Raw genomic sequence first — 72,089 nt, forward strand, 5'->3', positions numbered from 1 at the left:
TCTACAAACTCATGCCATCAGCCAGCTTCTCCTGAGCTACCCAGGCTCTGCAAGCCTTCCTGCTCTTCCTTGCCCAGAGGCCTGGCCTCCCACCAAGGTTAAGGGTCTCCTGACGTGTAACTGTTGTATAAACCCAAAACCAATTTGGCCTTTCCCAGAGGAGCCTAGCCATGTCTCAAGCCCACCAACCAACTTCAAATTATTTCACTGTGTTCACCAAAGACCTGAGCTCTCGTCAGACACACCATGGAATGCTGGGCAGACCAGGCACTGGGGCTGCCCCAACATCCTGTCTGCTGTTTTGAAATGTGTTAAGAGTTCCTTAGAGATATTACTAAATGCTCTGGGAAGAAAAATAAAAAGAGTTTCACAATCAAATAGGCTTGTGAAACGACTTGCTCTCTTGGAGATTCAGTGTTTATTAGCATATTAAGGCTCTGGGTCCTCTTTCAAAAAAGAAAAAAGAAATCAGTTTAACCTTGTTTAAGCCATCATTTCCAAAATTTATTTGGTCATTGAACCCTGTTTTGGTCAGGACATTTCAAAAAAACTAATTTGAGAATAACTGGCTAAGAAGAAAAACAAGTATAGTATTATTAAGAAATTTCAAATTACATAAAACCATGGCATAGAAATAGTAGTTTCAGAGCAAAATGGCAGAATAGGAAGTTTCAGCCCTCATTGATAAGACTCATTTATGAGTCTTAAGCCCTCATTGATAAGACTCATTGATGAGTCTTAAGTTAAATTAACTAAGAAAAATAGAGAGAAATGCAAATAACTAAAATCAGAAATGAAAGAGGAAACATTACAACTGATGCTACATAAATAAAAAGGATTGTAAGAGCCTACCGTGAAAAATTGTATGCCAGCAAATTGTATAACCTAGAAGAAATGGATAAATTTTTAGAAACTATCTACTAGGACTGAATCATGAATTAATAGAAAATCTGAACAGATCTATAATTAATAAGGAGATTTAATCTGTAATTAAAAACCTCCCCACACAAAAAAAGCCCAGGACCTGACATCTTCACTGGAAAATTCTACCAAACATTTAAATAAGAATTAGTGCCAATTCTTCTCAGACTCTTCCAAATATGAAGAGAAGAGACTTCCAAGCTCATTTTATGAGGCCAGCATTATCCTGATACCAAAGCCAAACAAAGTTATTTCAAGAAAGAAAACTGTAGACCAATATTCCTGACGAATATTAATGCAAAAATCCTCAGCAAAATACTAGCAAACTAAATTCAACAGAACATTAAAAGTACTATACACTCTGATCAAATGTAATTTATCACTGGGATGAAAGAATGGATTAACATATGAAAATCAATAAATATAATACAATGCATTAATAGTCTGAAGGAAAAATCACACAATCATCTCAATTGATGAAGAAAAATGACTTGACAAAATTCAATATTCTTTCATGATAAAAAATAATCATCAAACTAGGAACAGAAGCAAATTACCTCAACATAATAAAGGTCATTTTTGAAAAGCCCACAGCTAACATCATAGACAATGATGAAAACATAGCTTTTTCTCTAAGACCAGGAACAAGGAAAGGATGCCCACTTTTACCACTTCTACTCAACATAGTACTGTAGGTCTTAGCCAGAGCAATTAGGCAACATAAAAGAAACAAAAGACATCAAAACTGGAAAGAAAGAAGTAAAATTATCTCTGTTTCTAGATGACATGATCTTATATGTAGAAAACCCTCAAGATTCCACACACTCAAATAAAAGTTGTTAGAACTAATAAATAAATTCAGCAAAGTTTCAGTATACAAAATCAACACTCAAAAATCAGTTGTATACTTCTCCATGTAAGTTCACAGGGAAAAAAATCAGTTATGTTTCTACACACTAACAACAAACAATCCAAAAAGAAGATTAAGAAAGCAATGCCATTTACAATAGGATCAAAAAGAATAAAATACTTAGGAATAAAGTTAAAAGAGAGGCAAAGACTTTTACACTGAAAACCACAAAGCATTGTTGAAAGAAATTCTTTAAAAGATATAAATAGGCCGGGCGCGGTGGCTCACACCTGTAATCCTAGCACTCTGGGAGGCCAAGGCAGGAGGATCCCGCAAGGTCAGGAGTTCGAGACCAGCCTGAACAAGAGCGAGACCCCATCTCTATTAAAAAATAGAAAGAAATTATCTGGACAACTAAAAATATATATAGAAAAAATTAGCCAGGCACAGTGGCACATGCCTGTAGTCCCAGCTACTTGGGAGGCTGAGGCAGAAGGATTGCTTAAGCCCAGGAGTCTGAGGTTGCTGTGAGCTAGGCTGAGGCCACGGCACTCTAGCCAGGGCAACAGAGCGAGATTCTGTCTCAAAAAAAAAAAGATATAAATAAATGGAAAGATATCTCATGTTCATGGATTGGAAGACTTAATATAGTTAAAATGTTCATACTTCCCAAAGTAATCTACAGATTCAGTGCAATCTCTATCAAAATCTCAATGGCATTTTTTTTTTTTGCAGAAATAAAGGAAAACCTAAAATTTATATAGACTCTCAAAGGACCCCGAAGAGCCAAAATAATCTCAAGAAAGAAGAACAAAGCCAGAGGCTTCACATTTCCTAACTTCAAAGCAAGTTACAAAGCTACAGTAATCAAATTGGTATGGTATTTGCATAAAGACAGACATATAGACCTACGGAACAGAAAAGAAAGCTCAGAAATAAACCTTCATGTATATGGTCAAGTGATGGCAAGGGTGTCAAGACTACACAATGGAGAAAGGATATTCTCTTCAACAAACGGTGGTGGGAAAATTAGATATACACATGCAAATGATTGAAGATGAACCCTTATCTTACACCATATACAAAAACTAACTCGAAATAAACATAAGACTTAAAACTATAAAACTCTTAGAATAAAACATAGGGGAAGAGCTTCATGACATTGAAATGATCAATGACTTTTTGGACATGACACCAAAAGCATAGCTAACAAAAGCAAAAAGAGACAAATGGGATTATATCAAACTTAAAAATTTGCACAGCAAAAGAAACAATCAATGGAGTGAGAAAGACAACCTACAGAAAGGGAGAATATATTTGCAAACCATATATTTGATAAGGTGTTAATATCTAAATACGTAAAGAACTCCTACAACTCAATAACCAAAAAAATTAAAAATGGGTAAAGGACTTGGAATAGACACGTCTTTGAAGAAGATATACAAATGGCCAACAAACATGTGAAAAGATGCTCAACATCCCTAATCATCAAAGAACTACAAATGAAAACCACAATGAGATATCACCTCATACCGATTAGGATGGCCACTACCAAAAAGATAGAAAATAACAAGTGTTGGCAAGAATGTGTAAGAATTGGAACCCTTGCAAAATGGTGGGATTGTAAACTGATGCAGCTGCTATGAAAAACAGTATGGACATTCTTCAAGAATTTAAAAACAGAAATACCATATGAGCCATCAATCCCATATCCAAAATAATTGGAAATAGGATCTCAAAGAGATATTTGTATATGTATGTTCATTGCAGCATCATTCACAATAGCCAAGATGTGGAAGTAACCTAAATGTTTATCAACAGATGAATGGATGAAGAAAATATGGTGTTTACATACATTGGAATATTATTCACTGTTTAAAATGAAGAAAATCCTGTAATATGCTACAACACGGATGAATCTTGATGACATTATAATAAGTGAAATAAGCCAATCCCAAAAAGACAAACACAACATGATTCATTTACATGAGGTATGCAAAGTAACCAAATTCACAGAAGCAAAAAGGAGAATGGTGATTGTCAGGGGTTGTGAGTTGGGGGAAATAGGGTGTTGTTCAATGGGTATAGAGTTTCAGTCATCCAAGATGAAAAAGTCTAGAAATCTGATTTACAACAATGTGCATATAATTAACAATACTATAATGTACAATTAAAAATTAAGAGGTAGAAAACTAGAAAAAGAAGAGCAAAATAAATCCAAAGTAAGAAGAAGAAAAGAAATAATAAAATTAAAGCAGAAATCAATGAAATTGAAAACAGGAAATCAATAGTAAAAATCAATAATACCATAAACTGGTTCTTTGAAAAGACCAATAAAATTGACAAGTCTCCAGCCAGGCTAAGAAAAAAAAAAGAGAGAAGATACAAATTGCTAATAACAGAAATGAAAGGGGGGACATCATTACAGATCCCAAGGACATTACAATAATAATAAAGTTAAAGTAATGCTATAAACAACTCTATGCCTACAAATTTGATAAGCTAGATGAAATGGACCAATCCCTTGAAAGACACAATCTGTCAAAACTCACACACAAAAAAATAGACAAGTGGAATAGACCTGTATCTATTAAAGAAATTAAATCAATAATTAGCCTTCCAAAACAGAAAGCACCAGGCCTAGATGGGTTCACTAGTGAATTCTACCAAACATTTAAGGAAAAAATTATGGCAGTTCTCTACAGTCTCTTTCAGAAGATAGAAGCATAGAGACTTCTTCCTAGTTCATTCTACAAGGTCAGCATCATCAGAAGAAGACCTAAGAAAAGAAAACTATAGACCAATATCTCTCATGAACATAGATGGAAAAGTCCCAATCAAAATGTTAGCAAATCAAATCTAACAATGTATAAAAAGAATTATACACCACAACCAAGTGAGATTTATCCCAGGTATGCAGGCTTGTTCAACAATCAAAAATCAATTAATGCAACCCATCATATCTACAGGCTAAAGAAGAAAAGTATCACATCATACCAGTAGATATAGAAAAAGCATTTGACAAAATCCAATACCCATTCATGATAAAAACTCTTAGAAAATTAAGAATAGAAGAGAATTTCCTCAACTTGATAAATAATATCTACAAGAAACCTACAGTTAACATCATACTCAATGGTGAGAAAATAGAAGATTTTCCATTAAAATCAGGAAGAAGTCAAGGATGTTTGCTCTCATCACTCCTTTTCAACATTGTACTGGATGTTCTAACTAATGTAATACGACAAGAAAAAGGAAAAAACTACATTGATAAGAAAGAAAGAAAGAAAATTGTCTTTGTTCACAAATGACATGATTGTCTATGTAGAAAATTCAAAAGAATTGACAAAAAACCTTCTGGAACTAATAAGCAATTATAGCAAGGTGGCAGGATACAAGATTAATACATAAAAGTCAATCACTTTCCTATATACCAGCAATGAACAAGTAAAATTTGAAGTTAAAAATATAATGCCATTTACATTAGCACTCCCAAAAAATAAAATATTTAGGTGTAAATCTAACAAAACATGTATAAGATCTATAGGAGGAAAACTATAAAACTCTGATGAAAGAAATCAAAGAACTAAATAGATCAAGAGCTATTCCATTTTCATAGGTAGGAAGACTCAATATTGTCAAGATGTCAGCTCTTCTCAACTTAATCTACAGATTCGGTGCAATTCCAATCAAAAGCCCAGCAAGTTATTTTGTGGATATCAATAAATGGATTCTAAAGTTTACCTGGAGAAGCAAAAGACCCAGAATAGCCAACACAATATTGAAGGAAGACTGACCCTACCCAACTTCAAGACTTATTATAAAGCTACAGTAATCAATACAGTGTGGCATTGGTGAAAAAATACACAAATAGATCAATGAAACAGAATAGAGTCTAGAAATAGACCTACATAAATACAGTCAACTGATCTTTGACAAAGGAGCAAAGGCAATACAATGGAGCAAAGACAGTCTTTTCAACAAACAGTTTTAGAACAATTAAACATTCATTATGAATCTAGAGACAGACCTTACATCTTTCACAAAAATTAACTTGAAATGGACTACAGACCTAAACGTAAAATGCAAAACTATAAGACTCTTAGCAAATAACACAGGAGAAAATCTAGATAACCTCGGATTTGGCGATGACCTTTTAGATACATTGAAGGCATTATCCATGAAAGAAGGAATTGATAAGCTGGACTTAATTAAAATTAAAATTTTCTACTGAGTGAAAGACATTGTCAAGAAAATAAAAAAACAAGGCACAAACTGCGAAAAAATATTTGCAAAAGACATATTTGATAAAGGACTATTATCTAAAATGTACAAAGACAGTCAACAATAAGAACACAAACAGCCCAATTTAAAAATATGACAAAGATCTTAATATACACTTCACCAAAGAAGATACACAGATGGCAAATAAGTGTATGAAAAGATGCTCCACATCACATGCCATCAGGGAAACGCAAATTAAAACAACAATGAAATACCCCAGTACAAAAAATAGTTGCTTCAGTGGCAACAGAAGCAGAGGTGATAAAGAGATGGGGCTTCAAGAATTTTAGATTCTAAGTTATTTTTCCTGTGGGAAAATGTTAATATTTTTTTGGTAGAAAAAAATTCAGTGATTTATTTGAACTAAAAATAATTATAATCCTATAGCATGTACTGGGAAAGAATATATTTATGGATCTCCACATTATTCTTTTAGGCCTTTCTTTAAAATTCAGGAAAATAAAACTTGGGGGGGAAAAATATACTACAACTTGATATTCTTCCAAATGATTAAGTTGGAGAAAACACAGGGAATAAAAGCCCAATAAGTTTTTTTTTTACAGTTATGCCCCATGGTTACAAAATGAAACATTGGACAGGATAGCATATATAATAATTAAAATGAATATTAGCAAATAAAAGCCTCTTAAACCTGTCCTTGTCATTTTAGAAGAGTGGGGGTATTGACTTTACTAATTTTAAATGAAAAACTACTTAATGATGTACTCTACTATACATTCATTTTTATTTTCCCTCTGTGTTCAAATTTTATTTTTACCACTAGAACCATTAGTACTGAAAGAGGTCTATACCTAAATAGCATTATTTGGAAAGGAAATAAAAGAATAGTCTGTTTATCCCTCTATTTTGTATTAAAAATTCCCCTGTGCCTTAGTTATGGTTAAACAATTGTTATAGTACCATTTGTAACTTGACTCTGAACTTTGTTTTATTCAGTAATTGTTTGGACCCTACCATGGGCCTGGCATGCGAGGAATGTACTTACATGGAAAACGTGGATTTTCTTCCGCAGGAATTTACCGTTTAGTTGGGGGAGACTAGCTACATGTGACTATAAACAGAGTAACCAGTTTTTCTAAGTGATTTGTAGACCGGCTCTGGACAGCTGGAATCTGAGTCTGCACAGCATTAGGATGGACAAATAGACGGAGTTTATACAGTTATTTGATTTTCAACAAACGTGTCAAGATAATCAGGTGAGGAAAAGAAAAGTTATTCCAACAAATGGTTCTGAAACAACTGAAGAACATTGAACTTTGACCCCGACCTCACATTAAACATAAAAATTAATTTGATATGCATTGTACACCTAAACATAAAAGCTAAAATTTTAAAGCTTTTAGAAATAGTATAGGAGAATATCTTTGCATCTTGGCAATAGGTAAATGTTTCTTTATTATGACCCAGAAAGCAATGACCACAAAATTTTTAAATGATAAATTAATTAGACTCTACATTAAAAACTTTTGTACATTAAAAGGCACCATTAAGAAAATAATTAGGCAAGCCACAGACTGAGAGAGAATATTTGCAAAACACATCAAAGGACTGGGATCTAGGATATATGAAGAACTCCTACAACTCAACAATAAAAGCAAAAAAAGGAAAAAGAAAACCGCATATCGTCGAGCACATGCAGGATTTCATTCTGCCTGGCTATTGTGCCAGACTACTGCCTCTGTTTTCCTTTCACTGCTGGCACATTTTTAGCCCTGATCTCCTACACATTCGTATCTCCTTTATCCAGCATATAATCCACTTATGCTGAGTTCTCTCCACTTGCCCCTCTCCAGCTCTTGTCCACCCTTCTCTGCCCTCCTCTGGGCCCCAGAAGGCTGACCTTTGTAGAACACGTCTTTTGCCCTCTGGCTTCTGATTGGATTTGGCAAACGGAATTACCAGCAAGCAAGTGAAGGGCAGGAAGGAGAAGTCGTGTTTATTCCCTGGCTTCCGCCCTGCTAGACAACAGTTGGATGGTGTCTGTGTTTTTCTACCCAAGGTCACATTTCCTTCTGGGCAGCCCCTCTCCAAAAGCCACGGCTCATGCCAGCTGCCCATCACCACTCCCACCTTTGCCCATCAGGAGAGGCAATGGCTTTCCTCTGATTTTGGTCCTACAGTGCCTCACCACTCCTTGTTAGCGCCCTTCAACCCATCTACATCTTTGCAAACACCCCCTCATTAAACTTCCCATGGTTATATTTGCACGCACCATCTGTTTCCTTCAGGACCCCGACCCATCCACCACTGTTAGGATAAACTGAGCACAGAGCCACTCCAACAAATTATTTGCAACAACTTTTTCCTATGTTCATGGAACAAGCTCCATGTTAGAATCAATATCTGTCTCCACATTGCAAACCAAGTTTCCTAATTAATCTATCACATCGCTTCCAATCTGCATTATGAAAGCGTGTACTAAAGTGAAACGTCTGAGTTGTGAGATCCTGGCACAGAGGGCCGAGTCTGCATAAAGGAAAAACTACCCCAACATCAAAGCAGAATGGGGGTGGCAGGGGTGGCTCACTGGAGGGGGCCAGCCTTCAGCAGGTGGTGTCAGGGTGGGTCAGAACCAATTGTGAGAGGTTAATTTGAGTTGCTCTGAATGGCTGACTCCAAGAAGATAGCTCAGGACAGGTGATACCCATAGCAATTGGGCAGAGGAGGGATGCTTACGGTGATTAATGAAAAGTCTTGGTCCCTGACCCCCATAAACTTACAGAGAAAATTAAATTTCCCACCAGATTCCTCCCCTGCCTGGGGCCAGAAAAGTCTATTCATCTCCTCGGGCATGCAGGCAGAGAGAAGAATTATCACAAGAAAATACAATTACCTGAGTTTCCACGGCTGCCTCACCCTTCTCTCCAACTGCTGAGACTCAGCTAGCCCTCAATGGAGGCCAGGGGGTGAGGGGTAACCTGTACTGAGCCCCCTGCCACATGCTGGCACTTTACAGACCTCGTTTCATGGAAGAGGACTCTCCATGTAACCCCACAGGATGGACACAGATAGAGGGAGCTCTCTGACCTTCCTGAAGAAATAAGAGTCAAGAGGCAAAGCCTCTCCGGTTACTATTCCAGGGTCATAGGATATTATCCTGCCTTTCCTAATGCATTTAACAAAACAGAGCAAGGGGGTTTGAGGAGGGAAGGTAGGAAAAGACGCAGGGGGTGAAGCCCAGGGGATGTTTAGGGCAATGAAACTATTCTGTATGAAGCTGTAATGCTGGAAATATGTCTTCATGCATTTTTCAAAACCATAGAACACAAAGAATGAACCTTAATGCAAACTATGAATTATAGTTAATAGTAATGTATCAATATTGGTTTATTAATTATAACGCATGTACCACACTAATGCAAGATGTTAATAGGAAAACTGTGCTTAGGATGGAGGGGTATAGAAGAATGAGTATATGGAATTCTTTATAAGATCTGCTTAATTATTCTATAAATCTAAAACTGTACTAAAAATATAAAGTCTATTAACTATAAAACATGATGATGATAATAATAATGCCATCCACGGAGAACCTGCGCTTCTTTATTGCCTTGGAGTGAATCTTGCCTTTCTCCCAATGGAGGTATAGGATGCATTGTGACTGGGTCTATTTGACTGATCTGTACATGCTGAACATGGGGGATGACCCAATGCTAAAGTGTCCAGCTGCAGCTGAGTGTCACAAGATACTAAGAACTCAATAGAAAAAAAGTGGGAGTAAGTATCCTGGTAAAGCATCTCTGAATTAAGGACAAAGGTCATAGTAGCAGAAAGACTCCTTCCTGATAGTAGTCAGGTAACTATGTCCAGATCTCATTTTAAAAATGCCTTAAGATTCTGGGAACCAGACTTGCCTCTGGATTTTTTTTCCTAGAGGGACCTTGCTCTATCACCCAGACTGGAGTGCAGTGGCATCATTATAGCTCACTGCAGCCTCAGACTCCTGGGCTCAAGTGATCCTCCTGCCTCAGCTTCCCGAGTAGCTGGGACTACAGGTGCGCACCACCACGGCCAGCTAATTTTTTTGTTGTTGTTTATTTTTGCAGTGACAGGGTCTCACTATACTTCCCAGGTTGATCTGCCTCTGGATTTTTTAAGCTATTCCATGAACCCAAGAAATTGAGCTACTGAAAAAGGTGATGTGTTATTAATACTTTTAGTAACACAGCAAGGGAAAGCCTGAGACTTGGGAGCCTGCAGTTTATTAGGGACAGGATGCTAGGAAGTACAAGCGAGGGCGCAAGGGAGGCAGGAGAAGGAGGAAGCCAATAAAAGTGGGATAAAAGGCCCTGAAAGCTGGTAACTGGTAGCTGACAACAAACAACCTCCACAGAATATCAAAAATAATTAGATAGGGCCACCGATGGTGGAACAAGACAAAAGCAACACCACTCCATAATCATGGCTGAACATAAAGACAAGGACAGTGTGGAACCACAAAAATAATCAAACATCCCCTTCTTTCTAACAGGAGTGAATCCTGCTTCTTTATCAGCAACAACCTTTGTTAGTCCTGCCTCTTACATAAAACTTGTTAAAATATCCAGCCATCAAATTTCCCCTAATACTGAATTCAACACCTAATTTAGAAAGAAAAAAAAAGCTCACTTCCTACAATCATCTCCAAAACCATCACTCACAGGTAAACACCCTATAAAAAAATCTTCCCTAAACTCTCTTTCAGCTCTCCGTTCTAATGGGTCTCCCTTGTTGCAGCAAACTGTAAACCCAACTTTGTCCGACTTCACATAGGGGGGTCCTGTGGTCTTTGGCTGATGGACGTTGGCACCAATAAAAGGTGGATTCGTGAGTTAATCACCAATGTGGGCAACTGGGTCCAAGGGGGTGTGGTGCATTGCAAGCTTCTGCCATAGTTGTCCTAATATTAACAATGATCCTCACTTTACAGATGCAGAAATCAAGACTCAAAGTGGTTATAATTGTTGAACCAGGGTCACATAGCTGTTCTCTCAATGTTAAAATACAACATGGCTAAAATTTTCCTGCCAGAGACACATTTTTGCTTGTCCTTTCTAGATGTGTGTCTATGATATTGTAAATGGGAGGGAATGTTAGGTTCTTCTTCTCACTTTATCAGATGACAGAGTAGGATTTGTGAATTATCTGCTACTACAGACCATCTTAAGGAACAACAGAGTCACATGGAGCAGTGGTTGGCAAATTCTTTTTCAGTCGTGGAACCCTTTTCTGCTTCAGAGGAAATCTTACAAGGAACATACATCAGAGATGGAAGTCCAGAGCCACCCTGCTTCATGGCCTTAGTCAGCTTCTGAGGCCCCTCCAAGAAAGCCCAAGATGCTACAGAGCACAGAAGTGAGCTATAAAATTTGCTTTGACCAGTGGGATCTGAGCAGATATGACACAAAATTTGGGCTTAAGATATGCTTTTGCAGTGGGGCCTCCTCTCTTGTGCAGCTGCCATCGCCATGACAAAGACATGCCCTGGACAGATTGCTGGTCCAAGGCAGATGAGAGACCCACAGATTTGCAGTAAGAAGTGGAGCTTCCCCAGCCATTGCAGCCAAAGCAGAAGCACACAGCCATGTTCTACTTAGATCAGTCAGTCTCCAGCCAGCTCATGATACATGAGCAAGCCCAGCTGAGATCAATCCAGATAACTGCAAGTACATGAGCTAAATAAATGCTTTTTGTCATATGCCACTGAGATTTTTGTGATTGCTCACTACACATAATAGCTGGTTGATATACTCACCATATTTCTCTCGAGAGAAATCATGGAATACCTCATCAAGGAGAGTAGTCACTTCATGGTCAACCATGGGCACTTGTGAGGCCATGGCTAGGGAGTATTTGTCTCCTTTTTTCATGTGAAAAAAGAAAGAAGAGAGCAGGAACAACTGTGGAAAAGGCATGGTTCTGGGTAAGACAGTGTGCTCATACTCCTATGTATTTGACCTGGCGTAAGTCTCCCCAGAAGCTTCTAGAAGGTTCTAGAAGGTTCTGGGAAAATTTCAGCCAATCCTGGGAGTTGGCAAGCAAACTTCCCTATAAAAGTAAATAAGTCACCTGAACTTTGACACCCTTACACACACGTATACACAACTTTCAAATCTAAATATGTTTGAGGCTTTGTAGTATACATGGATAAAAACAGGTTTTCATCATATAAAGGGAAATTTCTTTATAAGAAATTGATCTTTTTCAACATATTAAAACTCAAATCTGAAGTCATAATCAATAGAGTGTCTTGAGCATGTTGAACACATTTTAGTTTTCTGATTTTACACTGTTGGCTGACCCTTAACTATTTTAAAAGGTTAAAATGGTATAGGCCTCACAACTGTCAGCAACTCTGTTATTAGAAAAAAAATTGTACAATTTGAACATTTCAGTCCCAAGATCTTATCTCCTTTTCATGACAGCTGGCTCCAGGTAAGCTTGGGCAAAGCGGCCCTTCGTATTTATAACTTCCCTAATCCAGAAATTGGGGTTGTGAGCTGGTGAGAGAAAAAGAGAAAGTTAGTTGTCCCCAGGACTGACATTCAAACCCTAACAAACTTTCTGTTTCTCACAGAGATTGGGCAGAAATGAACTCAGAGCACTTTGCAACCCTCAAGTGTGGCCACAGCCTCAGAGCTGGCTCCATGCCCCGGGACCTCATCCTTCCAGAGATTCCAGGACAGCAGATGTGGCTCAGCTCATGTCCTGGTTAATCCCAGAAGGGAGGCTCCCTGTGGCTGGAGCTGCCCATGGAATGAATCAGAAGATTCAAAAGCAGCAATTTGACAAAGTTCTTCTAACTTTGAGGACATTTTTATCCAGTTTTTTTAATAGCATCTATAACAAAATGGACCTCATCAAAGTGTAAAAAGCACTCTTATGTGCTTTTCTGTATAAAGGGCCTAAGCCCTTCCCATAGCCTCACCCCATCCTTCAGCATCACTCAACATCTGAGCCTTTTCCCATTAACACCACCATCCTCTGACCACCAGACAGCCTCAGCTCACCGCTCTCCCCCTCCCTTGTCCAAGCACCAGCCCATTCCCAGGCCTGGTCCGCTCACGCCCTCTGGGCTGACCTCTGGGATGGAGTGCAGCCACGCCAGGGAGACTGGGTGTGGATCAGGGACCAGGGCTGCACACTTTAGAGCTTACCCGCGAGGCTTGTCATTGCCATGAGCAAGAACATCTTGTTATGATGACATGATCCTTATCTTGTCAGACAGAAACATCCCATTTGGAGAAACTAAACCTAGCAGGGCAGAAAATGAGAAAGACACCAAGTCCAGATTGTCAGGGAAAGCATTTATCAGAAGCCAAGACAGCTTCGATCCCTCGGGTTTAAGGTCAGAGAGTAAGATGCAAGCCCAGCCATTGTTGTGCCTAGCAAAACTCAGTCACTCCCTGATCAGAGCCAAGCTAGCTCCCCAGGCCAGACATGAAGTGCTCTGTTGACAAGGACAGGTTCCCAAATAATGTCTCGCCTCACCTGGGAGAGGCGGAACGTGATGCTGCCTAGAGCGCCCTCTGGTGGCTGCTTGGTGATGTGCTAGCCCGCAGAGCCTGAAGACACTGGCAAAATCTGAACCAAAAGGCTATTCCCTGAAAGTCAAAGCTCCACTCTGCCTTTAATTCTTTCTCTCGCCTGCTCGCTCTTGTTCAACTGTTAAGATTTCTCTGGTTCTTGTAATGAACATGGTGAGGAAAAACTCAAGCAAACCCCAGTTGAATTTGAAATACAGCAATTTAGTCATTTTCTTTGCTAGGGCGCATTAAACATCAAATCAGCCAGAACCACTGTTGGAATGTGCCAGGTTATGTTCTTTTCAGCTCAGCTGGGTACAGGAAATAATTATTTCCAGATACAAGTATTCACAAGATCCCTGCCATGAAAACTCTTGGTCTTACCGGAGAAATCGCAGCAGATAAAGAGGTCACAGAATGTTATGAAAGTGAGCAAGAAGCATTGTAGCATTGGAGCATTGTACGCAAAGCCATCAAGACACTGTAAACACTTGCAAAGAATAATTCTTTTGAGATATAAACAGATGTTTTGCTCAGTACTATTTTTATCTCCTTGGATTTCATGTGAACAGCCTTTATAATTCTTTGCCTCAGGGTATTTTTTGCAGAGCAGGGTACAGAAGCCACTTGAGGTCAGAAGCTTGTCCTCTTGTCCTCTGCAACGGCCTCCTGATGAGGAAATACTGGGTATCCCATAGACAGAGAGACAAGGATCTTGTGCCAGCTGGGAGAAAGTGCAGGGCAGAGTTCCTCATGTGAGATATGTCTGTGAGCCCCGGGAGTCCATGGAGACGGCATTCCAGCTAACTCAAAGGAACTCAAGGGGATCCTAGGGTAAAGGGGGCTAGACCCAGTGACCCAAAGCACCAGGGCTCCTGGCCTCACCAAAGATTCTGGTGCCTCAAGATGAACCTAAGGCAGGTCCTGCGGGCTGGGACAATGGATGTGCCTCAGCATTAACCAATGTGGACCCATGCCTCATGACAGAAGAGGCCTCCCCTTTGCTAATCTCTGTGAATGACCCCAGGACTTTGGCACAACCCTAGGGTGGAGAGATGCCCACAGTAACACCTCAGGTGGAATTTGCTGTCAACCCAGCAGAATGGGGCTTCGACGTTAGAAAACAAAGCAAGGTGATCCTTCCTGCACACTACACATTAAAGACTCAGATTTATACCACACCAAACATATTGGCAGGATTTTGCCAAACCTGCCATTAGAATTATAGGGACCCTGGAGGAAATATAAAATGGAGACTGATGACAACGATTCAGAAGTAAGGAATTAAAATTCAAGCATTTAAAACATTTAGCCACACACTATCCTTTTAGTGGACCAAGTCAAACCTGGTGTTTGACCATGTTAATGAAGAGCAACTGGATCCTTAGTGAGGGGCAGCTGGAAACACAAATCAGAGCCTCTAATTAGTAGCTAGAACTGTTGTATATGGTCACTTCGTCCTTTGAGATCTAAATAACAGTAGGCCCGAGCATCTTCTCCCACAAGCTGTAGGAGGTCTGGTGAACTCCTGGGGATGCAGAGTCAGGGGTCCTCCCTCTTAAGAAGCCCAGGAGAACTGGCAAGGTCTCTTAGATATCTTTCTCTCCAGACAGGCCTTAAAAGAGTAATTTTCTTTCCTTCTGATACAAATTGTTTTATTCCATTCCCCCTAAGAATTAGATCTATAGCCAGTTTTGCTCTCAAAAAGCAATTATTCAGGAGGAGGAGGGGACGGGTATATGCATACACAAAGACTGCAATGAGCACCATCCGAGAGATGGACACACTTGAAACTTGGACTTGGCGGGGCGGGGGGCAAGGGCAACATATGTAACCAAAACATCTGTACCCCCATAATATGATGAAAAAAGAAAAAAGCAATTACTCGATTGTCAAAATTCGTCAAACTGAACACTTAAAATCACTGTGTCTTATTATATGTTAATTAGCCCTCAACCTAAAAATAAAAAGCTACACTTGCTATGGGAGTCTCTAAAATCTGGAAACCTAGACACATATATGTCATCGAAGATTTCTTCAGTCTGTAAAAAGTAATATACTATTAGCTATACTTCCACACTTTAGGATGCCCTGGATTTGAGTTAGGTTACTGGAGACTGAGTATATATAATATTCTCATTCTAGAGTGTGGGTTGAAGCAACTTCAACAATAGGGATTACTTGTACAAGACAAACCCAGGTGAGCAGGCCTCAGCACAATGCTGTAGGATTTGTGCTTTGTTGGGGAAAATATCCATTCTGGTGGGTTTTGCTTTTGTTTTTGTTTTTTTATTTCAGGACATTATGGGGGTACAAACATTTTGGTTACGTTATGACTTTGCCTCACCCAAGCCAGTATTGGAGACGTACCCTTTCCCCCATATAATGCGCACCTAGGAAGGTCTAAACTCTATTACTTATGCACTGTGCTCTCCTGAGCAAGTTTATTTGCTCTCCCTGGACATTAGATGTTCAGGCAGGTGTAAAAGAAGTAAGGTAAACAAGGTGATTTCTACATCTTAAATTTTATGATTTTATGTTTAATCTCTCCAAAAAAAACTCAAGGTGACTTTCATTATAAATCATATAAGTGAGACATCCTATAAGTGAACATTACTAAGATGCTACTATTCCAATAGATAACCAAGCCTTAGAGTTGCTGAGGCCACATAGTGAATTGAAAACAAAGTGCCTTATGATCTCCACACCATTTAAGAGAAATATTTCCTGGGATTTTCATGTTGCTAAGGGTAAAATCACCACATTTGCATTTTAGGGGCCTTTTCAAAGGGTTGTGGACCAGAGCAGAAAGGATTTAATCCCCTTGCCTTGGCACAGAATTGACTCACTAGCCTACAAGTGTGGGGCTCCGGAGCAGACTAGCCTAGGAGAGTCTAGCCTGCCTGTGTCTAGTGAGGGAACAAAAGTCTCCCCAGCAAACCAGTGGCTACCAGGCTGGGGCCAACATTGCTTTTACAGCCTAGAAATAAATAGATTGTAGCCCCAGGACCAAAGAGCAGCCCAGTCACCTGCCCGTGCTTCATCGGGCTAAGCTTGTTTGGCTCGGCCCAGATAAGATCATCGCAGAGAGGATATTTTTTTAAAGATTAAAAAGCAACAAACCCACAGCAATGCAACACAAGCAAACTGTATCCCACAGCAGACCAACATACTCAAGACATCAGGCCTCAGCATGATTCCAAATGTCAAGAGCACCACCTGCTGCCCAGGCTGTGAAAAGTCTGGTTTGTCCTTTCTCTTCATCATCAACAAAAATACCTTTGATGGAGTGGGTCTCAACCGGATGAGTATGCTGGGGATCCAAAGTTCTCCCCAAGATTTGTGATCTGTTTGTGTGTTTTTTCACTTTTATGATACCTGGAAAAGTTAATGCAAACATATGCCAGGTTACCAGACTGATCGAGGAAAGGGAAATCATCAAACCATATTCTAGGCCTTTATTTTGAATCATTAGGACCATGCTTAGAGGTTGTGACAGGTGCTACTATTTTTATCATTGCAGGTTAATGAAACAGAACAGAGGTGGACTAACTCATTAAGGAAGCATTTATACTGACAAAAGCCAAACAATTCAGCTGCAAGCTTTATGATGGTTATAGAAAACTGATGTGAGATTTAAGGCATGCAAGGCTCACGATGGTATAAGCCTACCTAAGTCAAAGAAACCCGAGACAGAACAGTCAGGAGCATATTTGTAGTGCAAAAGAGAATTTAGTGAAAGCAGAGCATCATCTATCCCATTAAGTTGATGTAGATTACTGATGTAGCTTTATTTAAAATTAATTTGAATTTTATTTTGCTTTTATGGTTGATTATTAATTACAAGGATAAGAAACATATACCTAGTGTTGTTTGAAATATTTGTTTCATTCTATAAAATTAATTCCTTCTAACTAATCATCCTACTCTCTCACTCACACACACGCACACAGACACACACGTGCGCACACAGTGTTATCTGTTGAATAAACTAATAAATGATGTCAACACAGAGAGTTTGCTAGAACTTTCTTCCTCTAAAGGAGCCCATACATGACTCAGTATTAGTCAGGTTTTGGCTGCAGTAGTGCCGTGCTATTTAACAAATAACCCCAAAGTTTCAATGGCTTATGATAACAACCCTTCGTTTTTCTCATTCACAGCCTTGCAGATCACTTAGGGCCACTCTGTCAGCTCATGAGCCAGGTTCAGTGGCTCCAGGTTTCTCTCATCCATGAACCAGAGTTTCTCAGGGCATGATCCTTTTGTGGAGGAGGGCAGAAGTACAAGAAGCCAGGCTAAGCAGGCAACCAAATTTAAAGCCTCTGCTAACATCATAGCTGGTCACATTCCATTGGCCAAAGCAAGTCACACAGCCAACATCACTGGGGTAGGGGGGCTTTCCTCCCACAGAGGCTGGGGAAAGCCAGGACAAGGGCTAGGAGTAAAGATACAAATGTGGGCAAATAATACAATTTATCAAAGACCTACATTTTAGAAATACTGCTTTTAAGGAAAGGGATTATTTATATTCCCATTACTAGAGGTATCCATGTAACAAAAACCTTTGTACCCCCTTAATATTTTGGAAAAAAAATTATAGAACATCCAATCGAATGGTAAATTAAGTTCATACATTTCATTCTCTTCACTCATTTCTGAAATCTGTATCAAAACAACTAAATGTAGGGCTAAAAATTCTAATCATAACAGCTTTCATAATAGGAAACCAAAGAAGGGTAGCCTAAAACAGAAAAACTGCAGACAAAGGGACGCTAGAAGAAGTGCCAGCCTTTTCACCACCTGCCACATGGAGTTCTAAGAAGGGCCCAACTGGAAATTAAGTGATGGGATCCCAGGAACCTGGATTTCACCTCAGCTCTGGGCCAAAGTGGTTAGAGATGGGGGTAGATGATGTTGCAATTAGAGGAGAGCAAAGTCCTGCAGCAACGGCCCCGTGGCCTGCCGCCAAGGTCCGATGGAACAGGACTCTGCCCAGGGTGACCTCAGCTCTTATCAGACAGATCTCTCCCTGCACCACGCATGGGGATAGCCAGCAACAGGTACATGGGCCCTGCCAAGAATGTTTCCTGCCATAGTGGCTGGGACAGGTGATGAGGGGACCTTGATATTGGCAGCTTTGGGCTGCTGAAATGGACACAAAGGGGGAAATGCTCAAGGTTGGCACTCCAGTGGTAAGGTGCCTCCCTCTGGAGAGAGGAAAACTTCCACTGACTTTCACAGGAATTGTCCCAGTGTCCCAGTGTCCATTATTATGCAAAAAAAAAAAAAAAAAACTGGATTCCCTACCTAACTCCTTGCACCAAATATTAATAAATTCTGGATAGATGAAATATTTACTGTTTAAATGTTTAATGAATGCATACACAGGAGACGTTTTTTTAATATTTAATCTTAGTGTGGGGAAGGCCTCTCTAAGCAACATATCAACATCAGAACCCAAAACAGCAGGCTGAGAGTCAGAGTATCAGAAGACGTCCATCTTTCCTTAAAACGGAAGCTTACCACGGGTGTGCCCCAGAGTGATGGACAGAAAGGAGAAAGTGGCTCTCAGGATGGCAGTAGAGATGCCAATCATTTCCTGCCCGCCCCACACTCTCCTTCTTAGAAATCTACCCCAACCCACTCTGCCCTGAAAAGGTCAGCCCATGTACCATGTGACCACTATCCGATACAGCTGATTGGACTAGAGGTGGACACCTGACCCAGGCTAAGCCAATCAGAGTTTCCCCCAGGAATTTGGAAATGGACCCTCTGAGAGACTGAGCCAGTTAGCTCTCAGGAGACAAGCTGTAAAGTAATGGAGACTGGGGAGCCAGAGGGGCCTCCATGACACTCATAAATGTGAGGGAGCGAGAGTCAGGAAGCTGGCATGAAGGGCCCTGGTGTGCAGAGAAGAGAGAGAATACCCCGTGCAAGGCCTCACTGAGAGCACACTGGGCCTCCGAGGGAGGGCGAGGCTGGAGGATCCGCGCAGGTGACCTTCTGGTTCTCCTGAAGATGTTTTCCTGGAGATTCCCCCCGCCACCCCCACGACCTTTCAATAAGCCCCTTTTCTCCCTGAGTGGTTTGGGCTGCTCATCTTCCTGGGAACGTCCTGATTCCCGATGGAGACGCAGCTTATACGGATCCGTGTGTTGGAAAAAGTGCCTTCAGAGGGAAGGAACAAAGCAGAGGAAGGGAAGTGTGGGGGGGAGGAGGTGAGGCCACGGCTCAGTTCTGTCTGGGAGGGACGTGAATGAGCAATGAAAGCACAACCTGGGAAAGCAAAACGAGGGAGCGCATGGAGGGGAAGAAGTCTGTGTTCGAAAGCTTGGGAAAAGAAAACCGTCAGAAACAGCAAATGTGGGACAAAATGTCCCATGGTGCTTCTGTTTATTTTCAAGGGAGCAGACAAAGCGGAGAAAACAGTGATGTTCAGCCCTTGAACGATTTCTATGAGGGCTGAAAGAGCCTGGACAGGTGGAGACGCCGGCCTCTCTAATTCCCCACAGGGGAACAGCTGGCCGACTTTTCACAGCTTCATACTGTTTTTCTGATGCCGAGTTCTTACCCCCTGAGGGGAAATTTGGAGACAGAAACACAATAAAAGGAATCACCCTCAGGTTTGAGGACTCTGCTTCCCCTCCTTAATAGTAGTGCTGGGCCGGAGCCACAGGGTAGAAGTTGGGCCTTTTATAAAAATAGAATCAAACTTCACTGATCTCATTTTGGAGAAGGGAGGCTCTTCTGGAAAAAGCGTTTTTGGTTTTGTTTCTTAATGAGTGCAAAAGTGCACAGCAGCCTAGGGCCACAGCAAGAAAATAAAGAGCAGAGCCTCAAAGAAATGAGGAAAAATAAAATAAGAGACCTCCAGTGAGTCATGGGCCACTATCATTTCTGCTGTGATTTTTCTAGTGGTGAGACTTTGTCAATTGACCACGTCTCCATAGCCACAAATCTGAGTTGAACAGCAGTTTTAATTGCTGCTGATGATTCAGGTGGGTGAGTGAGCAAGTGTTTCCTTTTTATGTGTCCAAGACATCAACCACAGCCTCATCCTCTACCTGGTATTGGAAGCATAGATGTGAATCCTGAAATGAGCTTTCAAGATAAAGCCCAACCCTCTAATTATATGTGTGGCTAGATAACGTCTGGAGATAGGAATTTATGATTTGTCCTCCCTGGATTTCCCTTCCCTCTTTCCCTTGGTTCAAGCTGGCTCTCGGGGTACACAGCAAGACAGAAAAGAGAAGTAAGCCACAGGATCTACTGTGTTTGTTTCCAAAATCCATAGCAGGAATTATGGTGAGGTAAGTCAGGCACTATCCTCAGGTGAAAAATTTAAGGACTTACCAAAAAAAATCAAGACAAGTACCAAAAAATCCATAATTTTTAAGGTACACCCTTAAATTTAGTGGCTGAGGAGGATACCTCATTCACCTCACCCTGACCCCAGCCCTGCCTGGGGTAGAATTTGGAGATCCATGGCAGGTGTAGGGAGAGAGAGAAAGGAGGGGTTCTCCCCAAACCATACAAAGAGTGTCTTCCTGGCTCAAGGAAATTGAGAGAGAGAGAGAGAATTCTAGATTCTGGAGACCCAGGGATCCAAGTGGAAACCCAGCAGAGGGTCAGAACCACGCAGAGGCATAATCAGTGTGACCACGGAGATAAGACCATGGGCAGTTGTGCAAAGGATCCTCAGGCCTTAGAGTGACAAGGAAGCAACAGGGAGCCACTGGGAAAGGACAGTGGGTGAGTCAGCAGTAATGCCATGGGCACTGATGACTAAAGGATGAGCCCCATGACTTAACACTTCACGAGATACCAGAACTGTAGTCCAATGTGGAGTGACAGCTGAGCTTGCCACCCACCAGCCAGCAGGATGGAGGTACACAGTCAAAACGTAATTTGATTTACAGAAAATAAAGTAGGCAATAATTCTTGCACACCTGTGGTTTCAGACTAACATTAATACCTGCTATATCCAGATAGGGACACCAAGGTCAAAAGGTTAATGAAGCAGTTTGCATTAAGCCTGGATGAATCTATATTTGCTGGGAAAAAATGTCAATTTAAACATGTCAATTTAAAACGACATCCTAGTTTTAGGAATAATTCCTATTAAAATCATACTTTCTGTTTCTAGAGTTACCTCCATGATGTTCCTGCATAAATCTCCTACTGTCAGATGCCTGGAAGCCTCTGGGGATGACTGACAGGAAATGAGAGCAATCTGAAAGCCATCTGTCTTCCCCTACCCTCACCTCCCACCAGAGTTCTTTTGGGAAGTTGGAACTGAGAATGTATACAGCATGCTTCCTTCTATCACATCAAGAAAGAGCCCAAGATCTTTCAAGTGAAATTTACTTTCAGATCATGATGAAGTTATTGGCTTTCTGTTGACATAAATTACACAGATACCACAATAGAAGATGCATCATTTTCTCTATGCTGAATAGTTTTTATGACAGTAGCTGGATTTCTCAATGTAATTTTTCTTAAGGTCAAATTTTCTTCTCCAAGTATATTCAGTGATATGAAACTTGTCAAAACAAATCTAGATATATCTTTATGTTCTTGTATTATTTGATTCCAAGATTCTACCAGGAAGATAGGGAGAAAAACAATATACTATTAACAACAAAATAAATATCTGATGTATTTCACAGGATCTGTGTAAAACAAAGAATACAACCCAAGGGAAAGAGAGAAATTTCCACTATTTTTCTCAAGTACCAATGCTTTCTGGAAAATAATTACAAGATTTTCACTGCAATTTATTTCCATATTCTAAGACACCATCACTGTAAGATACACCCTAGGTTTAGTAAGAGCTTTCAAGGGGAAAAAGAAAGGATATTAAGTATTCATTATTTGCAAAAATGCATTTCAATTGAAGAAATGCTAAAATGTGAAAAAGTTTACATCCAATGAAGGAAAACCATCAGTGGAGATTCTATCTCATAGAAACTCAGCCATTAGTATCTGCCATTAGAGGAATGGCCAGGGGATCCTACACTAGGCCCAAAAGCAGTATCATAAAACTTAGGATCAAGATACAAAAAAGGGGAGAGGTGAGCTTTTCCAGGTTTCCTAGGCAGGGTGGCATGAAAGGAAGATCCGTGGTCTTCAATGATTATGGGTTCAGATCTTGGCTCTGCCATTTACTCCCTGTGCAACTTGGAGCCTCAGTTGCCTCATCAGTGAATTGGGGATTGCCTCATGTTTGCCACAAATATTTATTGTGAGCCTAAACTTTTCTAGGTACTGATTCTAGAAGGACCAAGACAGAGAAGGTTCTCACCCTCCTGGAACTTACATTCTAGTGGGGTAGCAGGAGAGCACACAAGTAGACAAACAAAATAAGCAAGATCATTTCAGATAGTGAGCAGTGCATTGCAGAAAATGAAACGAGGGGATGGGACAGCGTCTGAGAGAGGCAGCCTCTCAGTGGAGGCAGCACTGGAGCTGAGACCCCAAAGAGTGCAGGAAAATCACTCTAGACAGAGGAAACAGCCAGTACAAAGGCCCCTAAAGAAGGGGGTAGCTATGTTTGAGAAACCACTGAAGTGTTTGTGTGGATACAATAGAGCTAGCATGAAATCAGTGAGGTAGGGAGGGCCAGGCATTCAGCTCCTATAAACCACAGTGAGAAGTTCTGTTGTGTTCTAAAGAAAGCCATTTTAAGCTGAGGGTGATATGATTAAATTTTTGTTTTAAAAGCCCTCTCTAGCTATGATCATTTATGCAAGAGATGCTTGGATGGGATAATAATGCCTATACCATGAGGCTGTTTAGGGATTAGCTGAGAAAATGTCTAGGACCTGGTGTCATGCCTGGCCCCTCATACATGCTCCTGGCAGTCATTAATTATAAAATATATGAAACTCTATGCACATCCCCTATATTCCATTCAATACATTGCATTTAATTATCAGCTTAAAGGCTTGTCTCCCCAACAAGACTGCGCTTCTTGATGGCAGATACTGTGCCCTGTATTCTCAGGGTACAGGCTTGACTCATGACAAGCACTCCACCCTATTTGCTGAGCAAAGGGCTGAATGCATGAATGAATTTTCCCTGATGACCTGAAAGGAACATGACAATCTCTGCGCCTCCATCATAACTGTTAAGAGATAGAGATTCAGGTTTAGAAAAATGAGTGGGTTATAGATATGGTAGAATGCAAAGATAGCCACAAATTCTTTGTAGCTCTTCCCATTAAGAATTGGAGCCTGTTTTCCCACCCCTTAAATCTAAGCTGTGTGAATTGCTTTAACCAATAGAATGTAGTGAGAGTGATGTTACTAATTCCAGTGCTAAGCCTCAAGAGACCTTGCAGCCACCAATCTCATGTTGGGAACACTTCTACCACCATGTTCCGTGTTAACAAGTCCAGGTTAGCCTGCTGGAGAGTGAGCAGCCACATGGAGTGAGGCCCTAGCCATCCCACCTATTCCAGCCAAGAATAGTAGAACACAACCTCCACCAAGACTGCCCCACAGAGCCCAACCCACATTCCTCACCCACAGGTTCATGAGAAACAATAAATTGTTGTCAGGTTAAACCATTAAGTTTGTTTGTTATGCAGCATGAGCGAACTAACACAGCAGACCTAGAGTAGAGACAGAAATCCAACCTAAGGGCAAGTCAGCAAGGAAAGAAAGATCAATTTGAAAAAGATTAGAAAATGCAAAAGACTGTGAACTCCAAAGCATGAATTAAGAGCAAGGCTCCTCTTCTACTCTGAAATGCCAATGGCATACCGCCAAAACAATCTTATAATGGAGAGGGTCCTCATACTCTGCTGATTTGCTGAGACAGCTAAATCCCCTTCTGTTAGCACCAGTGACTGGCTCAGTTTGCCAAGTAGCTGTCCGTCTTCAGTGAAGTGCCCTGCCCAGCCCCCTCCTGCCTACCTGCCCTTCTATAAAAGGTTGAGCTTTATCAACCCTAAGGTTGATGGTACCAACCTTTATTCTCCATCACGAGTAAAGCTTCCCTGCCTAGTTGAGTTGCGAGAAATAGAAGCCATCACTTTTCCAAGTTCTCTAAATCAGTCTCCAAAGAACATCCACACAGAAGCCAAAGGGCCCAGTCTCTCTGGGTCATTTAAAAGCTGTCACAAAAACAGTTCACCTCCAGGGAATCTATGTGCCTTTGACTCTGCATGTCCATTGAAATAGAATGCCAGTCCCAGCCAGAGCATAATTTAATTTAATAGCATATCCAGGAACAAGCCCCAAATGCCACAACCCCCATTGCAACTCCTTGGATTCCTAAGAATCATAAAAATCTCCCCAGAGTTACTTTGATCTAGTTTTTTGTCATCTTTATTTTTTTTACAATGCTCCTGACATGGCCCCCATGACTCTGGGGCTACAACCACTAAAGGAAAATCTCAACGCCAGTACAAGTAGTACTATTCCTACATTCCCCAACCCCCACCTCCCACCCCACCAACAAGGTGCTGCTCCTCCACAATTCCTGAAAGTCATGAATCCTAGGTTACCTATGTGCAGCAGCATCCCATAATATCCCATCAGCTACCCCAGAGGTTACCTGTAAATAGCTGTTGCAGTGCCCACAGCTTCCCCTGACTCTCCCTGAGGGCATACCCCAGGTATGGAAGCCCGCTTAGCTCAAAACAGGTCAGAAGTGGCAGGGTTTTAATACACCAGGAGAATCTCTCAAACTACTAAGGATAGAAGTTGGTGGATAAAACCCTGACTTTTTTGCCCAGTACTGGGACAATTGTGAGGTACATTCTACAGTCTCTCAGGGGGCTCCTAGTGGACATGAACTCCAGTTACCCAGCGGTCCTCACACATGAATGCACCCTTTCTTAACTTTCCTTCCTTCTTGGACTTACTTCCCCACTCCCTCACCGCACTTCCTGGGTTTGCCTTCCAAATAAACCATCCACCTAAGTCCTTGTCTCAGTATCTGCTTAGGGGAACATCATGTCTCCCAAATGTGCCAGGTAGGCTTAGCTTCCTCGCACTCTGGCCAGAAGCATCCAGCACCGCCTGCATGAGCTTCCCTTCACTCCTTGCCACAGCTACAGGGATGGATCCTAGTTACTCACACAGGCCCAGGCCTTCTTTCTGATGCACTACTCTCCCCCTTCGAATAAAGGAAATCAGAATTAATTGTGCAAACCCTCTCTGAGTTTGCTGATACCCTATATTATATGACCAAAGGCTTCCTTGAAGCCACCAGAGTTCATGCATTTAGAGAGCCCTGGAACTAGAGACTTCTATGCTCTGGTCCTCTGGGATTAACCTCAGTCTGGGAAGCCAAGCATCAGGCAGAGCCACTCCAGATATGGAGGGGCCCAGTCAAAAAGGGCTGGAGAAGGTCCCCAGGCACAGTTGCCTCCTGCTTGTACTAACTGGATGTGAGAAATTCACAGGCTGGTTTCCTGGGAAACAGATACTGAAAGAGAGATCTGCATGCGGAAAGTCTCCTGGAGACTATTCTCTGTATCAACACCTGTTGGAGAAGGGGGTGTAATGATGTAGGACTGAGCAGATGGTGCTAAATGTGATATTGTTGAAGCAAAGGCCTCATCTGGTCCCACAGGGAGATAGGGGAGGCTGTGCAGAGTTTTCTTGAATTGAACAAGGAGAATGACTTTTGTAACTCACATTGACCATTCATTGGATTTGAGCTGCCCCAGAGAGGGTCATGACTTTGAATGAGGAGACCGGGACTTTGAATTTGGCCAAGGACAAGACCAGAAGATCAGGTGCTTCAGTGATCTATAGGGCAACCACAGCATCTCCCACATCAGTGTTACAAGTTTTCAGGGGAGAAAGGATCATAAACTCCTCTACTACCTGCAACAGGTAAGGAATACAAGCAATTGCCACATGATTGCTCAACTCAGGAGAAGCTGGAGCCAAGCCCTAAGGAAAGAACACAAGTGCCTCGATAGTCACCCCTGGGGCTGCTTCCCCAGAAGTGTTTCCCCTGGAAGGGCCAACCATGGTTCCTAAGCCACCTCTACATCCACCATCAACTCCCAACCAATCTACAGGCACATGGGCTGCATGAGATGTCCCAGGCCCCACAGTACTGGCCACTGGACTCAAACATAGTCTTTCAGCTCTCATAAAATGGGAGGACTGGGGCCCAAGTTAAAGGAGCCTCTGGATAAATACCTCTGTTGCAGAAAGGAGACTTTTTGATATCACTCATCCATAGGCATTTGGGATTTTGCCTTGCAGGATCAGACACAGAGCAGAGGCTGGGAAATGAAGGGATGGTGCCACTCTGTACCAGGCTTCATAACTGGCAGCTGGTATTTTTGGTAAACCAAGCAATGATGAGCAAGTCAGGTGACTTCTCTGAGCCTCATTCTACCCATCTGTAAAGTGAGGCTGAGAGTCACACCTCTTAGTGCCATTGTTCTGAGGTGGACATGAGATACACATAGAAATTCACTCCAAGAGCTATAAAGAGCTACACAACTGTCAAAGCTTAGAACATAATTTCTATGTTGTTACTTCTCAGTTATATCCAGACAGTAACATTTGAATAATTAAAAAACAAAACCATGTGGGAATTCATGAGAAAAGCAGAAACTTTCATCACTCTTTATGGGAAGATAAAATAATTCAAAATCAACTTGCCAATATCAAGATTTGCTCTCTCTAAAAAAAGAAACTTTCCCAAATGTGCACAAGGAATGTATATAGAATGATATATACAAGCGTGTTTGTAATAATAAAGAATTGGTGAGAAACAGCCTAAATATGCGTCGGGAAAGAAACTAAGGAAGTTAAGTGGATAGATCAAAAACAATGTTAAGGAGGTAAATTCCATGGGGATCGCCTGGATTCAAGAGTCAGAGACCGAGGTATCAGGGTCGATGCCTGTGTTTTGAACTTGCTCAACAGTCGCATTCCCTGAGACAGGAAGCAAAGGAGGACCAGGCCTCCAAGTGTTGATTGTACATTCTGCCTTGGAGAACTTCCGATACCTACACCTGTCAGGTAGGCAACTGGACAGATGGGTCTAGAACCCAGAGGAGAAGCCTTGGATGGAGGCATAAATGGGGATGGGGAAGAAGAGGATCATCTGCAAACAGTGAGTGTGAACAAAGCTGCCGCCAAGGGAGAGTGTAGAGTAACGGAAGAAAGTCGAGGACTGGTCTTTGAGGAACTGCAACCATATATTTAACAGATTTACTGAGGTATAATTGATACACAATAAATTGCACTTATCAAAAGTGTACAATTTGATAAGTTTTGACATATATGCACCCATGAATCCATTATGACATTCAAGATAATGAACATATGCATCATCTCCAGAGTTACCCTCTGTTCCTTTGCAGTCTCCCCTCCTCCCTCCTCTCCCCTTCTCTGTCCCCAGGCAACTCCTCATCTGTGTTCTGTCCCTATAGATTCGTTTGTATTTTCTAGAATAGTGTATAAATTGAATAATCAGATGTAGTCTTTTTTTGTCTGACACTTTTCATTCAGCCTAATTATTTGGAGGTTCATCCATGCTGTTCATGTATCAACAGTTCATTCCTTTTTTTGTGGCTGAATATTATACATTATATGGATATACCACAATTTGTTTATTCCTTCACCAATTTATGGATATTCACACTGTTTCTACTTTGGGGCTACTACAAAAGCACCTATGAATATTGTGAAGTCTTCGTAGGATATATGCTTTAATTTCTTCTGGATAAATACTTAGAAGTGGAATGTCTAGATCAGATGGTAGGTATGTGTTTAACTTTTAAAGGAACTACCGGACTACTCTCCAAAGGGTGAGAACCATTTGACATTCCTTTCAGCAATGTACAAGAGTTCCAGTTGCTCTACATCCTTACTAATAGTTGGTATAGTCAGCCTTTTCATTTTAGCCATTTAATTTTAACTGTTCTAATGAGTGTATAGTGATATTTTGTTGTGACTTTAATTTTCACTTCCCTAGTGACCAAGGATGAAACTACAACTTTTACAACTGGAAGAAGACTGAACCTATACAGGAGATCCAAAGGAGTAGACAAGGATGCAGGAGGAAAACCAGAAAAATGTGGCATCACAGAAGCCAACAGGAGAAATGACTCAATGACAGTGGTCAGTAGGGTCAAATGATGCAAATTTGAGGACGGAAAATTCTCTTTTGGATTTAGTGACATGAAGATTACTGGTGCCTCTATCAAAAGATGTTCTGGTAGCAGTCAGATCCAGCTTCCAGCCTCTTTCCACATTTTCGGAATGAGAAACATTACATTGCCTGCTGGGCACCCTCCCCTCAGGAGTCTGAGACCCAGCACCACAGGGCCCCTCCTCTGAGCTCCTGAGGTTAAAGCACCAGCTGGTACCTCTTTGCAGTGGTTTGCAGTTTCCAGGGGGTGTCATGGGTTTGATTCCCTGGGAAGCCAACTCTTAGATCCAGATTAGTGTGCAAAGGTTTATTAGGGAGTGGTCTCAGGCCCATTACCGCTGGAAGGGAAAGAAGCAAGATTGGGCTCGGGAGAAGTTGGGCTGTGGTGCAGGCTCAACAAGGGTTCAACCAACCCCCACAAGGAGCTCTGAAGCTGGATGGCCCTTCAGCATTGCCCCAGTTGGGGCCAAGGGGCCAGGCCTTCATATCCTACATGGACCCATCATTAGATGGGGCCTGCCCCAGAGGGCAAGGTGACTCTTCCCAGCTAAGGTATTCCCTGCAGAGGGCTGACAGCTGAGGGTTGACAGCCAGCAGCACCCCAAGTAGTTTATTCCGTTTGGTCTTAAAGTAGCATCTGGGTGCCACACTACAGTCTCCACCATATGGGGTTTCTCCTCCAAGCTCTTGGGTTCTAATAACCCAACCTCTTCCCTCGGTTCTGCACCTAGGAATGAAAGCCACTTCCAGAACTACTATCTCCAGGTTATTCCAGAGTCTCTTCTGTGCTTCTTCCATTTTCCAACATCTGTTTAAGTAATTCCTTATACTAAATTCTCTGGTGCTATTCCTGTTTTCCTGACTAATACACTCCTCCACCCAGATGACTCCAAAACTGTTAGGGAACGTAAAATAGAAGTGAGAAACACACACTTTTGACTGATTCTGTGGCCTACTAACCAGGCCATACATAATCTAGAAAGGTCAATTTGGAAAATATCAAGGTATGTTTTGCTTTCAGCTCACACATACTCCCAGAATTTTGAAGAGACCAACATTTTGGTACAGAAATCTGGAACATGTGTTCTGTGCCATCTGTATGTATGCCCTGCAGGTAGGAATGTGCCTGAACTCTGAGCTCCTTCAAGTTCCAGTGTAATCCATTTACTGCATTTCTGACATATTAATGCACTAAATGGCTCCCTTGTGATCTGAAAACGTTAGTACAGTCATAGCCTGAGTGCCTGACTTCACATAGAAGTGACTCAGGTTCAGAGATAATTGGGTTGAAAAGTGATATAACTGGGTATTACAGGGGCAAGAATGATTCAATGATTTCTTCTTTCCATTTTTCAGATTGAACCAAATCTGATTTTCAGTAAAACTGAAATGTTGAAGACCAAGGTTACCACACCCTAAATAAACAGATCTTGTCAATTAATCAAGTGTTCATCACAACTCCATTTAGTCAAATTGGCTTCAGGAGACATGTCTGAGCTCTCATCACCAGCATTAAGAAGTAATCAGAATACAGACTCACTTCTGTTATTCAGAGCAGGTTTTATTAACACAGAAAGACCACAATGCACCTTATTAATCTCGCAGGGGGAGTTTAGACCCTGGTAAGCACCACCCCTGTAGTACAACATGAATATGATTACAAAGAGAAAGCAAAACACATCATTATTACCAAAATTCCTCACTGATGATAATTCTTACCCAAAAAAAATGCATTAAAGGCTTCAAATATACAAATCTAAAAATATGTTACAACATTTAACATTAAAACTCAGTTTACTTTTGTAATATGCTTTAAAATATACTGAGTGTCTCTCTCTCTCTGATTCTCCAATTATGTGAAGAAACTCCTTTTATTGTTTTTCTCTCAAACTTTTGTCTGTCCTTGAGCAGAACTGGCAGCTGAACAGATGCCTGAGGTGGTGACTACAGTGTCTCCTCTGCAACCCTCTTGTGCTGGCTCCGGAAGTGGCCCTCGCTGCTGGCGGACACTTCCTTTTGTAGGTTCACCATGCCGGTCTTGCCGCCTGTTTCGATCCAGGGATGCTGAAGAACCTGGTGGGCTGTATAGCGCTTTTTGGGGTCCACCACCAGCAACCGGCTCACCAGATCTTTGGCAGCTATTGAAGTGAAAGAAGGGGAAACAGGCTCTTTTATGTTTTAGAGTAGCACAGGCCAATAGAACACGGGGGCATTCTGTGTCTGCACTACCCCCTTGTGACTACTGAGCATTTGACACCTGGCTAGTGAGACTGAGGGACTAAACTTTTATTTACTTTGAATTAATTTACATTTAAATTTAAATAGCTATGTGCGACCAGGAGCTACCATGTGGGACAGCACGGCTCTAGAGGATGCCTGTTCATTTCTCTAGAATCATGAAGCCAGGCCCACCCCTAACATCCACGGCACCCAGGGCAAGAGAACAAAGAATGAATAGAGGCCACATATCATATGTCTATACACTTCAAGGTTTTAAATGGAAACTAACAAGTTGTTAAATAAAATATGTTCAATCTTCCTAAGTCAATAAATATGCCTTCATGTTGACAATATTGAAAACCATGTGTAAAGAAATCTAAGGAGTAAATAGTGCAAATTCAAAATTAATTACATTGTCTGCCCAAAACCATGACTGATTCTAGAGAACTGTGGTGACAACTGGTTTCTCCCTAGCTTGCTGGCTCTCCCAGCCTGGCTCATTGAGCCTGTTCTTCAGTCACGCAAGAACTGTACAAGAAGAAAGCATCTACTTTTTTTTTAACCCTTATTGAGGGATGACTCTTGCTCAAGATCAGCTGCTCACTCACCAATCACCTCCTCCCCTACACCCATGTCTAACCACTTCTTAAGTATGGAAGCCACAGAGTTCTCCTGGCCCATCCAATTCAAGCTGGGCAAATTCTGCCCAAAAGTAATCCAATCCCACCCTGACCATCATCACTCCTTCAGGGTCTCAAAGGACCCAGAGGCTGGAAGACTAGTTTAAGTTGAGAATTCTCAGATTCTCATGTATGAGTATGGACAACTGCATACCCTAGCCAACATGTCCAAGTTCTGTCTCCACCCTCCCAACAGCTGCTCCTTGGCTACCCTTTGGCACAGTGGGAAGAGGCTGGGAAGAGGTCTCGTGAACCTTGGAAATGGGCTCGGGCCATGTGGACAGGGAATTCAGGGGTCCTAATGAAGTGGCCTAGAAGAGGGGACCTGGACTCTAGAGTGCACATCACCTTGGCCCCATAGTCTTCGTACTCTGTAGGGAGAGGTGTGACCAGAGCAGAATCCTCTTAAGGCCTGGGGCCCAGGAAAGGCCACCTATGCCCAAATCTAAAGACAGTGCTGCATAAAACTTCCTTTATTTTTTTTTGAGCTAGGGTCTCTCTCTGTCACTCAGGCTGGAGTACAGTGGCATCATCATAGCTCACAGCAACCTCAAACTCCTGGGCTGAAGAGATCCTCCTGATTCAGCATCCCCGAGAAGCTGAGACCATACGCATGTGCTACCACGCCCAGCTAATTTCTTTATTTTTTGCAGAGATGGGGTCTTGCTACATTGCCCAGGCTGGTCTCAAACTCCTGGCCCCAAGGGATCCTCCCACCTTGGCCTCCCAAAGTGTTGGGATTACAGTCATGAGCCACCACACCCAGCTTAGAATTTTCTAAAATGACTTTTAGTCCTTCAGTTCCTCAGTTGCCACTGCCTTGATCAGCTCAAGACCCTGACTCTACGTATGGCAAGCCACCCACTTACTACTTTATTTAAGAGGGGGAAAAAAATTTTCCTTCCCTCATCCCCCAATCCCAGGAAGGGGTTAGAAGCTGGGGAAGGAGGTGGTTCAATAGCTACTCTTAAATGGCATGTTTAGGGGAAGTTGAAAAGAAAAAAAGTTATCACTCCTATTCAACTTTTTAAGCTAAGGACTCAAAGACCCCAAATCCCCAATTATCTAGTTCTCAATTTTCCAAGGGCAGTGAGTAGTACAAACAAATCAGTAGAGACAAGGGGAAGATTTCATTTGGAATCAAATGGAATCAAATGGAATTGAGGATCTAAAGGGAGGAGAATCACGCATCCTTCTAGGTCACTAAACAGTAACTGGGGCCTTCACCTCAACCTTGCAGAGCCCTGTGCTCCAAGTATGCCCCTACAGGACCTCTCATTATGCATGCATAAAATAAGCGTTTTCAGTCTGTTCCATTCAGACACACTTTTGTATATAAGAAAGCCTTTCTCTTTCCAAATAAGAGTTATAATGTTTCTGATATTTTTCAGTTCTGGGATTCCTTAATTGTCTTAAGGAAAAGCACTTGGTCACTACAACTGGTGGTTAGACTTTTTTTATTAAATCTCAAAGCAAGTTATGTTTTTGGAGTGCTGCATAAATCTACACGAAGCTGAGGAAGTAAAGGATGAGACATGACAGGTTAACAGCCTAATTCCACGCCGGGCACTGTGGCGGGGGGGTCCCCTGCATACCCTATTCACATCCAACCTGAAAAACCTGCCCCTCCTCTCCTGCATCGGGAACCCCAAATCTCACCATCGGAGATACTGTCCCAGTACGGGGGGAGGAACTCGAAGTGGCCCAGCTGGATGATGTTAAAGAGCTCGTCCTGGTCCCTCTCTGGGCTGCGGAAGGGGGGGAAGCCGCACAGTAGAATGTAGAGGATGACGCCCGCAGCCCACATGTCCACCTCCAGTCCATAACCTGCACAAACAGAGGCAGAGATACAAGTGCGCCTGCAACCAAGTGGGGTCAAATGTGATGAAATAAATGACGCAGTACTGTGGTTCTAAATAGATCTAAGTCACAGAGGACCTCAGCTCTCAGTAACGAAGAGCCGCTTCCAAACACATGAGTGGCCTTCACTGGCAAACCACAGCTTGCCTTGTGGCCAACTCCTAAAAATGAGGGGTCTACACCAATATTACTCAAAGTTTGGTGCATGGACCACTGCCACTTTGTGATCTTTTATTACTGGTCTGTGATAAAAATAAGCACAGAAATTGAAAGCAAGCATTTGGAAACTCTTGTAGCAATTTGTCATGACTGTGACACTCAAATGCATGATCGGTGGACACATCTCGATGAACAGGGCACAGAGCAGTTCAGGCATTGTCAAACACACACGGTGAGTCACATGTGGGACGAGGTGTGTTCTAGTCACATGCAGCAGGACCATGTACAGGGCCACACTGGATTGGAAATTTTAAAACCTGGCCCTTCCCCAGAGATAGTTTGAGAAGCCCTGATCTACACCAGCAGTTTCTGTTTCCTATCTATTCATTGCCTTCTCTCTTATTTAAAAAATATCACTTACTATCTTTTTAAATGATTATTAAAAGACTGATGTTTACTTGCTGTATCCCCTCTGTGTGCACACATGAGCACATACACACACGGAGACAAGTATGCTTTTTTAAACAAAGACAAGATCACATCATATATATTTTATACACTATTTAATGTAAAAAAAATTCTCACAGACATGATTTCTAATAGCTGTTAGTATTCTCTTTACATATTGAATTCCTGTGTTGTAATTTAAGTTTCTAATTTTTTAACAGCTGTGAGGAACTTTCTGATGAACATCCCTATATATGAAATATTTGTGCACATCGCTGATTATATTCTTAAATAACTTTCTAGAAATGAAATGCACGAAGTAATATATGGTAAAAGTTTTTGATACATATTACCCAATCATTCTCTTAAAAGTTCTAACAGCAATATATACACTTTCAAACACTTCCTAACATTTGACATTTAGGAAAGAAAAACACTTGGCAGCTTTAATTTGGAAGTTAGATATTCATTATTAAGCCCCCCAAGTAAGTTTGTCAAAACACAAATCAGCAGGAAAATATTAAAAGAATAAGTCAGTAATGACCCCTTTTGGCAAATGTTAATGGCCTTTTCTTAGTTCTCAACCATCTTTCACTCTTGGGAGGGACTGACTTTTGCTGGGCCTCCCCATCCTCTTGAAATTGTCCCCTTGGCCTCTTTGACATTGCACTTTCCAGATCCTCCCTCTGGACTGCTGCATCCTCTTCTGATCCCACCCCTTCCTTCCTTCATCCTCAAACTCTTCATCTTCTTCAAGAATTTGTCCTCAGCTGCTCTTGAATTTGTCCTCAGCTGCTCTTGCTGCCACCACAAAGGAGCTCATTACCTCACCAGCTCTGTTGTGTAGTCTCAAAATTACATGCTCAGCCCAGGGCTTCACCTCCTTGCCAACTGGACAACTGCATGTATCTATCCTGATATCTCCATGAAGTTCAAAAATTAACTCACCCCGTCCTCCACCTCCCAAAAGAGCTTTCCTTTCCAACGCCCTATTTTAGTTGGTGCTACCACAAATGTGTGCCTTCCCCAAGAGTTCATGTTGCCTATTTGCTTTCCTTCTTCTCTTGTCCAGTTCCTCAATGCTTCCATTTACATGTGCACAGTCCCTCTGAATTATGCTGGCCACACCAAGTCTGAACATCTCTGCCCAGCCTTCCTATTTGTGGGGAATCTAGGCTCAATCTAACCAACCAACTTGTGCTTCTCTCCAGTTCACGGAAGCTAGTCTTCTCAATGTTTCTACCATCCGACCTCATACATGATCTCATATGTTCTCATCTCCTCATCTTAGTTTTCTTGATGCTCCTGCTGCCAGGAAACTATCCCTCCCTTCCTCCCAACCAGCAACCCTACAACCCAAAGCTTCCCCATCTTACCTAGGGTGGGTAGACTGATTTCTCCTGAGGTGTCACAGCAGTCAAATATTCATGTATATTGAGCCATAAAATAATTATTATTTCCTTTCTATACATTTTATAGACTATGTCCCTAAAACAGTTCATTGTATCCTCACACAATATACAAATAGGAAATAAATATTCATGAATTTTGAAATGGGATCCCCTTTAAATGCAAGGTTGGTGAAGGAATTTTTAAACCAATTACCATAAGGACTGCTTCAATCTTCTCCCATCAGAGGTTGCCTTGCATCAGTGGCACAAAGGGCCTTGCTTGCTTGAGTTCCTCACCCAATTCTCTACCATCTTTCATCTCACTGTCCTGCCCACATACACACACAGACACGCACAAAGACACACACACACACATACATACACGTGCCAATCTGTCTTCTGTAACAAGGGCAGCCCTGTTAAGGAAACGACTGCCATGCTTTGGTCAAGGAAGCCTGCTTCGAATATTTTCATTAAAGTCCAAGCCCAAGCCTTAGTGCCAACTCTCTGAAATCTCTCACTGTTCCATATTTCAAAGTATTAAATATTAAAAATAAAACATCTGATAGTAAGTGAGCTAGAATCCCACAGATCCATATGTAACACTTACCCTTCTCAGAAAGAATTTCGGGAGCTACGTAAGTCGGAGTACCACATACGGTAAATATGGGTCTCACCACATGCTTGGCAAGCCCAAAATCGGCCAATTTCAAGGTGGTGGATTTGTCCTCATTTCGCTGAACCTGTAAGAGACCAAAATCCCCCAAACCCCAAAACCGTAATGAGAACAAAGAAGGAATACTGATGAAACAACAAGCGTGCAAGGTCAAGATAAGCAAACAATAAACCTATATGAGCTTATAGTGTAGCACAATGCTGACAAATCCAACTTTACTTCAGTGACAAGTGCTCACATTTGCAACTAAAGAACGAATGAGTTAGATTTACTGTGACCAATATGGTAGCACCATATTGTCATAAGTGGCTATTTAAATGTATAAATTAAAATTAAACCAAAAATTCAGTTTCTCAGCTGCAGTAGGCACATTTCAAGTGCTCAATGGCCACCCGTGGCTTATGGATACCATATTAGACAACACGGATAGAGAACATTTCCATCATTGCAGAAAGTTCAACTGGACAACATTGAGTTAGAACAAGGATAAACGATAGTTTGAGCACAGACTAGCTTAATGAGAACTAGAAAATGCCTGAGTAGTGCAAAGGCAGGGCAGAGGGGAAAAAAGAAAGTAAAAAAACTGGAAATTAAAATGAAGACATAGACTAATAATCAGGAGAGGGGTGTTAAATACAGGCCCTAATTGGGAGGAATGGGGGATTTAGAATTAAACAGGCCAGGAGTCTTTGAACACTTTTAGCTCCAAGACTGCAACTGAATGGGCTTGGGGGTGATAATTTCCAGCAAATAGGCTTATGTCAAGAGTTCCATTCAATGTTTGTAATCTACCTAGCAAAGTGTTAGCCCTAGGGGGACCAATAGTCCCAGTTTGCCTCAGAATTCCACCAGGTTTTAGAGAAGGGTAGAATTAGTCATTTTTTAAAAGAGAAAAAAGATGCAGCTACCTTCAGTCTGAATGAATACAGAGACTCAACTCTCTCCCCTGTCCCCATCAAAACGTATCCCACCGGAGTCTCACTCCTTCAAACAAGTCCAGTGACTGACTGGCTTTCTAATGTCCAGTAAAATAATTCCCATTGCCAAGTTAGTATGTCCTGTCCTCCTGCACCCCCAAGGTATGTGCATATAAGATGATGATTGTTAGGAAAAGTTGGGTCTTAACCTGTAAGAGATGATTCTCAAGAGGTAGGCAAGCATAGCAAGCATTTAGGTCACTATGCAAGAAATAATAAAACTAAAGGTATGTTATATTTCACATGAAACAAGAATTAAACAAGCGAACAATGAAGGGGCAAACCCAGCATATCGTGCAGCAAGTAAAAGATGCATTGGTACCCCATGCCATGGAAGCGGTTTTCCACTTTGGGGAGAGGTTAAATAATCGGGCACAAATCAAACTCTGGCCTCCTTCAATACTAGCTACCCCTCACAGGTAAGATCTAAGAACAACTGTTCAGTACGTCATCATACAAGCTGATTGCCCAGACTAAAGGTGAACTAAGCAGTTAATCAGACCATTACCTGAAAAGTTACTTGGGCAAACCTGGACAATCTTTTCCAAGTAAGAGACTCGTTGGTGCCACCCCAGCTAGAGGAGAATTTATCAACTCGACTGCAGGTACGCACCATCACACCTCTACTGGAACTGGACAAAGGTTCCCAACGCTGCTAGCAGCATGTGGGGGCAGGCAGCAATGGGGGGCTTGTGCCCCATCAAAGCCGAGAACGGCAGGGGGAGCAGCCATGCTCCCAGTCTCTCCAGGCCAGAATAAGTTCTCCACACCTGCTTTGGTTCCTGCCAGTGAGCTTACATCTCTGTAAGCAGCACGTATTTTTTTTTTTTTTTTTTTTTTTGAGACAAAGTCTCACTGTGTTGCCCGGGCTACAGTGCCGTGGCATCAGCCTAGCTCGCAGCAACCTCAAACTCCTGGGCTCAAGCCATCCTTCTGCCTCAGCCTCCCAAGTAGCTGGGACTACAGGCATGCGCCACCATGCCCGGCTAATTTTTTCTATATATTTTTAGTTGTCCAATTAATTTCTTTCTATTTTTAGTAGAGACGGGGTCTCGCTCTTGCTCAGGCTGATTTCGAACTCCTGAGCTCAAACAATCCACCCGCCTCGGCCTCCCAGAGAGCTAGGATAACAGGCGTGAGCCACCGCGCCCGGACAGCAGCATGTATCTTAAATATTGAGCCTGAGTCACCACCAGACAATCTAATCAATGTCTCTGTAATTAACCTAACCAAATGAAAAGCCATAAATTTAGAACTAAAATGAAATTCTGTTTGATATGGATACAGAGACAGACATAGCCCAAAAGGGGACCAAAGGGGTAATTATCAGAATAATTTAGACTAGAAAATCTAGTTTGGAAGGGAAGGAAAACAAAATAGTGTGGTGTCTAGAATTACCAGATGGATTATCTACATTAATCACATTTGCTGGGTAATTTCTGAAAAAAATATGTCCCTCACAAATATGTGTAAATATTCCCAACCAAAATGATCAGCATTAAAAGCATTTGGCTGATTTAATACACCAAAGTAAGATGTATATTCCTATCACAAAACAACTGAAACATTCCCTTCCTCATGGAAACCCCCAATTCCAAAATGTGGCTCCATTGAGGCAGCAGCAGATTCAATGTTTTGGAAACTCAGGCTTTTACTTTGAAATTTTATCATGTTAAATGTCCAGATACTGATGGATATATTTTCAAAATGCCAAATCTGTCTTTAAATTATTTTACGAGCTGTCTAAAAATATATTATGCCTCCTCTTGCCTCGTCATGGTTCAGCTTTTCTCTTTGAGTCTCTTGTTGAGTTAGCAACAATCACACGAGCAGAACCCAGGGTGTTTAAGGTCAGTGGTGTCATTTGTCCCTTCCAGAAAGTGGCTCCAAACTGTTCAGTGTTTTTAATTCTTCTGTCTCCAGCTTCTGTTGTCAGGAATTGTTTAATATTCTTCAGTGTTACCATTTATTTCACCTACATAAGCAGCTTAATTACCTTTAAGGGCATACACTGCATGAGTTTTTCGGTTTATTTTTTTCAACAGGCACCTCACATTTTTGTCTTTAGAACAGTTCCTATCTTAATCTTTGAAATTAAGTGATTGATGTTCTCCTGGAATGATTCTTCCTCCTAGAATCTGTGGAACTTCTGAGACCATCAAATTCAAACCTCCACCCAAATAGAAAACTTGTCTAAAACATCTTCCTACCAGCCTGTCATTCATGCCTGAATGACATCGCAAAATGAAAGACTCCACAACTTCATGCAGTAGTCCATCCCAGCTTAACTTGTGAGGAGATCCACCTCTATGTTGATTCGGAATTCCACCCCCATCCCTGTTTTCTAAATCTGCCCTCTGGAGTGTCCCTGACTAAGGACACATCCCCCCAAGAGATGGGAAACAAGCAACAAAATCCCCAGCTTGCTTTCTGGCTCCTGCAAGTTAGCATCTGCGATGGTTAACTGTAAGTAGCTTGAGTGGATTAAGAATACCTAGAGCTGGCAAAGCAACACTGGGGGTGTGGGGTGAGGGTGTTTCCAGAGGAGACTGGCCTGTGAGTCTGAGTGGACCAAGCAGGGAAGATCTGCCCTCAGTGTGAGCAAGGCAGCATCCAACTGGCTGGGGGCCCAAATAGAACAATAACAGAGAACAAGCAAACTGCTCTCTCTCTCTCTCTCTCTCTCTCTCTCTCTCCCCCCAAACCCCACCTCCCTGGAACTGGGATATACTCTTCTCATCCTTGGCCATCAGAACTCCAGGTTCTCTGGCCTTTGGAGTCCAGGAATTATACTAGTGGCCCCCCGGGTTCTCAGGCCTTCAGACTTGGGCTAAACCACGCTACTGGTATCCCAGGGTCTCCAGCTTGCAGACAGTTGTGGGACTTCTCAGCCTCCATAATCATGTGAACCAGTTCCCCGAGTGAATCCCCTCTCATATATTAATCTCTATAAATATATCTACTGTTGGTTCTGTCTCTCTGGAGAATCCTGACTGATAAACAGCATCTAAGGATCCTCCAACTAATCCTGACCTGGGCTCCTGACCATCACCCTCTCTCACTCCTTCCTACTCTAAGTGCAGCCCCCGGACCAGCACCATCAGCATCACCTGGGAGATTGTTAAGCATCTCAGCCGCCCCAGATCCATAGAACCAGAATGTGCATTTCTACAAGATCCCAGAGTGATATGTGTACACAGTAAAGTTCTGGATGGTCTCCATGTCATCAATGTCTCTTTTGACAAAGAATGCCCAGAACTAAACATCACACACCAGGTGTCATTTGATGAGGGCAGTGGACCTCAGGACTGTCGGCTGACCAGGCACTGGGTAGCCATCAAGGCAGCCAAAGAATCCGTTAAACGGTCCACTTCGATGTCCCAAACTCAGAAGGCCTTCCCAGGCCTGCCCAGGTTGTACTGGGAGGCCCACCTCTACCCACCCTGCACAACGTCTCACCTGCCCTCACACCACAACTCCCTGCCTCTGTCTTCCCGTCTATCTAAACTTGCCATTCTGGGCCGTGTTCCTGCTGGGGCTCTGTTTTCCTCTGTTCTCTAACCGAAAAGGTGTAAAGAGATTACTTTACACAGCACTGTAATGACTTATCTGTCTGCATCCATCACTCCCTTCTCCAGCCACACCAAAGTGTCCTGCTTTGAATCCAGGTGATCTATATTATTTATGTCAGCATGCAGATAACATCTGGATAATCTCAAAGCTTTCAAGAGGAATTTTTCTTTATTTTTCTGAACAATTAGCTTCTATTCTCTCCTTCAATGGTGCCTCAATTGAAAAGTGATCTTGCAATTTTCACCTCTAAACAGAAGATGGCAGCAGAACACAGCCCAAACAATGAGTGGCTCCCCTAAGAAAAATTAAGAAACAGGTAAACCTTATTTATCTTTGTCAACTTCTTTTTTGAGACAGGGTCTTGTACTGTTGCCCGGACTAGAGAGCAGTGGCAAGATCACAGCTCATTACAACCTCAAACTCCTGGACTCAAGCAATTCTCTTTTCTCAGCCTCCCAAGTAGCTGGGACTACGGGCATACACTACTATATCCCGCTATTTTTTTTTTTTATTTTTTGTAATGATGGGGTCTCATTATGTTGCTCAGGCTGGTCTCCAACTCCTGTCCTCAAGTGATCCTCCCATCTTGGTCTCCCAAAGTGTTAGGATTACAGGCATGAGCCACCATGCCCAGCCGCCAACTTCTTACTTGATCCTTCATGATTCTTCGTACTTTTTCCCTCCAAGATCCATTTTCAACTGGCTAGCAGGATTGAAATAATCTTAGAAAACCAATTCACATTAAAATGTGAATACCTAAAATTAGTTTATGTTTCAATAGCAAAAGATACCATAATACCAAAGAATGCTGAAAAAATCAGTAGGGACAAAGTCTTCCCTGGGAAGACTGTCACATGACATGTCTATGATATGTCTTTGGTGTCTATATATCACACCAGCTTTTTTCTGCTTAATTAACACCCAATATTCATTCAACACATATTAATGAGATGCCTACTATGTGCCAGGCACTGTCCTAGATATTAGGTATAGAGTAGTAAATGAAACAGATAAAATCCTTTCTCTTATGAGACCTCCTTTTTATTAATAAACAATATTCAAATAAATATATAATGTCACACAGTGAAAAGTATTATAGAAAAGTAAAAGTGGTATGAAGGCTATGTTGTCTAGTACAGTATCCACAAACCACATGTGGCTATTTATTTTTAAATGAAATTTAAAGTTTAGTTCCTCAGAGCTCTCTGGGAGGCTGAGGCGGGAGGATTGCTTGAGCTCAGGAGTTCGAGACCAGCCTGTGCAAGAGCAAGACCCCGTCTCTACTAAAATAAAAAATAGAAAAATTAGCTGGGCATAATGGAGTAGCTGTAGTTCCAGCTACTCAGGAGGCTGAGGCAGGAGGATTGCTTGAATCCAGGAGTTTGAGGTTACTGTGAGCTAGGTTGACACCATGGCACTCTGCTCAGGGCAACAGAGTAAGACTCTGTCTCAAAAACAACAACAACAAAAAAAACAAGTTTAGTTCCTCAGACACCAAAGATTCGTTTCAAGTGCTCACGTGACTAGGGGCTACCATATTGTCCAGTGCACATACAGGATATTTCCATCATTACAGAATATTCTATCCAGGACAACGCTGGCACAGTGGCAGGGGTTGGTATTTTAAATGGAGTGGTCAAGGAAGTACTCACGAGGAAGTAACATTCGAAAGAAAGGTGAGCCATATTTAGACGTGAGGAGTGAGTCTTCAGGGGGAGGAAACAGCAAGTGCAAAGGCGCAGGGACATGCTTGGCACAATACCAGAGAGGAAGAGGGGTCAGGGGTAGATTGAATGAGGAGGAGAGTGGTTGGAGACGAGCTTTGAAAGGAAGACAGAGCCCACATCATGTAGGACCTTCTAGGCCATGGAAATGGACTTGGCTTTTCTCGGATTCTGACTGTAGCAGGAAGCCAATAGCTCCGAGCAGGTAAGTCACTATGATGCACTGTCTTTTTAACCCAGTGTCTGGTTCACAGGTGGCCACCCCAGCTGACAAAGGAATGGACATTGGACTGTAGATGTTTCCTAGGTCAAATCTGATAGCCTCATATTTAGCAGTACACTTTACATCACCCCTTAGTGCCCTGACCAGATGAGCATCTCAAACTCAAGATGCTGAAAACTGGTTTCACCCTGACCCTGTCCTCTCCCAGAGTTCCCCAACACAGAGAATGGCTCCGTCATCACATAAAGATACTGCCGTATCTCCCAACTTAAAAAACACAACCCTCGTTTTCTCTACATCCCCCTTCAGGTAATGCTACATTTGTATGATCTCCTTCACAAACGCAGACATACACACACACACACACATCCTTGAAAGAGGTGTATAGACATGCCATCCACAGCGTTCCACCTTCCATTCTCTCCTGAACTCAGTCAGACTCTCATCCCTGTAACTACACTGAAACTGCCCTCCTCCATCAGAAAAATGAGGCCACAACTGACCCAGCTGCAGGTCAGAAACATCGGTCATTCCCCGCCAACCTCGCAGTCCTCTCTTTCGTCATCTACCACATTTAATCTATCTGCAAATCTTGTTTTTACCATTATAACAACCACTTCTCCCCATCTCTATTGCAACCCCCAAGACCAAGTCACTGTCATCTCTTGCTGGGACCATGGCAGCAGGCTCCCCACTCCTTACCCTCTCCCTCCCCTCACATAAAGCCTAACATATGGGACTTCTGGAAGAAGATGAAATGGAACCCGTGGGTTTCACGTTACTACAGTTAGACAACTAAACCTTAGACTTGGAAACTTGTTCAGGAGATTAACTGAGCTGCTTCCTCAGCCTAAGGGCATTTGAAAACACCCTTAAAGAGTTTTTAAAAATTTAATCCTAGATCCTCAAATGGCTCACAAAAATACACTCTTAGAGAAGCGATAACACACATGAACACAGGCATTGAGAGGACTGTATGGCTGTTATTTTCCTTTACTAAACGGCCTGAACTTCTGACTCCTTGGGGAAATGAAGTCAGTTTTAGAAGATATTCACCAAGTTTGATAAATACGAATCATGCTTGACAGTTGCCTTTGTTGTTGATAATTTACTGCAGACAGTAATTTATCAGACATCTATCCTTTTAGGTGGCTATTTCTATTAACGTATGCCCCGGCCATCAAGACAAAATGGGACTCCTCATTGCTAACTGAGGTGTTCCAAGTTAAAACAGAGCCAGGCTGCCATGGCTGGGTGAGGTAGTGGTCATATCCTCTGTTTTCTCAAAAAGATGTTGCAAAAGTATCACAGGACCTCCTTTCTACAATCAAGCCAAACAAGTCCCTATTCTCAGTGCCAGGATAAACTATGCCCAGAAATCCTCCTCCTCCTACACCACCAGCTATTTGAAAGAAACATCTGATAAAGACTTCTGATTTGGGACTTCAAAACCAACCAATCAGGGCTCACCTGCCCAGGCCAATCAGGGCTCAGCTGTATCAACCAGTCGGGGCTCAGATGTATCAGCCAATCAGAACTCAGCTGCACTGATCAATCAGAACTGAGTTTCAATCCTTCATTTGCATAAACAGACCTGATTGGGAACCTGGGCAGGACCCTGATATAAAACTTGTCTCTTTGTTCTCTGGAATGTACTTTCATTTTACACCAAAGGCTGCCTCCCCCTGGTTTGCAAACTGTTCACTAGAATAAAGTCTCTTTCCTCCAAATTCCTTTTTGGAGAACTTCTGTTCACATTCTAAAAGAAATTAACAGGAAAAAAAAATGTTCAATCATCAAGATAACCCAATATGTAGAATTTTGAAGACTAAGAAATTCCCAAAACCTCTCTGGCTACATAAGCAAACTCTGGACAATATGTAGGTTCACTGAATGTACAGATACTATTATTGTCCTGGAAATTGCTGAAATGGATACTGGGAGCCACTTTCACTTAATATAAACCAAAGTTATAACTGCAATGTCTTGACAAGAATACACCCTGTGGTTTTCAAGAGGAGTTCTATCTCTTACATAACAGTATTCTCACTGACTTGATCAAAATTGGCCAATGATCTAAAGGCCTGTATCACTGGACTTTTTCTTTAGCAATTTCATGTTATTGCTAAAATCTACATTTCTTCATTTTATTAAGTATAACTTAAGATGTGCTTCATAGTTGTTATCAATTTTTTAAAACTAATGTGACTGATGTATAAATGCATTCATGAATACTTGGACCATTAATGAGAAGTCATGGACACCTCTTGTCTTAGAAGCTAAGGAGTAAAGAGGTTGAAATTAGATCTGGTATAAGAGAAGTCTTGCTGATCAGGAAGAATAATGCATTACAGAATCACCGATTCACACACTATAATCAGTGAGTCCCCTCTTGTTTATCAAAGTAGAAGTGGAAAAAGAACTTAGGGAATTCACAACAACAAAATGATTGAATAGGTTTACTGCAGAGGGGGAATGGGCAGGGAGTGTGTCTGGCCACTTTTTATCCTTCTAGATTTTCCTTGCCACCCTTGGGGACACCAGTCACTGCCCTGTCCTAGTCATATTCAATAGTTAAGTATCTAAACAAGTCTGCCTCTTCCTATAACCAACACAAGGCCAGAAAGAGGGTACAGCCTCTGTCCTTGATCAAGCTATTACTAGTCCCCACAACCCCCACCACCATCTCTCCTGGATTCTAAAGGTCCCTCCTCCATGCACTCCAGAGCTATAGCACCTGGGTTGGGGACAGTCAGGGAACTGGGGAAATGAGTTTCCTCTATGCAAGCTGAGATGCAACAGCCTGCCCATCCATCTCATTCCTTTTAACCCTGTTTCTAGAGGAGGAACGTATCTTTCTCTTCCCCTTATTGTGGGAGAGATTTTCTCAAATGACCCTGCTCATATATGATATCTTCTCAGTCTCTTCCCCCACCCTGCTCAACCAGCTTTCTTTGCCGGATGTGATCACTCTGCCATTGACTATAAATAACCTGGCCTGTGCCCTTCCCACTCTGTGTGAGCTGGATTGATCATCATCACTTCTCCAGCTCCTGGTTGCTTCCTCCCCTCCTTCCCCAGGGCCCAGCCAACAACACCCAGCATATTCCAACCCCTCCAAGGGAGCACCTACTGGCAGAAAAAGCAATTAACACTGATATTTCTGCAAGCTGGAAATTCTTGTAATTAAAACTTCTTTTGCAAGATCTCAGGAGTCTAAATAATCCTAAGGGAAGAAAAGCACTAGCATCTTACCAGGAAATGGGATCAGTAGACATAGATGAACTCAGTAATACAGGCCCAAAATTTTACTCTAGGGCCCAATTATCAGATATAAATATTTCTGTTGATTAAAACAACATGATAAGCTTACCATATTCATTACGGGGCTTTAGCACATTCAGAAAGTCTCTGAAAGTAGCAACAGTTACAATCAGCCGTGTAATCAAGTTAGTTCTGACATAATCACTTTCCTAAGCTTAGCAAAGACAGGTCTTAATAGAGACAGTAGTCACCCATTCAAGGCAGAAACAATTAGTTTGACAATACAAAGCTCAAAACAAGTGCAAAACACTAAATTAAAGGCAACCGAATAACATTAATTGATGGAAAGCAGTCATATTTATTAATATTAAATCTTAGAAGACAAAACAAATTTGCAATATAATTATATCAGCAAGTTTAGAGATGATATCTTTCTAAACCCAGACAACGAGTTAATTGTCAAATCCAACATTATCTCTATCTCTGTCTGAAAAACCAAAAAGCATTGACATTAGATAGCATTTAGACTTCTGACATAAAAATATGAACTTTATTCACCTAGAGAAAGGACAAACATGTTTTATAAATGTGACAAACCTATTAATATTTTGATAAATTCAAGCTGACAAATTATCCACAGGAGGGCAAATATATCAACCTATTTCTCAAAAGATGGCTCAAATATGTAGCTTTTTGCAGTTTCTGAAGAAAGAATACCACCACAAAGAAAGTTTTTTATTTGAAAAAAAATGGGCTTTCTTCAAAATCAGAAAAGAGAAAAAGGTCTACATATCAATTAGGAATAACACCAATAAACAACAATTCATATATTTATTTATTTTTTTGCCTCAACATCTCCAAGTGAACAACTCATGTATTTAGACTGAAAATTATAGCTACTCTGTAGTTTCTCTCTCTCCCTCTCTCTCTCTTTCTCTCTCTCTCTCTCTCTCTCTCTCTCTCTCTCTCACACACACACAAACACACACACACACACACACACACACTTCATTGCCCCAAAGCACTCAAAGTACATTATCTACTGACATTTAAATCCATGAAGAATTACTAAATGATTTTTCAGAGGCAATTAGCTCTGAATATAAACATATTCTTTGCAGTTTTTCCACTTCCTCAAACAAACTTCTCTATGCAATCTAAAACGGTGCTAACTCTCTCCATTTCAAAAATCACTGAGAAGGAAGTCCCTTCACACAAGTGAGAGCCTCAAGACTGTTTCCAGGACCTTGCTAGAAAATGCAAGCTAAGCTAACTGTCTCCAAAAGGAAACAATCCTACAGGGTAAATGATCTCATTCCACATATCTGAGAACTTGTATAACTGTTATAATGTTTTAGTAGGCACATGCCTGAAATGTTCAGCACATGGGACCTACCCAGGCCTCTAATCAGAATCTCTCCTCCTCAGACAACTCGGTGAAAACAGCAGAGCTGTTAAAGAACACTGCTCTGTTGCAATTCCAAAGTGTCCATAACAAAGAGTGTGCAGCACATAGCACATGGAAAACACTTGGGCTCAGACTCAAAAAGTGAGCAAAGAAAGGACAAGGACACCCAACTAATGCAAAAATGAAATTTTCCAAAGAGAGAATTATGTGATGACAATGCAGATCACTCAGGCAACCAGTCAAATTGTTTCTTCAATTTTATGAATTTTGGCAAAAACAAGGTTGCAGATAATTAGTGGTCAACATAGACCTCATTTCCCCAGATAGTTAGCTTTACTCACTCAGTGTCTCACCCTGTTTGTGGGAGCAGTTTACAGACAGGTGAATGCACAGGGATTGTGTTTTCAGGCAGGGTCTACAGCCATGGAAATTAAAGGAAACAAGCTAAATCCCTGCCCTCCACACCCTAAAAAATATGGCTCATTGAAATCGTCTCCATTCACTATTGCTGCATTGGCAGCAGTCTGGCTTTGAATGTTTACCCATGATATCCACCTTGATATCAGGCATATTTTTAATGTCATAATAGTTAATGGTAGCTGCCACTGATGGAATGTTTGCTATTTCCCTGGCAGCAAGCTACAGTCTTTATGCATTCATCCAATTAATATTTATTAAATGTCTACCATGTGATAGAACTATTCTAGGTTTCATGGTACAGTCTGAATAAAACAAAGTCCCTGCTGTCACGAAACTTTCAGTAAGAGGAAAAGGAAGACAGAAAAGTAAATACATTAATAGAATGTATCACATAGTGATTGGGACTACAAAGAAGAAGGTGGGGTGAAGACGCCAAAGGGTCATAGAGTGAGGTATGCTGTCCTGACAAAAACCATGAGATGGGGAACACACTTGTAGTCAAACGAATTGGGTTTACTGCGGGGAGGTAGCTAAGCTCCCAGCAAAAAACCGGGTCCCTTTGGTAGAGTTGCAAGGGATAAGAAAATAACAGAGAAAAATGGAAAATGGAAGAAATAAAAGAATACACAGAGACAAAGATATAGTTTTATAAGTTTATAAAGATTATAGGCAAAGCGGTATCTCAGGGGGCCTAGACCTTCTCCGTGGGTCTCAAAAAGCCCCGAATGAGGTCTTACGTGGTAACTTATAGGGAATAGTGAATAACTGCCAGGGGTAACAGATTTACATAACAGCAGGTAGTTCCTCTCAGGTTAACAGATTTTCAAAAGGTTTCTACAGATTCTTTAACTCATTCTATCTAGGTGAGCAAACGGTTACAAAATCTTTCAAAGGTTAACTTCTAAGTTCTAAGGTAAGTTTATCACTTAACAGAGGGGTTAAACAGAGATATGTTGGCTCCATATTTATTAGGTTATTATGAATGGAGACAGGTAGTCTAGAGTGTTAAAACAAGAGCTTTGCTTTTAGCCATTCGGGAAGCTGTCTGTTCCGGGGGGCACTCCATTGTCAGCTCTCAGTCTGTAGTTTTTAACAGATTCACTTTGCTTTATAAAGCAAATCCAAACCTTTAGGTCTGAGAAACGAGGTGCCTTGTGGGATACAGCCGCTACTGTCTTTCAGAGACGCTCTTCCGAGTGTAACAGCATTTGAAATGCAAACCAACACGTTCACATATTCCTTCAGGGCAAAGCTCTGCAAAACTCCTAAGACAAATCCTGTCTGCAAACACGTTTAATATTAATTCATGGAGCAACAGTTTACTGACTCACTGCAACAAGGAAGAACACATAGCTTTGGTATCTGGACAGCAAAGTAAGAGGGTTTTTAAAGGACTTATTATAAGATTGGGATGTGTTAGGTGATTTGGGGAAGGGTTCGAGAAAGCAAGATTTTGTTCTGGATTGGACAGTGTCAGCACATGGGGGTAATTCTAAAATTGGGTATCCTAACAATTCTTATGTGAAGGTGGGAAGAATGGAACAAGGCAGTCATTCATAGTAGCCAAATGGTGGATATGTGGCCATATTTGTGGCTTGAACAGTATTCTTATTTTTATTTGCACTTGGACATTATTATAAAGGGGTTTTGCTTTTGCCTTGATCTATCATGGTCACACAGTGGCCTTATCTGATGTTGGTGATCTGTGACATTGTTTATTCTCAACAGGAGAATGCCATCGCTGAGACATGAATGCCAAGCCAACTCCCAGCTGTCAGAGGATGCTCTTCTCTTTCCTATGCTCAATCTGCCCTCTATCTTCCAAGATAGGTGCTATTACCATTTCTCTTTTATAAATGAGGAAACTAAGGCACAGAGAAGTGAAGGACTATATAAGCAACTAAGAAAGCCAGGATTCAAACCCAGGTTATCTCACTCAGGAGCCAGTCTCTTAGGCAGACACTCCACACAGTCCCCTGCAGTGCCGTGCCTTTTGAATTCCAGGGCAAAGTGTTATCTTCAAAAGGACTACAAGAGTATCTCAGTAGGAGCGTGTGGATGGTGGGAGCAAAGCCTAGAAGAGAAGCTGGACCAGCAGTCACGCCAGTACCTAGGCCGGAGGATGTGCAAATTCTCAAGAAATTAAGTCCACATGGTCGTCATCATCAAGGCAGAAGTATTTTTCTCCCAGGGATGAGGAAACATTTTCCATTTTTTAAAATTGGAAGGTTTATTTTCCAGTAATTTAGTCAAAACCAATTTATGGCTAGAGGAAAAAAATGGCCAACTAGCGATATCGCTTGTGGGACTGCCCCAGCATGAAAGTAGGATATCAGATAAAGGAAAGGGGAGGAGAGATACAACTCAGGTGTGGATCGCAGCAAAAGGTGACAGAGCCTGCCAGGAACCTCGTGGAGGAAAGTCACAAAGCAGAGAAGAAGATAAAGAAGAGAAGATATCGGCAAGGATCAAACCCAGAGAGGCTCGGAGACGTGTGAAAGGGTATGCAGGGGTGTTCCCCTCTACCCCCTACACACCTTCGGTGCCCAGCAGGCCACCAAGTTTCCCTTTCCCACCCCCCACGAACCCAGGCATGCTGGCAAACATGGAATAGTGGGAAGAATTTGCATGATCCAGGAGCTTGGACAGTGTGTGGGGTGTTCCCCTCCTAGGAGAGTGACATGAGAGACCAGAGAACCAGTTTTGTCCAATTCAGATGCTTCCTTCCCCGCCCCTCCCCTATCCACTCAATGGGCAAAGCGGTTTCAGCCAAGATTTGGGCTAGCAGCTGCCTGCCCCCAGCAGGTATATGCTACAGACTGAGGTTCTCATGGAGTGTAGGACCCATACCTTTCCCCCTGGGGTCCTGCAGTGGTCACAGGGGGCCCAATTTGGAAGCTCCCTGCCTACTAGCATTTCAGGTGGTTGCACACCAACAGGTCAGACAAGCAGGCCAGACCCAGTGTCCTCCAGACCCAAGCGGGTTGCTGGGGGACACGGGGAGGTCTAGGAGCTGGACTCAGGAGGCAAGGAAGCCCGTATGGACAGAACAGAAAGGAGAGTGCTATGGAGTTCCCAGAGGCAGCATTCTGGGAGAGTACCCCATACCCCCAGAGGAGAACCCCCATATTGGATTACAGTGTGTCATCTGGAGAGGAAGAACTCAGCCCTGATACCCACAGCAACCAAACGCTATGCACTCAGGCATGTGGGCTGACTGAGAGTTGTGGCCCCTCCCCCCACTCATTACAACCGGGTGAGCAATTTGAATCAGAATTTAGTGAGCAGCCACTTCTCTCCAGCGGGCATGTACTCCAGGCTGAGGTCTCCACAGAGAGTGGGACCCACGCCTCTTCCCTTGAGGAGGGGTAGTGGACAAGGGGTGCCCAAACTAGGAGCACCCTGTCCACCAGCATTGCACAAAGATGCACACTACTGGGTCAAACAGGTAGCCCAGGAACTGGAACCAGACAAGGTTGCCCACTGTCACCACTTCTATTCAATATAAAGCTAGAAGTCCTAGCCAGAGCAATCAGGCAAGAGAAAGAAATTAAGGGTATCCAAATGGGGAAAGAGAAGGTCAAACTATCGCTTTTTGCAGACAACATGATCTTGTACCTAGAAAACCCCAAAGATTCCACTGAGACTCCTGGAATTGATAAATAAATTCAGCCAAGTTTCTTGTTACAAAATCAATGTACACAAATCAGTAGCATTCCCACAGTCCAATAACAGTGAAGCTGAAAATCAAATTAAAGACTTAATACAATTCACAATAGCTACAAAGAAAATAAAATACCTAGGAATATACTTAACCAAGGAGGTGAAAGATCTCCATAAAGAGAACTACAAAACACTGAGGAAAGAAATCACAGATGATCCAAACAAGTGAAAATATAAATCATGCTCATGGGTTGGTAGATCAACATTGTTAAAATGTCCATACTACCCAAAGTGATTTACAGATTGATTTTCAATGCAATCCCCATCAAAAAACCAATGTCATATTTCACAGACCTAGAAAAAAATAATTCTACACTTCATGTGTAACCAGAAAAGACCCCAAGTAGCCAAAGCAATCTTAAGGAAAAATAACAAATTGGGAGGCATCACATTACCAGACTTCAAACTATACTACAAGGCTATAGTAACCAAAACAGCATAGTATTGGCACAAAAATAGAGACATAGATCAATGGAATAGAACAGAAAACCCACTATCCACTTACAGTCATCTGATCTTTGACAAAACAAACAATAGTATACACTGGGGAAAAGAATCCCTATGCAATAAATGGTTTGAGGAAAATTGGACAGCCACATACAGAAGAATGAGACAAGATCCATATCCCTCACCACTTAACAAAAATTAATTCAAGATGGATAAAGGGCTTAAATGTAAGACATGAAACCATAAGAATTCTAGAAGAAAATGTTGGAAAAACTCTTCTAGATATAGGCCTAGGCAAAGAATTTATGAAGATGACCCCATTGGCAATCACAGCAACAACAAAAATAAATAAATGGGACTTCATCAAATTAAAAAGCTTCTGCACAGCCAAAGAAGTAATTAACAGAACAAATAGACAACCTGCAGAATGGGAGAAAATATTTATAAGCTATATATCCAATAAAGGATTAATAAACAGAATCTACAAAGAACTCAAACAAATCAGCAAGAAAAAATCAAAAAAGTGGGCAAAAGACATGAACAGAAGCTTTTCAAAAGAAGAAAGATAAATGGCCAATAAACATATGAAAAAATGCTCAACATCACTAATTATCAGGGAAATGCAAATTAAAACCACAATGATACTTCACCTTACTCCAGTCAGAATGGCTTTTATTAAAAAGTCCAAAAACAATAGATTTTGCCATGGATGCAGACAGAAAAGAATGCTTATACACTGTTGGGGGGACTGCAAATTAGTACAACCTCTATGGAAAAAGCATGGAGGTTCCTCAAAGAACTAGAAGTAAACCTACCATTTGATCCAGAAATCCCACTACTAGGTATTTACCCAAAGGAAAAGAAGTCATTTTATCAAAAAGACACCTGCACTCAAATGTTTATCACAGCACAATTCACTATTGCTAAGAGGTGGAATCAACCCAAATGTCCACCAATTCATGAGTGCATTAACAAAATGTATACCATGGAATACTACTCAACTGTGAAGAAGGATGACTTAATGCTTTTTGTAACAATTTGAATGGAACTGGAGACCATTATCCTAAGTGAAGTATGTGAAGAATGGAAAAACAAACACCATATGTACTCACTATTAAATTGGAACCAACCGATGAGCACACATGTGCATAAAAGGGCAGTAAAACTCAATGGAAATTAACTGGGTTGAGGGGAACGGGTCAAAACCTACCTAATGGGTACAATGAGCACTATCTGTGTGATGGGCACACTTAAAACCCTGACTCAAGCATTATAAAAGCAATCCATATAGCCAAAAACATTTGTACCCCTGTAATAACTTGAAATTTAAAAAACCATTTATGAACTATAATGAAAGTTTTAAATACTGGAATAAGTATGTTAATATTAAGGTAATGTTCTAGGATGTAAAGGCGACAGTATGAAGCAATTAATATTTATTTTAGCCAACATTTTTAAAACACCCTCTTCCATAGCATCAAAAATCACAGCTTACCAAAAGGTTTTCTGGCTTGAGGTCCCGGTGGACGATGCTCTTGTCGTGCATGTGGACAAGAGCCTTACATAAGTCCATGATCATGAGCGCAGCGTCGGGCTCGGGGAACTTCACACTTTCTATGATGGCATCGAAAAGGTCCCCGCCCGACACGTACTCGAGGATCAGGTAGGTCTCCGTTTCCGTTTCGTAGACTTCGTGCAGCTTCACGATGTTAGGGTGGGAGAGGCTCCGGATAATCAGGATCTCACTGTCAACCATGTCCTCCTTGCCCTTGAGCCGGGCCTTGTCAATGATCTTCATGGCGTAGGCCTGCCTGGTGGCGCGGTGCCTGCACTCCTTCACCACCGCGAAGTTCCCGTCGCCGAGCACGCGGCCGGTCTCGTAGTGCTTCCCCACGTCAGCAGCCAGGATGCCCGCGGGCCGCGGCCTCCGGCAGCCCGGCCGCTCCGGCCGGCTCTCTTCCAGCCTTGGCTTGGGCTCCTTTTCCGCCCTCGCAGGCTGGTCGTCTCTGAGAGCCGTCTTTCTCCCCGATGACGCCCCCGGCTTTTTCTCCTTCTCTGCCTCCTTCTCCTCCCCCCGGGTCCTGGGGAGCCTCTCGGCATCAGCCTGGCGCTCTCTCAGGAGCCAGCTGCCATGCTTGCTCCTGCAAACGTGCCTGGAGTCTTTCTTCACTTCCCGCGACCCCTCCTCTGTGACTGGTAGGACTTCCCCGAGGTCCTTCTTGGCCCTGGCTGCCCCCTGAGGATGGCTTTCCTGACCCTGCGGGTCTCTGTCCTCTTTCTTGTCCGTGCTCTTGCTGGATCTCCTCAGTTCTTGAGTGGGGTTCCTGGGGCTGCTCCTGTGGCTGTCACCCTTCCACCCTTCCTCCTCACCCACAGGGTTTGCCTCGGGAGACCTCCTGCAGCTCCTCGTCCTCACGAGCTTCTCCACATCATACCTTGGGCACTTCCCCATGTCCAGCTCACTGGTCCCCAGGGAGAGCCTCTCCCTCTGCAGGCTCTGCTGGAGCTCCCTCTCTCTCTTGCACTTCTCACATCTGATAATCTCACCGGAGGTTTTTTCAATCTCCACCCCCAGGTGCTTCTCTCCCTTTGCATGCCTCTCCTCCAGAGTGGCTTCCCCGGGCAGCTTGCTGCCGGGTTCAGGCTCCTGTTTCCCCCTCACCCACTTCTTCTGGGCCCTTGCCCTGTCTTCCAGCGCCAGCTCCACGGGGGTCTTCCCCTGGTGCCTGATGACCATCTTGCACCCTGCAGCCTCACTGCAGCTCTTGGCAGTCTCGGACTCCCCACAGCGGTGTTCCCCTTTTGGAGCCTTGCTATAAAGCCTGCTCCTCAGCCGTGGAGAAGGGACGCGGCTGTGCTGAGTCAATGTTAGCGCACGGGTTTTGTTGGGGTATAGTTCTTCTATAGCCACCTGAATGCTCTTCAGTGTCAACGGTTCTTTGCCCATGGCTATGAAAGCATCCCCTTCCCTGAAGAAATCAGAGACGCTCCTGATTTCCTTGCCCTTGAGGTTAAACAGTTTCCTCACGCGATCATTCTTCCATCTTGGAAAGCCCAAGGCTTCTGAGATGTCCGCTAAGAGCTGCTCGAACGTCTGCACTGACCGCCTGTTGAGAAGCAGGGTGATCTTACGGAGGGGCTGCCCCCCTAGCTTCACCACAGTCACGACCCTGGGCTTCAGCGGGCTGTTCTCGGCATGGGCTGAGTGATGGTCATTCTGAGGGCTAAACAAGGGCACGACGGGGCTGCGCAGCCCCAGGAATGGTTTCTCTAGATTCCCTCCGCCAGCAGGCAACCAGGAGCCTTGCAGCTTCCTCTCTGTGATTCTCGAACTTAAATACTTTAGAGAATGGTCACATAGGCCTCGATGTCCTGCAACAGGAAAAGGACAACAGAGTATTAGTCAAGAGGGATTCAGAGAGCCCTTGGCCTGCACCAAAACTTTACCATTACAGTTTATAAGTGTGATCTCTGAGGGTCTGTTTGAAATGATGGAGCCTTTATATTAACATTTTAGGTCTAATCCCCAGTCTCATCTATAAGACACCAGGAGTGCAGAACAGTCAGCATTGGGCCTACAGTGGCTCCTCTAGGCCTCGCAGGAACCCCAGGATGGGCCACACCTTGGAAGCCTCCTCAGGGTGGGGCCAGACTCTGTGAACACAGCTCCAGTACTCCATAGTGAAATGACCTTCAAGGATCTACAGCGGTGATAGAGGTGCAAGGTTTGCTGCCCAGGAAACACCAACAAGAGAAAGGAACATTCTGAAACTTCGTAAAACCCAAATCTTACCCAGATCTTTGCCAAAAACAGTTTCTTTAGCTTGACTTTCAACTCACTCGAGGTGAGGCAGTATGGGAAGAGGTTATGATCACAGACAGGGTTTGAGACAGATCTGGATTTTAATCCTGGCATGGCCACTGACTATTTATGTGAACTTGGGCAAATTATTTGCATTTTAGTTTTTTCATCTACAACGTAGGAATGATACATCTTCCTCCCAGGGTTTTTGTGAAGAATAAATGATAAAATGATTACGATTCACTTAACAGAGTGCTTGACACACAGTAAAGGTACAGTAATTGCCTGCTATTAACACTGTCCTATGATCTTAATATCTATTTTGAATTATAATTTCATTTTGTCAGTAGCATAATCTATTGATAAAGTAGAAGTCTACTGTGCACAGCTTCACCTGACATCACAGGAACTGATAGGCCCATGTAATATCGGAGATCTTTCTCAAAGCTCTGACTGAGATTCTCTTGCTTTAGAGGTTAGCAAAGGTGTTGAAGGAGGTTTCAATCTAGGTAAAGAAATTTCCTTCTCCAGATGGTGTTTTTTCCTACTTATTGAAAAACGAAAAGAAACCAAGGTCATGTTCAGAGCTTAAATAATGAGAATATACATGAATAAAACAAACTTTGTATTTCCCGATTGACTATACCCAGCCAGAAAAGTAGGTGAGACAAAAGTGGTTTAATTTCCTCAATTCCTGTCCAGGTCAGGAAAGGAAATTGGAAAACAGAATGTGTAACCCAGTGAAACCATGAGGGTTGGCTGAGAATTATTAAAGTTACCCAACAGGATCCATATGTCATATCCTACATGTAGGAATCTGCTGTTTATGCTTCCTTTAAAAAGAATTTTAAAATAATTATTTATAAGTGTATTTGAATCAACTGTAGCAGAAATGCTAGTTGTTCCAGGATGGGCATTTTGGCCCAGCATATCTACACAGAACATTTTTTTTTTTTTAATTACAACATACAATCTGTTCTGAGATGATTCCATCTAGACGCAGGTGTCAGATGAGATGACAAAGTAGTGGCTGGTACTGATCTTCCCACATGCCACAAATTTATGAGCTCAACAATCAAATTTACAGTTAAATTATTTGTTTATGGGCATGTGTTATCCCTTTTCTTCTCACAGTCTAATCTCTCTGACTCCATTTTTGTCTCAGATAGTTGATGATGAGAGAAAGAGATCTCCAGCAGTAATACTAGTTTGTATCTCCTGCACCCTCACTCCCCCACCCACCCAAGCCTTACCATATAGTAAGGCCTAAGACCCACATCTATCCCCAAACCTTCCCTGTCCTCACAAGTTCACAATGATAGCTCCCTCCTCTGAAGCCCTGCTTATTCATTAAACCAAGAATTTAGCACAAATGCTTGAGACTCAAGCTAGCACAGGGGTGCAAAACACCTGGTCTTGCCTGCTGCATATCTTGGCTAATTGTTACTTCATCTTAGTAGGTGTAAATATTCTCCCTCTCAATTAAACTGTAAGCTCTCCAAAGCCAGAGACCATGGATTATGCAAACCCCACTCTTCTGCCCTAATACAGAAAGTAAGCACTCAAGATTTGGGGAACAAGTTCCCAACTCTAACATCAAACAGGAATATCTAGTCTCAGTCTTCCAGCTCTCACCATAAATAATGTAGTTACTATTTTCAGCACCAGTAGACATCACACAACAGACCTTGTAAATAAATAAGTGAGGTGAAAAGAAAACATGATCATAGACATCCATTTACCACTGGAAATTTGCCAAAGTAGCATTTATAAAGAATGACTAATACAGGTAGGAGAGAGCAGTACATTGCTTCAGAGTTGAGAAAGCTTTGTTTTAGAATTGTGAAAAGAAAACTGAATGTGGGGTTAGAAGACCTCATTTAAATCCTGGCTCTGCCCGGCTCTCATTAGCTGTGGGACCTTGGGAATGTTACTTAATCCCTCTGAACCTCAGTTTCCCCACCTGCCAAGTGGCATTAATATCTCACTCATGCTGAGGGTGCCCAGTGCCCAGTACACTGCTTGGGCATCCAACCTGTGCTTATTTTCTTCCCATTCCAAAAGAAAATAAGTCTTGTAACCTTGAATTTTGCTCAAAATCCATGTACATCTTAGGACCAAAGAGAATATGATGCTAAATGTGACTCAGCAGGATGAATTTGTCATCCACGTAGCGATTGAAATAAAAAACCGGTAGTGACACAATAACAAATCTCAGCAAACAGGTCTTCTGGAGAGATAAACTGACTTTCTGCTCACTGATCCTAGGATGCTCTGACTCTAGTGTGAGCCAATAAACTCAGTAACTGCGCCGGCATGGCATGCCATTCATGCCTAATGGGTTTGGCACCCAGCAAGCAGGTCTCCTATCTGCCGCTGCAATTCAGATGAACTAATATACCCTGATTCCACAATGATCAGCTCTACATTTTATGCAGGAAAGGATACCAAAGTGACTGGAAGTCACATTAACCCAGTTTCCTGTCTAATAATTTATCATTACTTTTTTTTAGTTATATGATTAGCTGATAACAGCATCAAGTTTAGCATCAAGAAAAAAACAATAACAGATTAATCTTTTACATTGTCTTTTATAATCACAAAGAGAGTTTACCTTTCCCTAGTCATTTTTTAATCATAACCCATGTGTCTAAAACACAAAGAAAAACTATATCTGTAATCAGTATTAACTTCAGAATTCTCACTTTGGCTCCTGGAAAGCTATAATAATACACTAGAAAAAGAAATGGGAGAATCACATCAAAATTGCTATAGGGGACACACATAATACATAATCACTCTATAAGCATCTACAAATTATGTGTAATAAAAGAAATGGAAATTGGTGTTTTAAAACATCTGGTACCTGAGCAAGAGCGAGACCCCATTTCTACAAAAAATAGAAAAATTGTTAATAGCTGGGCATGGTGGCACAGGCCTATAGTCCCAGCTACTCAGGAGGCTGTGTCAGGAGGATCGCTTGAGCCTAGGAGTTTGAGGTTGCAGTGACACCACAGCAGTCTACCCAAGCCAACAGAGCGAGTCTTTGTCTCAAAAAAAAGCCAATACAACAAAAAAAAATTGACTGGAAAAGAAAAAATGCATATTAACCCCCTCTTCCTAGAAGGGAAGCTACCCTTAATATACTTTTCCTCTTATCAACTTTTTATTTCTTCTCAGTTTCACCAGATTCATCACTGGTGGCCTCTGTATGCAGTCTTGAGAAACTATTCACTTTATACTCTCCTGTGGAGGAGGGAGAAAGACTGACTAAAACAATTTTACTTTTCACTGAGTAATCATTTGTCCTGGGCATTTTCCAGGGGCTGTTTGGGAACAATCTCATTTTGCTCATATGCAGATAGGAGGCAGGAGAAACATTTGTGAACTTATATTTGATTATGCAAACATCCCAAGGAGGGTTTTGTAAACAAATAAAAAATTGAAAAACAGGGTCTCGCTAAGCCTCAAAAATGCTACTGTTTGGTAACTCAGAAGCCTGGCCAACGTCTGTGTTGATCAAAGCTGGAAAAATTAATAAGGGTAAGGTAATAAAATGGAAACTGCCATGGTACTTATTGGCCGCCATCACTGATGACACTCCAGTCTCTAATTAACGTCGTCACTACCTGTCTTCTTCATTATCAACATGACATTAACTGAGGCATCAGAAACAGAGTAATTAAAGAGACATTTTTCTGCCCTTATCTCAAAAGTGCCCCTGTTCGGGGTTGGCTGGTTGTTTTATCTGTGACGGACTCATGACAACTTCCCTAAGTGCCTCCTGGCATACTGGCACAGAACCCCGTTTGGTCTTTGACTGAGGGGTATTTGTCAGTCCTTGGCCTATCCTGCCTAAAGATGCCTGATGTTGGCCGGGCACGGTGGCTCACGCCTGTAATCCTAGCTCTCTGGGAGGCCGAGGCGGGCGGATTGTTTGAGCTCAGGAGTTCGAAACCAGCCTGAGCAAGAGCGAGACCCCGTCTCTGCTAAAAATAGAAAGAAATTAATCGGGCAACTAAAAATATATAGAAAAAATTAGCCGGGCATGGTGGCGCATGCCTGTAGTCCCAGCTACTCGGGAGGCTGAGGCAGAAGGATTACTCGAGCCCAGGAATGTGAGGTTGCTGTGAGCTAGGCGGACGCCACGGCACTCACTCTAGCCTGGGCAAAGAGTGAGACTCTGTCTCAAAAAAAAAAAAAAAAAATATGCCTGATGTTTTTTCCTAAGTTACTCACTGATTTAAAGATGGGATTGACTACCCCAGTGATTTTGGAGTTATCATGGGTTTTATGTACTGCCTTGGTTGTTCACAAGAGTATTTCTTTTTATTTTTTTCTTTTTTTGTTGTTTTTTTTTTTTTTTTGAGAAAAAGGCTCACTGTTTTCTGAGCTAGAGTGCCGTGTGTCAGCCTAGCTCACAGCAACCTCAAACTCCTGGGCTCAAGCAATCCTTCTGCCTTAGCCTCCCAAGTAGCTGGGACTATAGGCATGTGCCACCATGCCCAGATAATTTTTTCTATGTATTTTTTTAGTTGTCCAGCTAATTTCTTTCTATTTTTAGTAGAGACAGGGTCTCGCTCTTGCTCAGGCTCGTCTCAAACTCCTGAGCTCAAATGATCCTCCCACCTCGGTCTCCCAGAGTGCTAGGATCACAGGCATGATACAAGAGTATTTTTAAGTGGACATTCCTTGTCTTGCTTTAAAGCTCATCTCTGACGCCCTCAATAATCCTCATCCTCTCTGCCTAGGTTTTCCCACTTACCCTAGTCCAGTCCTGCACAGGCCACCCATCTCATCATCATTCTCACTTCCTTCTCTGCTGGCTTATGTCTGGAAAACCCTTTCACTCCATGCAAACCAGAAAGCATTTTCCTCTCTTCCCAGAGGTCCCGGGACATCACATTATACCCTAAAGACACCCCACGACAAGGAGGACCAACCACCAACATATGAACTTCTCCCTGCTGTCACTGACATGTTGCCTTAGAGGATCCTGCTGAAGTGGTTAAACCAGTGGCTCCCATTTCCAATTTACTGTGTTCTTCAAAGCAGGGCTTCTCAAATGTTAATGTGCACACGAATCACCTAGGAATTTCATTAGAGTTCAGGTCCTGATTCAGTTCGTCTGGGTTAGGGCTTCAGAGCCTACATTTCTAACAAGGTCCCAGGTGATGCTGATGCTGCTGGTCCCTGGACCACACTTTGAGTAGCAAGAATGTGGAGAGAAACTCCAGAGTATCCTTCTGGGAGTGCACATAATTTATAAGTGATTATTTTCATAAACTGAATAATTAATTTGTGACATGTTATCAAAACATAATATCATCAGTGCAGTGAAACAAAAAGTCCAGCCATGCTTCCCTTGCCAAAGAGTTTTCTTTTAAGTACAGCAAACAGAAATGTCAGAGCAAACGGTCTAGAATTTGCCTACTGCTGGGGAGGAAAAAAACTTTTTCCCCTACCCTCTTAGGTTCAATGATTGGGGCCCTTCAAAATAAACTGACAAAAGATTGACAGGAGAAAAATGTTTATTCCACATGCATATGAGGGCCTCACAGACATGAAGTGAAAATCCAAAAATGGTGGTTAGACCCAGAGGCTTATATACCATTTTAACAAAGGATGATAAATTTGCAGAAAGGCGACAAGACAAAGGAAAAACATTTTGAGCCCCTGAGGGTAAAAATATAGGAGAAACTAATGGAAGACAAGGGTTATTTTGGTAAACTTTTTTATGCAGATTTCTCTTAGTGCCATCTCTGGGCTAATAAGAGCCTAGAGTCCTCTCTGGTGATTAAGAGTTGTTCTGTCCTTCCTGGTACAGCAGAAGTAAGAGGGACAACCTCAACTTCACAAAGGGAAATTTATGTCCTGCTTTTGGACAAATAGGGGAAAGGCAGAGAACTTTTTCTGCATCTGCTGTTTCTCAGTTGCCTTCAGCTTAAAGTAATCCTTGTAGCAAAGTGGCATATTTGAGGGTGGCATATTTTGATCCCCTTCACTACCCAAAGTGGATCAGCAACATCAGCATCATCTGGGAGCTTCTTAGAAATGCAGAATTTCAGACCTCACCCCAGACCTACAGAGTCATATCATGCATTTTAACAAGACTCCCAGGTGGTGTTGTGCACATTAGCTTGAGGTGCACTGCTACAGAATATCTCTTGCTTTGCCAAAGTGGTTAGTGGAACCAAAATATGCATGCAGAGCTCAATGGGGGAGATCATAAAGCCCTTAGACTAGTATGTATTGATTTGACTAGTCCTTAAAGTGTGGTAGAATAACCCAACTAAGTCCAAACTGGGATCCAGGGTCAGCTTTGGCCCAGTGGTGGGTTTATTTTCCAGTATCTATTTATACCAGTTGCCAAAGGGTCAGGCAAAGGGAGGAATAAAAGGGGAAGAAGGTGGTATTTTGTGCACAGGCATCTGTAGACCCCAGGGAGGAGACAACAGGCCTGGGAGGCAATAAGGAAGAGGGCACAGCATGGCTTCTGCCCCTGAGTTTCCAATCCCAGAACAGCGAGGTTAAGTGCCCTTAGAGCACAGGGTTAAGGAGCTGCTGAAGCAGCTGTTTCAAAAGCCTCTGTGAAGCTCTGGGCCCCAGTTGATGAGGCACAATGGAATGAGAGAAGGACCAGCCACCCACCTTCCCCAGCTCAGGCCCCAGGGCCCCTGGCAGCCTCAGCAGAGGAGGGGATGGGACTGGAGGGACTTAATGACTAATGGAAGAACAAGAGCCATAGTGTACCTGAGCACAGGTGACATCCTGTCCTGGGGACTCTGAGGATGCTGGCAGAGGGCCTGCATGAGCAGGTGGGGCCACTGGGACCCAGCCAGTTGGGCATTAATATCAACGTGGCCTCATTTGCTCCCAGGGCAGGTGAGGCCTTGGACCTCCCAGCCACCGTAACAACAACCTTTCTCTCCAACTGCTTTTCCTCCAGGTGAACACTTCTCCCACTTTCCAATCATTTCATCACATTTACCCTTTGGGCTCCTCTTTTCTTCCATAAATTCTGAAGCGGCTTGGCCCTCTCTCCTTTTCTGACAGGATTCTCTTCACCTGCAATTTTTTCTGCCGATGTATGAGGAGCCTCTTCAGATGCTGCCCACCCCATCCCCTGCGCTGTCCTGCTCTGAGACATCCGACACTGGTTTGCTTTGACCTGAGCTTTCCCAGGGGACAGCTTATCTTTCATTCTCACCCCTGGGTTTAACGATTCCTCCCAGCTCTCCCAACTCACCCGTGATTTCGTCCCTGGGGCTTCACCACTCACTCAGTAAAATTCCAAGAGGGCATGGCTCCCAGGCTGGGCGGTTGTTTCCTATGACTTGGATTTTAATCCCAATTGTTTGTTGCAGCAAGGAGATTCACAGTAACCTTCATTTGGGCTGAGTTTTGCTTTTCTCGGTGCTGTACAGGGAGGCTCTTTGGATGTGCTCATTTGGAAGGGGAGCACTAAAGTACCACGGGACAACTTTCCCTTCAGCTGACTGATGCTTGCAAGACTCATAGTTTCCTTTTCCTGTCCAATTATCGCACCCAAGGGCCTTCACCAGCCCAGGTGTCTCCACTGGTCTGTGTCATAGCACACTTTAAAACACACCACATTCCATTCCTATTGATGAGACAGCAGAAATCATTCTAAAAGCAAACTCTTCCGTCTCATTTTTTCTGGAGACTAGGCACATCTATCTCATTTCCACATCCACATGCTTTGGTGTGGATGGATCTTAGATAGATGTGGAGACACTTGGAATATCTGAACCATCTGTCAGCACCTGGACCTGAGGACTCTCGCCCCTCACTTATCAGATGTATATCTGAGACAGAAACTTCCACTATCTGTTCTTGTACATGGCAGAGGAGGCTAAAAGCCTGAAGATTCTTTAAAGTGGTATTTAAATGATTTTGACTTTTTGATAAGACTACTTTCATGTCCAACATATGATTAAAGAGCAAGCAAGTAAAGTAATGTGGAGAAATGTTCCAAAAAATATATAGCTTTCATTCATCTTCAGGAGAGATGATTCATTTGGGAAACTCTGGGGCTGTTTATGTAAAATAACAATAAGAGAATATCACAAATAATAATCTAATGCCAATAAATAAGACAACTTAAATGAAATGGTGGATTCCATGACAGACATATAATACCAAAGTTCACTCAAGAAGAAATAAATAACCTAAATAGCTCCCCTGTGCTGTTTATATGAGGTTTAGGTCCACTAGACTAAGGAAGAACTTTCCATAAATATTCAAGAAATGATCATTTACATGATCGATTGGATTTGCTGGTAAAAATTTTCACAAATTGCTTATGTTGAAATACTCATTCTTTGTAAACAAAAGCATTACCACGGATCCAATTTAAGGAAGACATGCGTGTTGGGTGCAAAAGCTGTGTGGGAGCAAATCTTTGCATGTTAGAACTGCAAGGAGAGTAGCTCAGCATCCCCAACTGTCAGATACAACTGTAGACCAGAGAAGGTAAGCAATTATCCCAAGGCCAGATAGCTAGTTAGTAAGAACTGAAACAGTCCTTCCAGAGATCCTAAATTTTTTTTGAACAATGGCTTGGACAGGTTTGGGGGTGTCATTTGTAACCATGGAATAAAGTAAAGCTCATGGGGTCACCCAGAGGAAATGGAACAGGACACAGACGCATCACTAAGCATCCACACCTAAGCAAGGCAGCCTCAGTTGGGCTCTGCCCTAGTTGTTAAGCCAGCTAACAACCTGACTGGGCAAAATAAAGTCACACAGTGTTCCTGCAGCTGGCAATAAACAGGTGAGGTTTTCCCTGATATCCCTGTAGACAGGAAGATCTAAAAAAACAACTCCCCTTAGTGTTTAAGATTCCAAACGAAGAAGAGTGATGTTGGGGCAAAGCAGATTAAGGTGCAAACTTTTCTTCCTTTTGGGATTTCAGAGTGGGTTTGGTTTTTCTCTAATTTAAAAATAAGGGAAGGCACAGTGCCAACACCCTGATGAAGATAGGCATCCAACCAGCACCACAAAGCTCCAGCAGCAGCCCCAGTACCTAACCTGAGTACCACGCAAGAGGAATGAACAACCCATCTCTGCTGGCAGAGCACCCAGCAGTCCTCACTGCCATGGGAGCCTGCGTGGCCACCTCCGGCCTGTCCTCCCAGGATGGCTGTAAAGACTGTAATGAGATGACAGGTGTAATGTCACCTGCATATGGTAAGCACTCAGTATGCAGTGGTTGCATCAGATTGACAACACTGCCACCAAGGCAGGGCTGCTCCTCGGCTGAGAAGTCAACCAAAGTGGGCAGAAACTGACATGGCTCCCTCAAGCAGCCGCATCTAAGCCTTTTGAGAGCATCAGATACAAATATTTTAACAAAGACTGGTGCCTTCAGAGCCTGGATATGGGTAAATCTTGGCAGCTTCTAGCTTCTCCAGGAGTTGTGGCTAAGCTGCTTCAGGATCTCTTGAAATACTGTCTCTTGGCGTTTGCCAAATACATATAATTTGTTGGGATGGAGTCAACTAAATAAATGGACCTTGTTTGGTAAGATTCTAAACATAGAGACCTAGAGCCAGGCATGTGGTAGGCTGGCAATGAACAGGTGTTGCATGAAAGAACCCAAAAATCCATAGTAGTGTTAATGAAAACAGATTATCAGATGAGTCACTGGAATGTGCTGGGTGATCAAATCAACCATGTACTCAGGATTTTTCATCTGTTTCTTTTCCCCGAAATGTATCTAAAGCTGCACGATCACCAACATTCTACAGAGCCAGGACTCTGTCATGGAAGCTGTTCGTACCCACCCAGATCCCTTCACAGGGCAGCTGCCCTCATCCACCACCTCTTGTGGGTGTTAGCAAAGGCCCATCACTACGAGTTCTCCAAAGAGCTACTTCTGCTGACTGGAGCCACTTCACCCAGGAGGTTACACACCTAACTCTACCTTCACAAGGGCAGCCCATAATCAATGACTGACCAAGAGGGGCGTGGGGAAGGGTAAAAAAGACCAGCCCCTTACTCCACGGTGGGACATCTCTGTGGTCCTCTGCATACCCCAGAGCTTCCCATGAGCTGAGGCTGAGATGCAACACCAGCTGAGACCCCATCCTTGCTTGGCTCCACCCCTGCCCCCCAGGCCTCCCCTTCTCCTGAGAGCCCTTCCCCAGTAATCACATGCACAAGAATCCACATCTCAGGTTCTGCTTCTAGGGAACCTAGACCCACACTGCTGCCCAAAATTATGAAAGGCCTTTAAATTTTGCAATAAGAATAAGCGATGATTATTGTGGCATTGTTAGAATTCATAAGTAGAAGGCATTCCTTCCCTCCTGTTTCACTAAAAACAAAAGGCGAAAAATTACCCCGAGGTGCCTGGAGTGTCTTCAGACTATTTCTCTCACACACATCCTTCCTGACTTTGTTCGGGTCTGCAATAGATTTAATATCATTTCTCCAGGAAGCCTTCTCCAAGGACTCTCGAATTGCTCCATCCCACTCCCTCACCAGTCTGGCTTCTTTCTTCATAGCACTTATCACTGCTGATGCTACAATATTCACTTGATGTTTCCCCAGCCCTATAGAATACTGTACTGCCTAATACCTTAGCCACTAGATACATGTGGCTATTGTCAATTTAAATTTAAATTAATCAAAATTACTGTGCCTGCCACAGTGGCACGTAGTAGATAATAAATAAATATGACTCAACTGATAGTCCGTTTTCATTAACACTACTATGGATTTAATGGGCTCTTTCATGCAACACATGTTCATTGCCAGCCTACCACATGGCTGGCTCTAGGTCTCTATGTTTGGAATCTTGCCAAACAAAGTTCATTTATTTAGCAAACTTCATCCCAGCAAATTATATATGTTTGACAAATGCCAAGACACAGCATTGCAAGAGATCCCAAAGAAACAAATAGTTCATGATAATCATCAGTGATTTCTCTGGTATCTAATTTTGTAGCTTTTATACTAAAAATTGATATTGTCAAGAGTAGGAAAAGAACTGTAAGAACAAATATTCTTAAAAAGCTATGAAAGGATATGACTATTACTGGCTGAATTTTTAGTGGATGGTAGTTAATTGTAGGTTAAAAAAACACAATGCCAACCTCCAGATGGAGACAGCCAGCTAACCAGAAACTGCTGAGAGTTTCTGACAGTTATTCAAGGCAGCATAGAAAATATAAAACTTTCCTTTTTTTCCCCTGAGATGGGCAGATATTTAAAGCCCCACTCCCTCCTTCCAACAGAATAAAAATCTAACATGTATGTCTTTTTTTGATTGTTAACATGCCCACTTAAGACTATTTAAAAGCCCACACGTGTGTTTGTGGCCATGAGAACATGCTGGTGGCAAGATAAAGAGATACCAGTCTGTCTCCTTACCCACCCCTCTGCACCTCAATACCAGCACTCCACTTTCCTTTCTAAGGAAACAGCTGAACAAAGACATCCACTTTGTACTTGTGATGAAGAAAGCTCAAGTAAGGAAACATAAAGAGAACCAGGCAGCCACTGCTGTCTTTGCTTTGTAATGTAGACAAAGCAACTAGAAAAAAGAAAATATAACAAATGTTCCTGAGAACATGGGAACTCCAGGGGTCTTCAGCTGATTCTCAGATTTTTTTGTGCCCCACTTATCCTTAATGTGAGTACAAACTCCTGTTTTCCTTTCATGCTACAGAACATCTGGAAAAATACCATCTTCAAAGCCATTAAAACATCCTCAGTTATGCAGTCCTTGTAGAAAATGGTCGATTCCTTTGAATTCTAAGTTAATATTAATGGCATTAAAGAGAAAGCACTAAGAGGTTCCAATAGCCAATGCATAGCATACTTACAGCCATGTCCCTAGGAGCTTCCTCATAAATCAGATTACTGGGGAGGTGTGCAACCCTTGGCCATCAGTTGACCCCAAGTTCCAAAAAGAAAAAGGAGCTTCAACCTAGTGGACTTGGTTTCTTTCTATTTCTTTTTTCTTTTTAAATGAATAAGTCCACCGATTTGGGTTTTCTTAACTGGAATACAAGGTGAGACCCTGATTAGGGATGTGGTGTCCTTTTATTTTATGTTAACCAGTCTGGCCCACCAGTCCTGTCCTTAACATCACTGAAGAGGTGGTGTCAGGGTTGGGGTTTTGAAAGAGAAATGTTGTCCTGGTTCTTTGGCTCCATGTTCAGAAAAATCACAAGGAGGGCGGTGCGATCGAGTAAACACAGACAGGAAGCAATTCCACACAAATAGCTTTCATTGTAGAAAAGAAGGAAGAAAGAAGAAAGCTACATGATTGCAGAAAAGAAGGAAGCCACACAAAGTGAAAATACATTCCAGAGAGAGGAACGGGTCAGTCTCCACTAGTGGAGAAAGACACTGAGGAGGACTCCCAGGTGATTTCCTTTTATTGGCCTAGTGTGGGGGAGGGCTTATGGGAGGTGTGGGATGTTACCAGATGATTGATACACAGGATTGTCAGATGCTCTTTGTTTTCCTGCAGTCCCTTCCCCTGATTGGTCCCTAGCTTCTCCCACCCCTAGGAACCGCCCTCCTGGCCTGTATCTGCCACCCGCAGATTTGATCCATGCCTAACAGTGGTGTCCACTGATATCATCTTTTATTATCCAGACTCTAAATACAAACACATTATCACTGACAAGTGTCAATCATTCAGAAGACATTGATTTTGAGCTATTGATATCTAGCACCAATTAAGAACACTTACAGGTACCCTGGCTCTGAACTGCCTTGCATGAGGAGTGACACAAGGCACTTCAACCCACACCCAGGCAAGTTTTAGATGCATGAGATATTATGTCTCAAAGAGAAAACACACAGTGAACCCAAGCTGTTTGCTTTCATGGCACCTGTAACTCTGCACTTGCTCTGGAGTGTGAGATCCTATGATTCCTACCACATGCCTAACTCCTTTGTGTCCCTTTCTCTCCATCCTTCCCTCCCTCCATGAACTCATTTCAATTCTAGGACATGTCTATTTGTTTTTGTTTATTCTGAGCCACCCGGAAAGGCAGTTAGAGCACAGGAACACTCATGAAATAGTTCAATATGTTTTTACTTCAGAAAGTAATTAGACAGTGGTCAGCCATAAGGCAAAAACAAATTTTAATAATGTGTATTTTTATTAATTATATATGAATTTTCTTCAAATATAGGGAAGCTTATATACACACACGTAAGCTTTCCATATGTTGGAAAATACCATGAAAAAAGTAATGACATTTATAATGTCAACATATAGAAAACTATTAGGCTGAAATTAAAAAAAAAAAAAAAGAATCCAGCTCTTGGAAAGCAAAAAAAAAAAAAAGAAAACTATTAGGAATAATTTCAACAAAAAATGTGTATGAGCAACATAAGGAGAGCTACAAAACTGTGAGAGAAATTGGAAGAGCCATTTAAATGACTGTCCATTCCAGAATGTGAAATACGAAAAAGTTAAACATCAGTGCTTCCCAATTGTAATTCTAGGTTTGATGCAATTTAAGCACTGCCGCAATTTTTGAGGGAGGACGAGAAAGAGATGAGTAATGACGATAGTAAAATACATTACAGAGCTGCAATTACAATGTCTTGATACTTACACAAGAATTTAAGGAAAAAGAAAACTATGCCCCAAAATAGATACTACTTTATATGAGAACTTAATGTATACTGAAAGATGACTACAAACCAATCAGGAAGGTAAGAATAATTTTTATTCAATATTGAAAGAATTGGTTAATAATTTAGAAATAATATTAATTTAGGTTATTATTTAATAAGTAACATTGAAATAAACTCCCAGATATATTAAGAACCATAGAAAAACATAAATTTACTTTATTATTAATCACACCTCTGAAGAGAGGAAGAGTTTGGAAATGAGAAGCGTTAGAGGAGATCATGGATAAAAGATACCAAGACTTCTTACAGATCACACAGGATGGAGAAATGGAGGAGAGGCTGGCTTAAGTGGTAGCACCCCAAAAGGACAATGTGTGACAGGTGGGTAGGTGCCTCAACTGATAAATGCCACAAAGCTCAAGGGCTACCACAATAAGCATTGCTTGCTCATATGAATTCCAGCATGGACTGAACAGCCTTCCTCCATCTCAGATCCTCCATCTTGAAACATGTAGCCTCCGAGATTGCCGCAGCAGCAGAAGAGAAAGACAACAGCAGTGCTCTGGCTCTTAACTGCCTTGCATGAGAAGTGACACATGGCACTTCCACCAACAGTCCCATGGCCAGAGCGGTCATATGACCCCAACCAACCCAAAAGGGTCTTAAGTTGGACTCTCCCAAAAGCAGAGCTTGGGACAAGGATTTGAGTTGATTTGGGAGGTGATCCCAGGAAGCATTGGAAAAGAGGAAAGAAAGGAGGCAGGGCAGAGGCAAGAATGAGCAGGTTACTGCTGCGGACAGCCTGGGCTCAGTTCTGCTGGGAACCTCTGGGGAGAGTGGGTAGAACATGCCTCGAAGCTGTCCCACCAGAGGGACAAGGAAACTGTGATAGTCACCCACCCAAGCCCCTCCATTAGTGGTGAGGGCTGCTCCCAGGGGCATTAACTGCCCAGCCCTTCTGGCCTGCACCAAATATGGGCCAACCATACCCCTGCAACCAGAGAAAGCCCTCCAACAGGGTTGCAGCGGATTGCAGTGGGAACCACCTGAATAGGAAAGGTGCTCCCGCACCGTGGGCAGTGACTGGTAGCATGTGCTAAAGAAGGGGGCAAGTGGATATCTGAGACCAACTGTCTCTGCCACACACGTAGAGACCCAAGCTCCAAGGGACTTTGGTTGCAGCCATCTGAAACCAAAACAACATCTGAACTAAAATAAACAACCAGCCTTATCTAGCTCATTCCTGCAAGAGACACTCCTAAAATCACAGCTGTCATTGCTAGGAAATCTTTTCCTCCAATGAACCCTGAGGCCCAGAGATGCTTCCTGTAGGTTGCCCTGGACTAGCTGGTGGGTGAGGAGACTGCTGTTAGGGGAAATGCCCCACTTGTTTGGGGGATTCCAAGATGAAAAGACATCCTCAAGTAGCATGTGGTGTCTGGGGGTGACAAGTACACACTGGCTCACAGAACCTACATCACAAATTCCAAAGAGACGCAGAGAAGGGGAGGCTACAGGTCACCCTGGAGGGCCTCGGGGGCTCTGCTATATAAATGACACCTGAGACCAAGAGAGAGGAGAAGTTTGTCATGAGTGGGGACAGGAGAGTAAAAGCCACTTTTAGCAGGTTGTTCCTGTTGCTTCCATCAGTTAGGTTCCATCATAATTAGGTTAATTATTCATACAAAGAGCAAACACCAAGTTACATTTTAAAATACTGAATGCCGAAAATTTAATTAACACAAGATTTCACTCTAGAAACCACAGGGATTCATTTTCAGTTTGTGAAATTTTTATTTGTTTTGCTATTTGTGTGGCTTCATGTTCCCTGCTCTCCACTTCCCCAAAGTGCAGAGTTTCCATATTCCTCGTTATATAATTACCCAGAGATCATTTAACCTGCACCATGTTGCTCGCTCCTCAGAGAATTTGGAGCATCTCTGTCCAAAAAAACAGAGTGGAAAGTTGATTGTTTGTCCTCTTGGATGTTGGGCAGGGGGAAGGGGGAGGGGGGAGGAGGAGGAGGGAGGAGGAGGGGACGGGTATTTATTTGCATACACAAAGGGTGCAATGCGCACCACCCAAAGGATGGACATATTTGAAACTCAGACTTGGGGCGGGGGGGGGGGCAAGGGCAACATACGTAACCTAAACATCTGTACCCCCATAATATGCTGAAATAAAAAAAAAAAAAACCGAAGGCAGGTAACTAATCTCCCTTATATGGTACAATAGCTTCTATCTCAGAACCATCCACAATTTTCTCAGTGCTTCTCACTTTCTTTGAACATGCAGAAAGCAAAAAAGTGCGTGCTTAATCAGGCAAAATGTGCTAGAACCTGCTCCAACAGGACAGAAGCAGCAAGCACAACGGAAAGGCTTATAAAGCCACTCAAATCATCCTAATGAGCACTAATTAAATGTCCCACAGAAAAAAAAATAGACACTGCAAGATGCAGCAGTTTCTCAGAAACTGGTTCAGGAAAGTTCGTGTCAGTTAGAAAAGATGGGATGATGAATGTGGCTGAACACAGCTCTGGTCTTGGGCTCTCCTGTTCTTGCCGTGGACACCAGTGGGCCTCGTCCTGGTCAGTGGCGCCACCACCCACCCCGACCCTCTTCCCTCCCATGACCCTCCACACCCACTCAGGCTCCATGGAATCCAGCTCCTACGGATTTCTCAAATCTCTGCTTCCTCCTCTCCACTCCCTTAACTGCTATCTGAGCACCCGCCTTATCACATC

At 42.4% G+C, this 72,089-nt stretch overlaps 1 protein-coding gene across 1 annotated transcript; it reads right to left on the reverse strand.

Moving 5' to 3' along the window:
• Positions 1-30,266: 30,266 nt before the first annotated feature.
• DCLK3 (doublecortin-like kinase 3) lies at positions 30,267-55,665 on the reverse strand. Its single transcript, XM_012651938.1, has 5 exons — positions 55,603-55,665; positions 53,407-55,283; positions 36,087-36,219; positions 33,279-33,446; positions 30,267-30,857 (listed from the first exon to the last, which is right to left on the reverse strand). Exons 2-5 carry the CDS (start codon positions 54,856-54,858, stop codon positions 30,664-30,666), a joined length of 1,947 nt encoding a protein of 648 aa, XP_012507392.1. The 5' UTR covers positions 54,859-55,283; positions 55,603-55,665; the 3' UTR covers positions 30,267-30,663.
• Between the last annotated feature and the right edge of the window lie 16,424 nt (positions 55,666-72,089).

The sequence above is a fragment of the Propithecus coquereli genome, unplaced genomic scaffold, assembly GCF_000956105.1.
Source record: "Propithecus coquereli isolate 6110/MARCELLA unplaced genomic scaffold, Pcoq_1.0 Scaffold1, whole genome shotgun sequence".
Lineage (NCBI taxonomy): Eukaryota > Metazoa > Chordata > Mammalia > Primates > Indriidae > Propithecus > Propithecus coquereli.

Coding starts and splice junctions, on each gene's coding strand:
- DCLK3 (XM_012651938.1), bottom strand. CDS start 54,858: ATGGGCAAAGAACCGTTGACACTGAAGAGCATTCAGGTGGCTATAGAA. Junction 36,220..53,406: donor TCAAGCCAGAAAACCTTTTG/GTAAGCTGTGAT, acceptor GGTCTCTTACAG/GTTCAGCGAAATGAGGACAA. Junction 30,858..33,278: donor CTGGGACAGTATCTCCGATG/GTGAGATTTGGG, acceptor TCACTTCAATAG/CTGCCAAAGATCTGGTGAGC.